The 72,089-nt window shown below is 36.7% G+C and overlaps 2 pseudogenes; both read left to right on the top strand.

Annotated features, from left to right (window-relative positions):
• The first annotated feature begins 21,071 nt into the window (after positions 1-21,071).
• On the top strand, positions 21,072-58,648 carry LOC149176515 (uncharacterized; annotated as a pseudogene).
• A 5,423-nt stretch (positions 58,649-64,071) lies between these two features.
• Positions 64,072-64,590, top strand: LOC149176514 (putative polyamine transporter At1g31830 pseudogene; annotated as a pseudogene).
• Positions 64,591-72,089: the final 7,499 nt, after the last annotated feature.

Genomic DNA, 72,089 nt, shown 5'->3' with positions numbered 1-72,089 from the left:
TAAAATTTCATGCATTCTAACCCTAGAAAAGTTAGGGAGGAGCGAACTGAGATGTTCAATAAGGACATGCAAAATGCTTACTTTTCCATTGTCTTTTGATGAATTGTTGGCCGCAATCAATATCTACATTATCATAATCATTAAACCCTTTGTACAATAAGGACATGAAAAATGCTTACTTGTGCATTGTCTTTTGATGAATTGTTGGCTGCAATCAAGATCTGCATTATCATAATCATTAAACCCTCAACTCTAGATGAAATTTATGCTTTGATCATATAAACCCTCAAAATTGTTTACCCATAAGAATAAAAATCATCTTTAGTAAAAAGGAAGAACTCTCCAGAGTCCAAATTCATACCCATGTACAAATGGCCAAAATCTCCACGCCCAATGACCTTGCCCTTCCTCCATCTAATCGTTGATGCTCTCCTAAGGTGTTTCCCATGAAAACTCCATCTAGGGTTCGAATCCCATGAAATCCATAGATCATGTTGATGATCTTCCTTCTTCTGGAATTTCCACACAAATATCAACAAGGCAGAGAAAATGCAGTGCTACAATGTGATGTTTTAATATGTGAATATTTTATTTGAACCCAGCCCCAAACTGGAAATGAAAAAAATAAAGAAATATTTATAATGGAAAAAATAAAAGAAATATTTATAATATAAAATAAAATATATAAATTGCAATTGGGTTAAATGACTTATTTTTAATAAGAAACTGTTATTTTTGCCTAAGACGCTAAATTAAAAAGAAGAAGAAGAAGTTAAAAATGATATTGGGATGAGTGTAAACATTTAAATATGGCCTCAATTAATAATAAAAACTTACATTAATAAAAATAATAAAATTCAATTTTTTATATTTTGATTTTGTTATTAACTTGTGAATATGCTTTGTTACAATACCATGGCTTATCAATACTACAAGTCCAAAAACCATAACTTATTTCACAACCAAAATATTTTATAACAATATGACAAGGTTGTTAACCATGAATATTCACCCCCACATTATGGTAGATATTGTTAAGTTGTAAAAATAGCCTTTGTTACAATACCATGGGTTAATATCATGGATTATCAATACCACATGCCCAAAAAAACATAAATTATTTCACTATCAAAATATTCTATAACAATATTACAATATTGTTAACCATGGATATTAACCTGTAAATCGGCTTTGTTACAATACCATGGGCCAATACCATGACTTATCAATACCACATGCTAAAAAACCATAACATATTTCATAGTAAAAATATTTTATTTTAATTTAATTTTACAACATTTTTTTAATTGAATCTAAAAGGGAAAACGTTACAATTTGAGATATATCTAGACCCTCTATCCTCACGACTACTAAAAATATTCCCATAGAAATTAAATTAAGGTTTTAATAAAATTATCTCTCTCTCTCTCTCTCTCTCTCTCTCTCTCTCTCTCTCTCTCGCTATAGAGATATATATATATATATATATATATATATATAAAGAACCGACATAGATCCATCTTAGCTAAGGATCGAAGGGGTGAGAGCAAGAAAATTGACTAATTATAATAGATTAAATATAGTGCATGATTTTTTAAAGTTTTTCATTATATTATTTTCTTTGACACGATTGATCCAAAATATAGGTTTAATATTTTACAACCAATTAAACTTTTTTAATTTAGATAATTTCTTAAACACAATATAGTGTGATCAAATTTAAGAGAGAGTTGGAGAGGGGGCGGAGAGAGGGAGGCAGATAGTGAAAAAGTTGGGGGGAAAAGAGAGAGAGAGAGAGAGAGAAAGAGAGAGTGATGGGGGCGAGAGAGAGTGAGGTGGGAGAGAGAGAGAGAGAGAGAGAGAGAGAGAGAGAGAGAGAGATGGAGTTAAAGTGGGGGAGAGAGGGAGGAAAGAATAAAGATATAGAGAGGTAGAGGTGGAGAGAGAGAGGAGTGAGAAGGGAGAGATGAAGAGAGATTGAGGGAGAGAGGGGAGGAGGGAAGAGAAATAAGATGAGAGGATAGAGATAGGGAGAGAAGGGGAAGGGAGAGAGATGGAGAATGACATGGAGGGGGGAGATAGTGATAGAGATGGACGGGGGAGAGAGAGAGAGAGAGAGGGAGAGTGATTTGGGGGGGAGATATAGAGGGAGATGAGAGATAAGGGATAGAGAGGAAGGAATATAGATATGAGGAGAGAGAGATGGAATTGGAGGGGGTAGGAGATGGAAGGAACAAGAAAAACATAGAGGGATAATGGTGGAGAGAGAGAGTGGGTGACAAGAGAGTAATGGAGACAAAGTGAGGGAGAGAGGAGAGCCGGAGGGAATAGAGAGAAAGATATATATAGATAGGGAGAGAAGGGGAAGAGAGAGATAGATAGAGAAGGGGAAGAGAGGGAGAGAGTGTGTGTGTATGTTTGGGGGGTGAGATAGAGAGAGGGAATAAAAAAGAGACAAAAATACAAATACAGATATTATATAGTATTATATAACCAACCTAGATCCATATTAACCCTATAACTATCAAGTGTTGAGAGGGATCCAATCTCTCGAGGTGCAAACATTTCCTCAAGTTTTTCACTAGAAAAAAAAGTTTGCACCTCGAGAGATTGGATCCCTCTCGATGCTTGATAGATCTAGGGTTAAGATGGATCTAGGTCAGTTAATATGAAATTAAAGTAGTTTTTATTTGATATTATAGTCTTAAAAAATAAAATTTCTCTTCAAATTAATTTCAAATTGGAACTAGATCCAATTAGATTCAATGAATAGACTTTTAAAAAATACATAAAATATTTTTTTTAGTAAAAAATATATTCCTGCCCACGAGGCTTTGGATTGATAGTGAATGGTGTACTGTTAAGGCACTCCTTGTGATAGGTCACAAGAAGAGTTTAAGGAAGGATAACCTTTCAACCAATCTTTAACGGCCTTTCAATCTCCTATCACTTGTAAGTTTAGATTGGTTGACACAATTAAGATGACTAACATAAAACACTGATTCATATTATTGTAGTACTTGTTAGGTAGTTGTATTTTATTCTTATACTAAAGTAGTCATTCATGTTAGTCATTTTTAGTTGTATTACTTATTAGCTAGTCACATATTTTAACCCGTGACTAAATTGGTGATTTATGTTAGTCGTTTTTAGTTTGGTCACTTAAGATTGCTCATTTTTTGTAGTATTTCACTTGTAAACGCTATGGTGACTAACATTTTTAGTCACACAGTCACTAATTTCTTAGTTTCTACTAGTGTAATGAGAAATCCACTATGGTTGACAGATGAAAGATTGAAGGCAATTTCCCATAATTGGTCTGAATTGGAATCAATTTCAATATCATTCTCTGATGGAGACTACTCTTCATCATATTTCTTCAGTATTATTGGCATAATTTCATTAAGAGAAGCATGCCCTATCTCGATTTTATTTTTTGACCTTGTTTATTCATTCAATCACAGTGGCATGGATGCTCTCTCTATTGGTATTAGTAGGTAGGGGTACATAAGACAAGAAGATATTGACCTAACCACTTGGAACTTGAAAAACACCTCCCTCACTTCAGGTAGGACTCAAAAGTCAAGCTCATATGGGAAACCACCAACAAAATCTCTTCTTTTAGCGGGATGAGTGAAAAATAATAATTCCTCATCTGGGCACCTAAAGCAATTTTCTTATTATTAAAGTAGGCCACTTCAGTAAGTTTACCTATGATTGGTGGGATTCCTTTCCCCCCTTCATCAATGAGAGATAAGGACCACATCAACATTAGGTGAGAATATAAGGTCCCCCATGATACCCAATTCACCCTCACAACATGCCTCCTCTAACACAGTACGGTACGAATAGTTAGACCCTATGTATTCAACACCTTCTTCTTGTGAAACACCTTTTGCCACAAATATTTCCCTATGTCTCTCTATTATATCTAAAGTGAACTCTCTCTCCTACACCTAGGCAACCTTTAACAATGTTATTTTCCCTTTTACAAAGGGAACCAATTCCCATGTATGGGTTCTCATTAGGAACAAAATCTAGGATGTTAATTGATGGGATCAAGACGACTAAGGCATGAAGAGTGTAATCATATGGTTTCAAGGTTGTACAACATGACGATAAATAGTGATGGTGTTGCTAAGGAGGAACTAGAAAACTTCATTGTATAATTCCCATGTAGTTCACTGGTAAACCCAATGCTTATTTATTCATATGCCTTATCAAAGAAATAACCATTAATCTTTTCCTATTTGTCAAGGAGAAAGGAGGGGGAAAAGGTACTTACTAGGCTCAGGAGGGAAGGGTTTACATACAGTAGAAAATGATAAAAAAAAATTATATCTATTAGGGCATTAAATGCACTCTAATTAGCTTACCTGACCCACCCAATCATCATATTCACCCACTTCCAAAATGAACTCGTTCAATAAGAATCAATCATTTCAAAGGCTAATGGCTGCTACACCATCTCGATTGGATTTTTATGCACCATGCAAGTAGTCAAACATCGAGGTGTTGTTTTGAGCACTTACCAATCTATTCGTTAGTGTATTTGTTCATTTTCTGCCTAAATAGTTCCTCGTAGAAAATAGTTAAAGATGATAAGATAATTCCCTAGCCGAATTATGAAGGCAGCCAGATCTTGAAATGTGCCTATATATGGATGATTAGAGCATGATTCGTTCATGATCGACCCTTCTTAGATTAACTCTCTAGCCAGGATAATTGCTCCTTGAATGAACCAGCAATATATAGTCTTACTAGAGTGAAGGAAGGATTTCGAATAGTGGGAGCTAGATGGTTATGTCGTGAAAGTGAAATTGATATGCCTTCACATAATTTTGTTGGGACTGCTTCTGGCTCTTCATGTTTCTAGCTGGCCACACCTTTAAATAGACCTAGAAAGCACTTTTTTCGATCGTGTACCTAAAACTACAATGTCACCCGTCACTTCCAAGTTTGGTTCCCAACCAGCGGAAAAAGTAAGGAATGATGTTTTACCTAATACGATCGTATGTTGGTCTGCATTAGGCATAGGGGAAAAACAAAGTGTGGTTTCATATTTCCTTCACTCTACACCCACTTGGGTTCTGGGGCTCCAAGAGGGATCTGACTTCCTTCCTTACTTCCTTAAGGGGAAGGAGAAGAATGAACTATAGTTGTACTAGAGCTAGTTTTATCCTTATGAATGAATAATTATGCCCTATAAAGAGTACGACACTCCTCTAATGGGAGTTTGGCTTGCCTTCATTTAGTCATGTTAAGAAATAGCAAGTAGTAGGAAGAATGTAATATAAAATTTTGCGTCAAACAAGGTTGGTTGTTTCTATGCACAATCCCAAGAAGGACTAGTGGCTCCTTTACTATGCCACCCACCCCACAGAAAGGGTTATCCTCCCCAAAATAAATAGCTAGGTCAAAAATTTCAATATGCAGGTATGCCTACCCTCTTGAATTTACTACTTACTTTGAATATCTTACACACTTGTGTCAACACAACATTGGTTCGAACCTTATTAAGCTTAGCTTTCATTTAACTAACTGGACACCCATATTTTAGCCACCTTTAACTTATACAATGTCAAGAGGTCACTGATGAATGGCTCCAACTAATCAAGCACTTTCCATGCTTGAGTGTCATGTGACTTTGCAGTGCTTGAGTTTGAGTGATATTGGACTCAAGCCTCTAGTAGCTTCTCATAAATTGCAAAAGTTAAAGGTGGAAGATTTCCCTCAAATCTCGGGGAGAGGCACCCAAGGTGTTGCAAAGCTTGTTTATTACAAGAAAAATCTCTCAAGGATTTACTAATAGATGGTTGAACTTCATTTTCTGAATCGTAGAATGGTCCATCCATGGATATCATTTGAATAAATTAATACTTATTAACAAACATTTTATCGATTACAAGGAAAACATTTATGAAATAAAGCTAATTCTAGGTGGAGTGCTATATGTATTATGAACAAATCCCTTGTCTCAAATTTGGTTCCTAACAAAATATGCTTGGAGTGGCCCTTCACATAGATGTACATGCAAGGCTTATCTGGTGATTACCTCTTATCCATATGACCCTAGCCAACAAAACCAGCTAGAAAATCAAGTGAGTGCTTTCGATTGATTTCATTCTATGGTTTTTATAATAAGTATATTAATTCATTTCTATATCTCTACAAATGTAATATAAAGAGTATTGGTAGGCAAGAAACTTAAGTTGATACAAATTCCAAGAAATTGATGGGGTTCAAATTCTTTCCCTTCGTAGGACCAAATCCTCATTCTTTTTTATTTTTCTCTCAACATTTGGATGGGAGACATCATGTACTATCTTGGAGTGAATCGATTCTTGTTGTTGAAACAAATATGTACAAGTAGCCATTATATTCATCATCATTAGTCGTTCCCCGTTCATTATTTCTCTATCGAAAGAATCGCTCAATGCATGTAGAAATAAGTCATGTTGCTCAATCTTTCTTTCAAACCCCACTCAAGGAAGGGACTTGTTGCCCTACAACTTCCTTGGTTTTAAATTACAATTCAATTAGATTAGTAAACAAAAACACTAACAATCGAAAATACTTCATGTTCACTTATTAAAAAGCTATGTGTTATGCATAATGTGATATGCCACTAATGAATGATCAAATTTGACACTATTAACATGAATCTTCCCAGTTTTGAATTACATCCTCTAATTTATGAGTGTGGAAGCAAATCTTTAACAAGAATTATCAAGTATGGAAGCAAAGTTTTAACAAAATTTGTTTGGCATAAATGTTAAACTTATTTACATATTAATATTATAATATAATAAACCTTTTATGCAGAGATACCCTACCTTGGTATTGGCCATAACCATTGATGAAAGGAATTTTATAAAATATTACTTTATACACACTATTATTATATATATTATACTAACCCTGTGATGCAAAAATACCCTACCATGGTATTGTCCATAACCACTACTATTCCCTTAACATAATTGACGAGAAGACTTATATAAAGTATTACTTCCACACACTATTATTATATATATTATAATAAACCTTTCATGCAAACATACCTTACCATGGTATTGGCGTTATTATTTTATTATAATTGATAAAAGGAAATGTATAAAGTATTACTTTAAAATTACCAATATATGTATATATATCAAATGCACAAATACTAGGCTCAACCATAATATTTCTATCACTACCGCTATTCTCCTAATCTGGTTGATTGAACCACTTATGCAAATTATTATTTCCAAATCACTAATACAAAGGATAAGACATAGTTTTTTGTTAGTCAATTGTCCTCTTCATGGCTTTTAGTTCAATACAAAAATAAGAATGTTGATTGATTTATTTCCATTTTGATAAGGAATTAATATGTTGTGGCGTGATATTATATATATCTATCTATATATATGTGTGTGGGGGGGGATGGTAAGTTAGTGATAACGAAAAGTACATGTAGAATACATGGTTCAAATGAGGGAGTAACCAGAAAGGAGGCAAGGGTTTGAAGGCATAAGTAGTTTAGTAGGTAAAATTTTGAGGTTTCAGGTGGTGAATAGTTTTAAAGGTTATAAGAAGGCTTGAGATAGTGGGGAGGCAATGGGAGAAGGCGGTTCACAGGAAGTTCAGTTCGATCGGGAGATTTTTACTATGGGTCAATTTTTTTTACTAGTGGTCTAGGGTTTTAATATGGAAAAAGGTGAAGGTTTCAATCACACCTATGGTGGTTTCCCCTACCATGGGAGTTAGAGACAACTCAGAAGGTCCAAGGAGTCGATAGGGACTCGATTGAAGCCTTCCCAAAAAGGAATTCTAGGGTTTTATGTGCCTCAAAGATGTTTCATGGAGCCAAATCATCTTGGACCTATCCATGGGGGTAAAGCTTATTCAGATCAAAGATTATTGTGGATGTTTTTCATTATGTCAAAGGTGAGGGTTGATTTCAATGTAATACTTGATGGGAAGAGTCCAAATCTCCCTACGACAACATCAACGAAGGTAGAGAGCGTTCCCTCAATTGTGATTCTTTTGAAAATCATCAATCTTCACCTGGGTGGATGTAGGGATGGAGGCTTTGTGAAAACCCTGATAGAGGGTTCCATTGACAAGACTTCGAAGGCAAGAGGGGGAAGTGGGTTTGAGACTACAAAGCCCTTCTCAACAGCTAAAAAGGGGAAGAGTATTTCACCAAACAAAATTATTATGGTTTCCTTGGAGAAAGAGTTGACGGAGGAGGGGAGTGAGGAAGAAGATAGGGGTGCTAAAATTCAAGAGGGAGGAGATACAAATATTGGCATGGGAACACATATAGAAGGGTGACAAGAAGGAGGTTAGAGGAAGACAAAAATAAAATTTACCAAGTCAAGGTAAAGAGTAAAGAGATTGGTCCTGGGAGAAAATGTGCGGGTGGAGGAAACCCTAGCCATGACAAATATAATCATTGTAGGGAAGGCCAGGGTTCATTACTTTGAGTTTGAAACATTGAAAAAATGGGTAACTTCAGAATGGTGGAATACTCCAACGAGCATGATAGAGGTGGTAAAGATATCATAGGGTTGGTTCATGATGCGATTTAAGAATGCTAAAGCGACTTCATGGGTTTTTAACAGGAATTGGAGCATTTATTTGAATCTAGGAATATTCAAAATACAGTCCCCCCTTTTTTATGCTAGTAGGGAAAAGTTGGAGAAGGTATCAGTCTAGTTACGCTTCCCAAGATTCCTAGCCCATTTCTCGACTTTGGATATATTTAAATTTGTTGGGAACATGTTGGGGGATTTCATGGAGGTGTACATGTCATTTAAGGAAACAAACATTTGAATGATGGCAAGAATTTTGGTATTCTTGAATTCAAAGGGACTTTTCGAAGAATTGGAAATTTGTCACTAAGGTTTTCCTCATTGGTAGGATTTGGATTATGGAGGGTTGACCTTCCATTATAGGATATGCCACAGAAAAGAGCACATTATGAGGGATTTCCCTCTCCTGTATAATGGTAATAGAAGCATCAAAGTGAGAGGGGATAAGGATGAGTCAAGGTCACCTGAGATAGAGATGGACACTCAGTCAGAGTCGTCTTCTCCAGTTGTGTAAGATGATGTGGGTTAGCCCTCAAAGGCCAGGGCTCAAATGGACATGGAAATAGTGAGTATGGAGGCTACGAAGGAATTAATGGAACAAAAGGATGGGGAAGTTTTAACAATTGTGGACGTGACGCCTCCCAATAATGGTACACTCCTTACTCTTGTCTCTTGGATTACTAATGTCATTATCAAACTAGATATGGGCTCTGGGCCTTTCAGTACCCAGGTATCTTCGAGTTCATGTGTTGTCATCCTCTAATATCTAAGTGTGCCCCTGCCCAACAGTCCTCATACAATGTTCTTACCCTTTCCTGTCAACGAGGTTTTCTCTGAGGATAGACTCGGGGAGCTCCTCTAATTACAACTTACAGTCAAATTAAAATAAAGGGGAAAATGACAAATGGATACATGGTCTGGGGTCTATATCTCCACTCTTGGTCAGGAAAGGAACAAGAGATCAAAAATCCCATCTGTCCAAAGAAAAATGGAGAGATCAAATAGACATAGTTGATGGAAGGAAATTATCCATTAAAGAGGCTCTTGGAGTAGCACGAGCCATTAACAAGGTTATACCATGATGTTTCTCTTTTAACTGTAGAGGGTTGACTAGTTCACCCGAAAAACTAGTCTTTAGGAGACTCATTTAGGTAGAGAGGTTAGATATAATCTTCCTATAGGAGACACTGGCGGGTGTTGATAAAATTTCCTAAGTTATAAACTCCCTTTTGTCAGGTTGGACCTTTTCTAAGCTAGATGCAAGAGGGAGATTTGGGGGACAAGTGATAGGGGTTAATTTGAAGATTGTGAAACTAATTAATCACTCTAGAGATATGACTACTTTTGGAGTAGAAGCCTAGTGGCCAAACGCATGTACCACTTCCTTATGTCAAAAGGTCTATAGAAAAAATTCCTTTGTTTAGGCAATGGGTCAGGTCTGGAGGAGCATCTAATCACCATCATGTTTTGCTAGAGATAAAAGGTGGGGCTTGAAAGTATTCTAGCCCCTTCAAAGTTAATCCAACATAGTTGCATGAGGAGGACTTGTGGGAGCTTATGGTGGAGACTTGGAGAAGTCATAACTAGGAGGAGTATAGGCCTATTGCTCCTAATTTTGCCAAGAATCTGAAAATAATTAAGCAAGTAGTCAAGTAGTGGTCTTATTAAAAGAGAATAAAGGATGGAGAGGAACTCAAAAGAGTGGAGGATCAATTAGCTAGAAAGGAAAGAGACTGTTGGGTTGTGTTATATTCTTTCCACGACTAGCCCACGTAGTTATCCAGGGGGTTAGAGGGGGCGGGGGTGGAGCCCCCCTTCGTTGCACCAATTGTGTAGCGGGGGGGGTCATAGGGGGTTTGACGCATACCCGTAACCCCACTTTATGGGGTCTAGGACAACGCCCCGGAAAATTTTGGTTTTGGACCCTATGTTAGGATGGGCGGACCCACCTATGGTTTTGTGCATGATTTTTGCACATGTTTATAAACGTGATGGTTTTCGATCCATGGTATTGGACACGATGGTTTTCGGTCCATGGTATTGGATGCTTCGGCATGTACAAATATGTATTATAACATTGAAAGGAACATAATGAAAAATCAAGCTGGTAGTCCCAGTTTCGGGATCCAAGGGAAAATCTCTAGATGTATATGTGTTTTATGTGTTATGCTCTTGCATTGTTTATTTTCTGTGTTTTAGAATTCGTATGCAAGTAATTTCTGTATGGGGTTAAAACCTACATTTGGTATCAGAGCAGTTTTGGCTTCAAGGGGACGCTTTTGTTGCTGAGGGGTTTCGCTCAGGCCTGTGGTAGACCCTGTTCAGTGGGAGATCTGCGAGATCGATTCTGGTGGTGAAAGAAGATGGTGAGTAGTGGAAAGATAGAGATCAATAAATTTAATGGTCAGAGTTTTGAGTTGTGGAAACTCAAGATGGAGGATCTATTGGTGGATAAAGATCAATGGATCATGGTAGATCCAGGTACTAAACCAACGGGAGTGTCCAATGAAGAATGGAAGAAGTTGGATTGGAAGGCAAAGAGCACAATACGATTGTGTGTCTCAGATTCAGTATTGTTGAATGTATTAGGGGAAGCTACGGCGAAGGCTTTGTGGGACAAGTTAGGTACTTTGTACCAATCTAAGTCTCTGGTGAATAAACTGTTACTGCGGAAAAAGTTGTATAACCTGAGGATGAAAGATGGAGACTCAGTGACAGAGAATCTGAATGCATTTAATACTGTGGTAAGTCAATTAGCATCTGTTGATATTAAAATTTTAGATGAAAATAAGTGCATCAGTTTGTTGTGTTCTCTACCAGATTCGTGGGATAGTCTGGTTATTGCAATAGGTAGCAATGCAACTACCTTGTAGTCTGATGAAATAGTCTCATCCTTGCTGATGGAGGAGATGAGACCGTAAAATATGGAGAGCCAAAATGGTGATGCCTTGTCTATACGAGGACGGTCCCAGAATAGAAACAAAAATAAGTCATCGAGTGGGAGATCTAAATCTCCAGGAAAACCTGTAAAGGTGGTGTGATGGAAATGTGGAAAGGAAGGGCACTAAACAAGGGACTGTAAATCTAACGCTCCCGATAAAGGAAAGGGATCTGATGATGCTCCTTCTGCAAAGGTGAAAACCACCTCAGATGAAGGTGGGGATGTGTACTTGGCTTCTTCAAGTACACATGTAGATCATGAGGCATGGTTGATTGACTCAGGTGCATCCTTTCACTTCATTCTCCATAGAGAGTGGTTCTACGAGTATGAGAAATACAATGGTGGTGAAGTCTTCTTAGGGGATGATAGGAAGGCTAGAATCATTGGTCGCGGAAAAGTAAAGTTGAAGTTACAAGGCAGAAGGATTAGAACACTTCCGAGTGTTCTGCATATTCTTGCATTGGCTAGAAATCTGATTTTTGTAAGCAAGCTGGATGATGCAGGTGTAAAAACAGTGTTCGAGAAGGATATCTGCAAAATGGTTCGGGGAGCACTGGTATTTATGCAGGGAGTTCGAATTGGAACTCTATACAAGCTGCAAGGTAGCACTATTATTGATAGGTGCAACAGTTCTGTGGTTCCTGAAAGTGGAGCAGAAAATCTAGTGGTCTCTGGAGAGAAGACCATGTTGTGGCATCAAAGGCTTGGACATATTGGAGAGAAGGGCCTTCGAATACTTCATGGTAAAGGTATGGTAAAAGGTATGAGTAATGGCTCTCTGGATTTTGACTTCTGTGAAAATTGTGTATATGGGAAGCAGAATCGGATGAGTTTCCCCTCTGGTAGTAAGAGGGTGAAACAGATATTAGAACTTGTGCACAGTGATGTGTTTGGACCTGTGAAGGTTCCATCACTAGGTAAGTCTGTGTACTATGTATCATTTATAGATGACTTCTCAAGGAATACATGCATATATTTCCTTAAGAAGAAATCTGAAGTCTTTGACAGGTTTAAAGAATTTAAGGCTCTCGTGGAAAATCGGACAGAGAAGAAGATAAAAGTGTCGAGGAAAGATGCCGAGGACAGATAATGGTGGAGAGTTTTGCAGTAGGGAATTTGAAGAATTCTGTCAGAAGTGTGGTATATCACGGTAGAAGACTACTCCATATACACCTCAGCAAAATGGAGTTGTAGAAAGAATGAACAAGACATTGATGGAAAGGGAAAGAAGCATGCTCAGTGATGCCGGGTTAGGACAAGAATTCTGGGCAGAGGCAGTGGAGACAGCATGTTACCTAGTCAATAGATCACCTTCATCAGTGTTGGAGGATAAGACTCCACAAGAGGTATGGACTGGTAAGAAACCCTCTCTTTCACATCTGAGGGTATTTGGATGTGATGCATTTGTACATGTTCCAAAGGAGAAAAGAACCAAGTTGGATAGTAAATCTGAAAAGTGCATCTTTATTAGGTATAAGGATCATTTAAAGGGTTATAAGCTTTGGAACCTAGTAATAAGGAAGGTTGTGTACAGCCGAGATGTGGTGCTCAGAGAGGTGAAAGATGTTATTAAACATGAAGTCCAACCAAAGGAACCTAAGAAGATAGAGTTTAAGCTAAAGGAGGAAGAATCATACTCTACAGCAAAGGAGGAATCAAAAGATGAAGAGCCACAAACTCCAGGTGTGAGAAGATCAGTTCGAGAAAGAAGGCAGCCAAAAAGGTATAGTCCATCTGCTTTCTGTTCAAATTTTGCTTTATCTATTACTGACGATGATCCCAGAACTGTGAAGGAAGCAGTAGATTCAGAGGATGGAAAACTCTAGAAAGAGGCCATGGTTGATGAAATGGCATCTTTGCACAAAAATGAGGCTTGGGATCTCGTGGAGTTTTTGGCTGGAAGGAAACCCATTGGCAGCAAATGGGTGTTCAAGAAGAAGGAAAATGCAAAAGGAAAGGTGGAGAAATACAAAGCTTGGTTGGTAGCAAAAGGTTATTCCCAGGTGTCGGGAATTGATTTTGGTGATATTTTTTCTCCTATTGCCAAGGTAACTTCTATTAGATTACTTTTATCTATTGCTGCTACTTTTGGTTTTGAGGTAGAACAGATGGAAGTGAAGACAACATTTCTTCACGGGGATCTAGAAGAGGAAATATACATGAAGCAACCTCAAGCCTTTGCGGTGAAGGGTAAGAAAGAACTAGTATGCAAGTTAAAGAAGTCTCTATATGGGTTAAAACAATCACCAAGGATGTGGTATCAGAAATTTGATACATTTATACCGGGACTTGGCTTCACGAAAAGCAAAACAGATCACTGTGTGTATTTTAGATTAATTGGTGACCATGTTATTTATCTGGTCTTGTATGTGGATGATATGTTGTTGGTTGGAAATGACAAAGAAATTATCCAGGATTTGAATACCCAATTGTCCTCCAAATTCGACATGAAAGATCGTGGTGCTGCAAACTATATTTTGGGCATGGAAATTAAAAGAGATCAGGCAAAGAGGAAGCTCTGGTTAAACCAGAGGAAGTATGTCGAGACAATACTGGAAAAGTTTAATATTCAGGATAGTAAATTGGTGAAGGTTCCTATTCCTGTAGGTGTGAGGTTATCTGCTGAATAGTGTCCCAAGACACAAGAAGAGGAAGAGGACATGTCCCATATTCCATATGCAAGTGCAGTCGGTAGCTTGATGCATGCAATGGTCTGTACTAGACCAGACATTGCACATGCAGTGGGAGTATTGAGCAGGTTTATGTCAAAACTAGGGAAGGAGCACTGGACAACAGTGAAGCAGGTTTTCAGGTATTTGTTTGGCACTAGTGATTATGGTTTGTGCTACCAAGGAAGATTAGGATTGGATAGAGTGTTGTATATTCGTGGCTTTGTTGATGCAGACTGGGTTGGAGATCTAGATCATAGAAGATCTACAAGTGGGTATGTGTTTAACCTATTTGGAGGTGCAGTTAGTTGGATGAGTAAGAAACAATTTGTAGTGGCACTATCAACTATAAAGGAAGAATACATGGCAGCCACTCATGCAAGCAAGGAAGTAGTTTGGTTGCAGAGATTGTGTTCAAGTATGGGGTTAGTACAAGGAGATATAAGGATAGATTGTGATAGCCAAAGTGATATTTTCTTGGCAAAGAACCCCACATATCATTCAAATACAAAGCACATTGATATTCAGTATCACTTTGTGAGGGATATGATAGAAGACAAAATGGTGTTGCTCGTAAAGGTGGAAACTTTGAAGAATACTACAGATGCATTGACAAAATCTGTGAGCTCTGAGAAGTTCTCTTGGTGTAGAGAGACAATGGGCATTTCAGGGCTAGAAAAATGATTACACTCTCTTGTTCCCCCTGTGGAAAGAAAACAACAAGTGGGAGAATGTTGGGTTGTGTTATATTCTTTACACAACTAGCCCACGTAGTTAACCGGGGGGTTGTGGGGGGGGTTGGGGCGGAGGCCCCCTTCATTGCGCCAATTGTGTAGTAGGGGGGGTCACAGGGGGTTTGAGACGTACCTGTAACCCCACTTTATGGGGTATGGGGCGGCGCCTCGAAAAATTTTGGTTTTGGACCCCATGTTAGGATGGGCAGACCTACTTATGGTTTTGTGCATGATTTTTGCACATGTTTTTGGACGCGATGGTTTTCGGTCCATGGTATTGGATGCTTCGGCATGTATAAACATGTATTACAAAATTGAAAGGAACATAATGAAAAATCAAGCTGGTAGTCCCGGTTTTGGGATCCAAGGGAAAATCTCTATATATATGTGTTTTATGTGTTATGCTCTCGCATTGTTTATTTTCTGTGTTTTATAATTCGTATGCAGGTAATTTTTGTACAGGGTTAAAACCTACAAGGACGATGGGGGGGGTTTTGTTACAAAGGAAGAGAAGAATATTATTATTGGGTTAGATGCCACAAAACTGAAAATACTAAAAAACATGGAGGAAACCTAGAGATAGTAGAGCTATCTAGTTGTTGATTGGTGACAAAAACACAAAATATTTTCATAATTATGCTAAGGGGAGGAGGACCAGTAACACAATTTGGGAGTTGGATATGCCAAAGGGGGGAAAGCTACCTCCTTCACTGAATTAGCAACTCTAGCAAAAAATCACCATGACAGTCTATTTAAGGTCCCTTCAGAAGCAACCATTGCAGAGGAGATCCTTGTTTCACAATAGTTTACTTACTTCTCAGAGGAGGAGGACAACATGAGATTAATGGAGCTAGTCATAGAAAAATAACTACAGGGGGTGCTCCAAGGAATGCAAAAAGATAATATTTCGAACCCAAACAAATAGATGATGGAGTTCTTTTTCATCCTATTTGATATTTTGGGAGCTGATCTTCTCAAGGTCATTGAGGATGCGAGGATTCTGGACTCTTTTAATTAAACCTTTATAGCCCTCATTCCAAAAATCGATAATCTTAGACCCTTTGAGGACCTCAAGCCTATTTCATTATGTAACAGTATTTACAAAATTATTGCCAATATCATAGAAAACTGAATCAAGCTAATCTGGTGAAATAAGGTCTCTAAGGAACAATTTATTTTCTTGGAAGGGAGACGAATTTGGGAAGCCATTGAGGTGGCTCGAGAGAGGTTATATAGTCTCAAGGTCATAAAATTGAAAGGGATAGTAAACAATATAGATCTCTCCAAAGTATATGATAAGGTCAACTAGACCTTCATACGTTTAATTTCAACTCATTTGGGTTTTGAGGTACCATTTATAAATTGGGTGATATGTTGCATTACTTCATTTTCATTCATAGTTCTAATCAATGGAGCAACATCTCCTTTCTTCTAGGCACAACGTGGGTTATGATAGGGATGCCCCTTGTCACCTTTGATATTTCTTTTGGCGGCGGAGGGGCTTAGTCGATTATTACTTGAAGCAAAAAGAAGAGGGGACTTGAGAGGCATAAAGGTGGTAAATGGGTTGACCATCACTCATATGTTGTTTGTTGATAATATTCTTATGTTCATCAGTGGATCTCGAGAGGATGTGATAACCCTGAAAGAAGCCTTGATTCTCTTTCAAAAAGCCATGAGAATGCAAGTCAATGTACAAAAATCCATTATTTCCTATTAGGGGGTTCCAAAAAGTGAAATCATAAGTTTCAAGGGTTTCTTTCCTTTTCAAATCAAGACATTGGGGGAAGGGCTAAAATATTTATGCTTCCATTTAAAGCCTAATATGTATAGGAAATAGGATTGGACCTGGCTTTTAGCAAAAATGGAAAAAGACTTAAACATGTGGAGCTTCATGTGGTTTTCGAAAGAACAGAGGCGAGTCCTTATTAAATCAAATTTTGGAAGCTATTTTGATTTTTTGGATGTCACTCACTTGAATACCCAAATATATTTTAGATGATATGAGGAAAATATGTAATAGATTCTTGTGGTATGGTACCAAAGAGGATCTAGTTTTCCCATGAGTCTAGTGGGAAAAAATCACAGCGCCCAAAGGATGTGGAGGATGGGGAATCAAGAATCTACAACTTTTCTCAATAGCTTTGGCAGCAAAAGTTGGGTGAAGACTCTTGGATATAAGCAGTCCATGGACAACGATGGTATACCAGAAATACATTTTTCCCTTAACTGTGAAAGAATGGATCAAGAAGTGTAATAAGAGACAAAAAATGGATTGGTGGTTTGAAAAGTGGTGCTTTCTTCTTTCCCAGTGATTGGAATTTGGCTCAAATGGAAAGAAAGGAGTGGAGAGAAGTTGAGGGTAGTCATTGATCCTTGCATCAGATGTGTAGAGGAGTATAGGTTGCCAAGAGACCTTGTCACGACTTTGAACAAGAATGAAAGGGATTTTTTGAGTTAGTTTGTCGATTTGAACAATACTACTGTTATCACTCAGGTTGTTCCCCAAAAGCTGTGAGAAAAGGGAATACGACCGAGGTAACCACTAACCAATAGTTTAGATGCAGATTCTAGCCAATCTGCAGCCAGAGAGGGCTCTCTCTTTATAATTTAGCTTTGTTTTGCTATATGTTAGGTTAGTTATGAAGCACAAGTGTTTGTTTGATTTTTTTGGATGGTGATAGTTCAAAAGAACATGGGTGCAAAGTATGAGAAGTTCAGACCATTGGGTTAATGGAGTCAATGAAAATAAACTTATGGGTATGGTTTCTTTAGCAAAAGGAGGAACTACAGAGCAAGATAATTAGTCATGGAACAATTTTCAAGCTGGAATCAGGTGAAATGGAGTCAGGGGATGAAAGGCAATTAAGAATCTTTCATTATGCTAACAGAGGGAAAGTGGGCAAATATTACCAAGGGGCAGCTAAGAATTCCTTAACTATATTCAGGGTGTAAGAACCAGGGAAACAAGAGTAGTTAAGAATTCCTACCTATGCTAGTCCTGAAGAAAACAAAAAAAATGACAGGAATTGAACACAGAGTACAGTTAAGTAAATTCTGGGCTATTCTTTCTTCCTGCAATTTAGAACATGATATATAGATGATATATAAAACACGGAAATAGTAAAACAAGAGTTAAAAACACTTATTGATCCATGAGATAATTCAAGAATTCTGCAACATGGGTTTCTGCCATCAATTCCATAACCAGAGAGTTCATCAGCAAAGCATTCCAGCAATCTTTATTCAGAAGAGTTCTCAAATTTACAGCACAGTTTCAGAATGATATTCACCAACCCCTAATACTTATATTGGGGAGGTATTTGTACAAAAATGTTTACAAAATATCTCAAAGAGATAATATCTTGCAATAACTTCTTTCACCTACTCTACAGAAGGAGTAAATGCTCTTGGGAACAGAGAGAAATGAATGCAAAGTAAGAAAATGTTGTGTTGGCCGTTTTGCTGGTGAGATGCATTGATTGTTTGCCCAGTAAGTCAGCCGATGGATATTTAGTGAAATCCCATGCTGCTTGCGTTGCTTTCCTGGGTGCTTTTCCCTGTGCTTCAATTAACTACTGTCCAGCGCGATTTTATCTGCTCTTTTTTACACTTTATGGCATCTGTTATGTTCTAAAAATAAACAAAACTTTGAAATCCACCTACAGAATTTCCAGCATACTCTGCCACCATTCATCATCTGGTAATTGGTGTCTGCGCATTTTAATTAGAGTTTCATCTGCATCTATGTACCTAAAAAAAGTTGGCTGGACTGTGAAAAGATGCCTCACTTCATGTTCAATAAAAAACAAATTCTCCAAATTGTCATATAAGCTCTGTCCAGATGGGAGTGCTTTCTCTCCTACAGAACTTGATGATGATGTGGCCTGAGTATCCACATATGTATTTAATCTGTGTACATAGGCTGCATGTGACATTAGTATGTAATCATCAGTTAACAAACTAGGTAGACCCTTTTCTTCCGAAACTCTAAATTTCTGTGTGAAAGCATTTATTTCCATTTGCATTTGCTGGCACTTCCTTTCTAGATTTTGTATGAAGTTCCTCATGGTCAGGACCCTTTTGATTATTAGAATAGTGCTTTTCCTGTCCCTAATATCCAGTTTTGCCAGATCTTCTTTGGTGTGGGTGTTCAAGAAATTTATTAGCCTATTGGCCTGTTCGGGCATGTTTCCCAATGAATCCCTAGCCTTTTGAATTTCTTCTTGAGCTGCGCCTTTTTCCTAGCACCATAGAAATGAGTCAAATCTGAACTAATAAATTTCCTGAAGCATTCTAGGGCAAACAGTCTCATAGGGACATACTTTTGCAGCTTGTAGGGCGATAATTCACAGCCATAAATCCGGATCTCTATGTGATTCTAGTAAAAGTACCAGTCACCTATACTGTAGTCTTTTGAGAGATGCAAAATTTTCTGCATTTCAGCAAAGAGCCTGGCAGGAGGAGTTGTAATCAATAAAGAAGTGGCTAGATATATCAACAGATCAATGAACTCATAGTAAGTATAAGGAGAGTTATAGACTATATGGAATACTGAGGTCCAGAATATGACACACCTCCTTTCTCCTTTGAGATCCAACTTTCTAAGAGGAATTTGAAAACTATCAGGTTGATTATACAGCAGCAAATGGTATATATATGATGTGTATTTGAACACTCTTTCTCTGTCCAGGCTCATGAATTTCTCATGGATCTTATTAGATATGAAGGTGGCATAATCATATTTGACAGTAGGGGGCTGTCCTGGAGTAAATATAGACATCAAAACTAAGGTAGTCTCATCAATATACTCACTGGTTTTGAATCCTAAGATGTAGCGTATCATGTCTACAATAAATCTCCCTGCTTCAGTGAACCAAGAATGCAGATAAGGAGGAGGTTACTAGGGCTGACAATTTGGTTTCATGAATAATTGAGCTATTCTGGTTATCTCTAAACTAGGCAGTTTGGCACCTTGGTCAAGCAAGAATTCCATGGTGAGAGGAGCCAGAGGCTGAGTTGGCTTAAAGTGCAGCATCTCATTTATGGATTGAGGAGTAATATAGAAGAGGACAGTCCCAGATGGAGCCATAACTGCTCTTTGTGTGGGGTCATAATTGGCACAGCATAAGTGGATGAGATTAGGAAGCACATTTACTGAAGGGAGGTAGTAGATGGGCATGTTGGACTCCCAAATTCCAAAGACATCAGTGTTGCTTCAGTAGCTATTCCTAATTTCACAAAAAGCTTGAAGGTGAGGCTTATCACCAATCATATCCTTAATTTGGAAATCTCTGTCAACAAGGGGCAGCCATTCCAATTCTTTGTGTGGTGCATTCAGGGGGGCAAAATTCAGGGCCACTGGAGCCTCCATTATATAGTCTTTGGTGATTTTTGAATTTGGAGTTTTGGGCTTTTGCAGCAACAGTAGGTATAATAGTAGTTTCTAGAGGTTTCTCAGGGAATTTATAGGCCGAAACAAGCTTGAATTCAGCTAAATGGGCGAATTTGCAGAGGGAGACAGAGTTCACAGGACTTCTTGGAAAAATTGGGTAAAACAGTGGCTATGATGCAGAGGTTTGAAGGCAGCACCATGTTTTAATTAAAATTTTGGTTCTCCGAGCAATTTTTACAGAGAAAACTAGAAAAACAGGGTTTAGGAGCAGGATTTGGGTAAATACCTATTTTATGAACACCTTGTGCGAAATGTGGGTGGCAGACCGAGCTGAGGGACAACGCTGTGGAGTGAATTTCTCTGGGTGGCAGACTATGCTGTGGAAATGCCGCTTTGAACGTAAAAAACCATGCAAAAGTCGCGCAGTATAAACAAACAGAAATGAACAAACAACAACATTTTACACGTTTTTAACAAAAATTTGATATTGGCGGGTTTTTGGCGCGCTTTGGTCGGGTGACGTCAGCATGATGTAATCTTTGTCATGTAGCAGGGGTACGGAAGCTAACTTGGTGGTGACGTGGCAGACACAGCAGACGATACAATGATGAGGTAGCAGCCAACGTGGGTGCTGACATGGGTGATGACGCCAGCAGCGGGAAAGGAGGGCGGTATATGGTATTATCACACCGCTTTTGCATAACGGTGGTTTTGGGCAGAGCAGACATGATAAAATGAGGTGGCGACATGTGGATTATGTACGACGGCGAAACCGCCATTTTCCCAGAGGCTATCATTCGGTCGTCGGAGGGGTTCCGCTATCGACGTGGATCGTTCGATGGGAAAGCCCGGATCAAACGGTTGACGGATGGGTGGAGTTGGCAGAGGCGTATGGTGTGGTGGCCCACCATAATATTTAACAGTTTGTAATGTTTTTGCGGGGTTTTTACAATGTAATTAAACTTTAGGTTTGGGCGGGTATGGCTATTTATTCAACTGGATGTTAAATAAAACCCATGGTTTATATGCGCGCACGGGGAAGGGTTGTCCACAAGGTTTCGGGTAAACCTTGGACCCCCTAAAACATTAACATATGGCTTTATATAAGCCCGGGGTGGAATATTTAAGAATTTCAGGGTTTTATGTATTTTTACATAGTATGGGAGGGGAAGTATTATGTAGGAGTCATATAATAGTGTAAATAGGTTTAAAATGAGAAATATTTATGGACCAAAAGCACTAAGTAAAAGGTGAAACTTAGGCTTAGGAGAGTGGAAGCTCTCCAAGTTATGGATTTGGAAAACTTAGTAGAATGGATCAAAAGTATTTTTACACAAGAAATGTGGCTTCTTTTGCCTAAGTAAACACAAAGTTTTACTTAGTCTTTCTCATAAAATGAAGTGAACTAGGACCACTGAGCAGATCTCAATGTCCTTGAGGGGAAATTAGTAAATGTTCTTGGAGGAATGGGAGGGAAATTAGTCATGCTTCAACTGGTTTGCAGCCACCTTACTATGGTAGTTGTGATATCCATGAGATAAATCATATTCAAAAAGACAAAACTGATCACAAACTTGCTTCTGCAACACCAAACTACCTACCCAGCCTAATACACCTAAAAAAATTTCTTCCTTTTTGGATGGGTGCATTTGAACTAGCAAACCCTTTCTCTCTCGTTTTCTTTTAATTGCTCTCCTGTCTAAGTCTGCCCTTATCTCTTCCAGGGGCTCAGATTTAGCTATTGAGCACCCTTGCTTCTCTACCTGACCACTGGTCTGCCAAGCTTCAACTGTTTGGACAGAATTTACTCCCTATTTCTAAAACAAGAAATTTAAACATGGGGAGGCCAAGATTGAGCTGTTGGGCCATCCATGAAGTGTGACAGAAGTCACTGATTGCATATTTTGAACTTCTTTGCAAAAATAGGATAGTAGTGGCATTTTGGACTAGCCCACTTTCTTGGTCTTTTCTTTGGGGTTCATTTTCTTTGTTTTTTGACCAATTCATTCTTTTTCCCTTTGATTTTTCTTTTAGGGCATACCCTCTTTTCATTTTTTAATTTTTTTTTTTTTGAAAATATGGAACCTTTGCAGCATGGAAAGGATGATCATATTTGGCATTTTAACAGTCAATCATGAAATATGACACCTATTGGTATAGGAACCTAACAGTGGCTCCACTTGGGGATGGCTTTTCCAGGTGAAAAGCCAAGAACATAGGTCAGATAGCCTTATATTCAACTCTTGCTACAATCTGAAATTTCCTTTTGCTGTAAACAAACAAAATTGTATCTCTGTGACATATATACATTTCTTATGAGCTGATTTGATCAATTACAACTCTGTCTTTGATAGTTTGTCTGAATGTTTGCCATCAGATTTTTAGCTCCCAAGTCTTCTTCTTTAATTCCTCTGATAAACTTAAAAGGTACTTCAAAAAGGTGGCGCAATTCTTTGCTTTTTTCTCAAAATTTGTTGCATCTTAATTCCCTATCTCATTGCTGTAATAAATTGCCGAAAATAGACACTATTATGTACAAATTACAATGTTGTCATCTCAACATAGTGGATCAAAATAATGTTTGAGCATCTGACCATTGACTGGCCCATTCTCTGCTTCTGTACCATCCAGGCTTCTTAAAAAGTAGGTGTTGTTTCCTTGTATAGCCTGAATAGCAAAAGGTCCCTTCCATAGGAAATCAAATTTGCCATGTTTTCCTTTATCTTCCCTTCTGGAATCCCATTTCAGCACTTTGTCACCTATGAAAAAATCCTCTGCCTTTGTCTTTTTGTCAAAAATATTCTTCAGTTTCTCCTGTAGAATCTGAGATCTTTGATACACTTCTTATCTAGTCTGTTGTAAGTGAATTGTTTGATTGATTCAGCTTTGAATATCATTGGGTTTTGCCTGTGTTTCTTGCGGAAATTTTATCACAGGGATTCCCAAGGATGAAGGGAATACAGCCTCCATGCCATAAACCAACTCATAGGGGCTTGTTCCAATAGATATTTTTGTAGTTAACCTATCTGCCCAAAGTGCATTAATAAGATTGTTGTGCCAGTTCTTCTTGTTTTCTTCCAATACTTTCTTTATGATGTTGATCAAGCTTTTATTGGATGACTCAGCTAGACCATTACCTTGAGGGTAATAGGCTGTGGAGTGGCTTAAGGTAATATGGTACTTGTAGCAAAAATTGATCATTCTTTTGGATTTAAAGGCAGCAACATTGTCAGTTATTATCTTTTTTGGACAGCCAAATCTAGATAGGATATTGGTTTCTAGGAATTGCATGATGATTGAGTCATTGGCTTGTCTACAAGGGATGGCCTCTATCCACTTGGTGAAGTAATCTGTGGCAGTTAAAATCCACTTATGTTGGCCAGAAGAGGGAGGGTGAATTTCTCCAATGAAATCTAAACCCCATTGTTGAAATGGTCTTTCAGTGGAAATGGGTTTTAGGGGTAAAGGTAAAAGCTTTCTCTTGCCTTCAAAGATTTGACATTTATGGCAAGAAACTACAAATTTCTTTACATCAGCAAACAGGGAGGGCCAATAAAACCCAACTCTTAAGATTTTATCAGCTGTTGATTTCCAATACAAATGTCCACCACAGTCCCCTGCATGAAATTCTTTGAGCACTTTGTCAGTTTCATCCTTTGTTAAGCAATTCAACAAAATGCCTTCATGATTTTTCCAAAACAAAGCATTATCTAGAATACAAAACTTTGAAGCTTTCATTTTCAAGAATCTCTTTTTAGTCCTAGATAACCCTGGAGGAGCCTGTAAGTTTAACAATACATAGGCTATATCAATATACCAAGGTGATTCTAAGAAGGCTTGATTGATCTGTGGAGTTGCCATGTCCTGTTTATTATCCAGTTCATTGATGTCAAGGGTTTGAAAATTGGTTTCAGTCATCAATTTTGCTAATCCTTGTCCTTTTATCAGCTTTGTTGGTTTGATTTCAATGTCATATTCCAAAATGTTAGCTATCCATTTGCCTCTTTTACCTTTAAGTCCTTCTTGAGTTAGAATATCCTTGACCACGGCATTTGGGACATAAGCTATCACATGAGAGTACAAGATATAAACTCTGAAATCCTTGACAGCCTTTACAAGGGCATAAGCTTGTTTCTCCATGATTTGATATTTTAAAGGTACATCTCTAAGTGCTTTGCTGAAAAAAGCAATGGGCTTCTCACATCATTGATCATCTTTTTGTAATAGGACAGCAACAATAATATGCTCAGATGCAAAGGAAAAGATTATGAAGTCTCTATCAAACTTTGGGCTTGTGAGGACCAGTGTTTTGGTTAAAGCTATTTTGATTTCCTCAAAGGCTTGCTTAGCTTCTATTGTCCACTTTACTTTGGAATCTTTCTTTAGCATGTTATTCAGCAATCTTATTAGTTCAGCCAAGTTGGGTATGAATCTTCTTAGAAAATTGATCTTTCCTAGAAAAGCTTGCAATTCTTTGATATTCCTTGGGTGAGGCACTTAGAGAATACCGTGTATTCTGTTTGGGTCAATTCTAATGCCATTTTTTGAGATTATGTGACCTAACAATTTGCCCTCTTCTAGGCCAAACAATGACTTCTTTGGGTTCAATGATATGCCATATTTTATGCAAATTAAGAACACCTTTCTTAAATGTTCTAAATGTTCTTGATCTGATTTGGAAAAAGCAGTGAAATCATCAAGATATATGACTAGAAAATCATGGATTTCTTTTGCAAAGGCTATGTCCATTGCTCGTTGAAATGTGGCCTCTGCATTTTTAAGTCCAAAAGGCATTTTTACATACTTGAAAGTTCCCCAAGGTGTTGTGAAGGCAGTTTTATCTTGATCATCAGGGTGAACTAGGATCTGATTGAAGCCTGAGAATCCATCTAACAGTGAAATCCTAGAAGCTCCCACTATCTTTTGTAAAATTTGATCCATCTTGGGTAAGGGGTAGTGGTCTTTGAGAGACTTTATTCAGATTTCTTAAGTCAACACACAGTCTTATCTCTCTCGTTTTCTTCCTAGTGGGCACTAGATTTGAAATCCATTCTGAAAATTTAATAGGTGCAATTATTCCAGCTTCATACATTCTTTTGAATTCGTTTTCAATAATGGGGAGGAGGACAGGATTCACCCTTCTAAGCTTTTGTTTAAAAGGTTTTTGATTTTCTTTTAAGGGTATTGTATGTTGGATGACTGATGTATCATATGACTTGAGGTCTTCATAGCTCCATGCAAAAACATCTTGAAATTCTTTAAACAGTTCAATGCATTTCAATTTTTGGTCGGGAGGCAAGGCTTTGAACAGTTTTATCATTTTAGGGTCTTTTGCAGTTCCTATATTATAGCCCTCAAATTCTGCATTTAATGGCTGCACTTTTCGCTTTCTTGGAATATCATTTGAGTCAAAAATATCTTCCAGAGGAGTCAAGCCTGTAGGTAAAAAATTATCTTTCAAATCAATTACTTCAGATTCTCCCTCAGCAATTTCATCAAGGTCCATTTGTTTCAGCTCTTGTAAATTTTTGCTGGTAAAGATTGTTGGATGCAAAATATGACTTGCTGTTTCAGCTGATATATTTTTTTCAATTTTGTCTATTTCTTCACAAATGGTGCTTGTGTCTATGTTTGTATTTGAAAATTCCTCTTTCAAAGTCAGGAAATTGTTGATTTGTGTATCATTGTCAAATACTTGCCAATTTTTAACATTATCTGGAACAGTAGGTCTGTGTTTAATTTTAGTAATAAAATGATGGTTGGGCTCGAATGGCAGCTTACAAGTGCTGGCAAATGTTGCCAAACTGTGAGCATGTAAATTGTGGTTCCTTGAGATTTTGGTGAGCTGTGATTCTAGAAAGGTATTAAGTATTTCAATTGCTGCCCCTCTATAGGCCCTTAGCCTGAGATCATTTGTAACAAAGTTTCCTTTCATCTGTTGAATAATCAAATCTGAGTCCCCTAAAATTGAAATCCTAGTTGCCCCTAGACTTTTAATCAGTTTGAGTCCTAGCAGAAGGGCTTCATATTCAGCCATATTGTTTGTACATCTGAAATTCAGCCTATATGCATGTCCTTCAGCATGATCATTCTGCATGTTATGTATCCAAATCCCTACCCTTGCTCCTTGTTTTTTTACTGACCCATCAAATTCTAGATACCATAGGATTTCTTGATTACAACTAGCATCAAGAGCTTTGGAAACTGTCTTGGTGGGCAGATTTCGATTTTGTAACTCATATGGTTTGCCTTGTGTGTTTGTTGCATCAATCACTTCAACAATTTTTAGATCTTGAGCAGCGGATTCTTCATTAATTCCCCTTCCTTGTGCTGATTCTAGAAACTTGCCATCAGTTCTGAGACACATTTCAGCATTGTATAAGATGAATGAATCCATATCAGAATGCATGGAATAGATGGGAAAGTTTTGGGGCTTCTCTTGGTTGCTGACCACATATTTCATCAATGTTTCCCGGTACAATCTATTTGGTTGGCCAAAGACTGAGATGATAGCATAAGACATGTCTAACTACAAAGATCCTTGGAGCTTTGCACCCCAAGATCTGGACAAAAGCATTCTATACTTTGGTGGGATATCAGCTACCACTACATCCATTAAAATTGTCTTGGTAGGGTACTGTACTAGAGACACACACAAATCTTTGATTAGGCCTAGACACCTGACCTGGCTAGAATCAAATAAAAACAAGTCTTTATATGGCCTTGTGATATCTAGGTCCAATCTTTCCATCACAGACTTAGGCATTAGATTATGGGAAGCTCCTGAATCAAACATTGTGGTGTGGAGTACTTTGTCATGAATGTTTAGGCTTACATAGAATGGAGGAACTCCTCCAACTACTGATTTACCATTTACTTCAGGGCCCAAAATCAATTCTGGTTGGTCATCTAAGACATTCACTGCGTCTCTATTCTCTGATATTTGAAGTGACCTGTTGATTTGTTCTCTATAAACCTCATGTTTAGCCAATTCGGACAGTGGAATGGCTATTTTTAACTTGCCTATTTCGGTTTCCAGATTGAAGGGTTTTTCCACTTGAACTTTTGCATTCCGGGCAGCAAGGTTTTCCTTTTCTGCTGTGTTTTCAGTGGTTTTTTCTCTATCAGGAGTGCTATTATGAACTAAATCTGTATTAAAATCAATTTCAGGGGATCCCTTTGCATTTTCTTTTGGAGGAAAGGAGGTGGATGGCTGATTATTTGATGGTTGTAAGTCTGATATGTCCTCAACCGTGGGCTCTCTTAGGTTGAGGTCTGTTTTAGCAGGGAGTTCTGTAGGGGAAGTTTTATCCTTTGCTTTTTTAGGCTGCTTGGTATCTTTCTGCTTGTTGGGTTCAGGAACATCTACCATTCTGCTTCTCAATTTGTATTGTTTGTGAACCTCATAGACAGCTGCATCATATCCTTCTCTGAAATCAAATGATTCTCCCGATTTGGTTTGGAATTGGTTGAAAGTATGAGCCTCTTGGTCATCTTGGGTTAAAAAGATTTGTTGTTCAGTGTTTAGACCCATTAGGTTGATTTGAGTATCCTCTGTTGGCTCACTAGAGGTTGAAGCTTCAGCATAGTTTTCTTGGAATGGAGGTCTGATGTTCTGGTCAGGACCAGCCTTCCCGGTGTTAGGATTTTGATTTTTCCTGAAGTTTGGATTTCTAGTGGTGTTACTTGGTTGACCCTCCCAAGAAGATTTCCTTTCAATGGTTTCCACTCTATCACCTAATCTATCCATTCCTTTGATAATTGCATCTAGTTTTTGCTCAAATGCGGAAGGCTCTTCTTTGAAAGGAGTCCTTCTTTCAGCTCTAGCTTGAGCTCTTTTAGAGATCAGATTGGCCTCTACACTAATAGCTATGCTCTGCATGTATTCTAGGCTTGGAGGAGCTCTTTCCCTTAGTTGATATGCCATGTCAGAATCAAATCCATTAGGGAATTTGATCAAGGCTAAGTCAGGTGGAGGTCTAAGGTTCTGAAGAATAACATTGTACACATTATTGAATCTAGCACAGTAGTCTTGGATAGTTTCTTGTGGGCCTCTTTTCAAACTCTCGTATTCTGATAGGATATGCAATGGGTCATTCTTCTTTTCCCATCTATTCAAAAATGTTTGATACAGGGCATCTGGATCAGCAATTGTGTTTATAGCAAGTGCCCTAAACCAGGTCCTTACATCACCTGTTAGGCTTTGGACAAAAATTTTCATTCTGACATCATTATCATCAATTTCATAGTTCTCAAAATAGTCCATCATTTTCTTAGTATGTTGTTGGGTTGTGTAGGTGCCAGTACCATCAAAATAGGTGATTTTGCTTTGATAATCTTGAGGCATAGCCCCTGGATTTGCAAACAACTGCAGAGGTGCATATCGGTTTGCCATGTTTGCAGGTATAAATGGGATGCCAGAAGCACAGGGATAACAGTTGAGATAAGTGGAGTGGATCAAGGAGTGGAAAAGTTGCTTTGAAGTAATGATGGTGAACTAGAAGAAGCGGCAGCAACAGTAGAAAGGACTGCTGCTTTTCCGGGAGCAAGCTCAGATTGGTTAAGGTTTTGCTAAAGCGTATCAAGGTTTAAATCAGCAGAATTTTCTAAACTTTCTTGTTTTCTAAGGTTTTTAGAGATCAAGTTAGGGTTTTCAAAAATAGCTAGAGGATTGGGATCTGGATTTGATCTAGTGTAACAAGTTTTCTTCTTTGGAGCCAGCTTCTAAATCTGTTTTTGGTATTTTCTGGAAGTATTTGAAGAACACTGCTTTTGACAATATCTTTTTAGGAAAATATGAATTGTGAAAGTCTTGAATTTTCCTGAAGATCTTTTGAAAGCAAGAGGAAACTGATCAAATTTTTGAGACAGTTGTTTAAAGCCTAAAACTAGACTGGAGATAGACTGAAGCAGCTTTTATTTACTCCTGTAATTGCACAGCAAAATAATTTCAAAGGCTACCTAGCTAACTTCAGGCTCCATCTGTAGCTTTAGAAAATAGACAGTAGTAACAAACACAGTCATTCAGTCCCCAGTGGAGTCGCCAATGATGTTATCACTCAGGTTGTTCCCCAAAATCTGTGAGAAAAGGGAATACGGCTGAGGTAACCACTAACCAATCTTTTAGATGCAGATTTTAGCCAATCTGCAGCCAGAGAGGGCTCTCTCTTTATAATTTAGATTTGTTTTGATATATGTTATGCTAATTATGAAGCACAAGTGTTTGTTTGATTTTTTTGGATGGTGATAGTTCAAAAGAACAGGGGTGCAAAGTATGAGAAGTTCAGACCATTGGGTTAATTGAGTCAATGAAAATAAACTTATGGGTATGGTTTCTTTGGCAAAAGGAGGAACTACAGAGCAAGATAATTAGTCATGGAACAATTTTCAAGCTGGAATCAGGTGAAATGGAGTCAGGGGATGAAAGGAAATTAAGAATCTTTCATCATGCTAACAGAGGGAAAGTGGGCAAATATTACCAAGGAGCAGCTAAGAATTCCTTAATTATATTCAGGGTGTAAGAACTAGGGAAACAGGAGCAGTTAAGAATTCCTGCCTATGCTAGTCCTGAAGAAAACATAAAAAATGACAGGAATTGAACACAGAGTACAGTTAAGTAAATTCTGGGCTATTCTTTCTTCCTGCAATTTAGAACATGATATATAGATGATATATAAAACACAAAAATAGTAAAACAAGAGTTAAAAAGACTTATTGATCCATGAGATAATTCAAGAATTCTGCAACATGGGCTTCTGCCATCAATTCCATAACCAGAGAGTTCATCAGCAAAGCATTCCAGCAATCTTTATTCAGAAGAGTTCTCAAATTTACAGCGCAGTTCCAGAATGATATTCACCAACCCCTAATACTTAGATTGGGGAGGTATTTGTACAAAAATGTTTACAAAATATCTCAAAGAGATAATATCTTGCAATAACTTCTTTCACCTACTCTACAGAAGGAGTAAATGCTCTTGGGAACAGAGAGAAATGAATGCAAAGTAAGAAAATGTTGTGTTGGCCGTTTTGCTGGTGAGATGCATTGATTGTTTGCCCAGTAAGTCGGCCGATGGATATTTAGTGAAATCCCACGCTACTGGCGTTGCTTTCCTGGGTGCTTTTCCCTGCGCTTCAATTAACTGTTGTCCAACGCGATTTTATCTGCTCTTTTTTACACTTTATGGCATCTGTTATGTTCTGGAAAAATAAACAAAACTTTGAAATCCGCCTACAGAATTTCCATCATACTATACCACCATTCATCATCTGGTAATTGGTCCCTGTGCATTTTAATTAGAGTTTCATCTGCATCTGTGTACCTGAAAAAGGTTGGCTGAACTGTGAAAAGATGCCTCACTTCATGTTCAATAAAAAACAAATTCTCCAAATTGTCATATAGGCTCTGTCCAGATGGGAGTGCTTTCTCTCCTGCAGAACTTGATGATGTTGTGGCCTAAGTATCCACATATGTATTTAATCTGTGTACATAGGCTACATGTGACATTAATCTGTAATCATCAGTTAAAAAACTGGGTAGACCCTTTTCCTCCAAAACTCTAAATTTCTGTGTGAAAGCATTTATTTCCATTTGCATTTCCTGGCACTTCCTTTCTAGATTTTGTATGAAGTTCCTCATGGTCAAGACCCTTTTGATTATTAGAATTGTGCTTGTCCTGTCCTTGATATCCAGTTTTGCCAGATCTTCTTTGGTGTGGGTATTCAAGAAATTTATTAGCCTATTGGCTTGTTCGGGCATGTTTCCCAATGAATCCCTGGCCTTTCGAATTTCTTCTTGAGCTGCACCTTTTTCCTAGCACCATAGAAATGAGTCAAATATGAAATAATAAATTTCCTGAAGTATTCCAGGGCAAACAGTCTCATAAGGACATACTTTGGCAACTTGTAGGGGGATAATTCACAGCCATAAATCCAGATCTCTATGTGATTCTGGTAAAAGTACCAGTCACCTATACTGTAGTCTTTTGAGAGATGCAAAATTTTCTGCATTTCAGCAGAGAGCCTGGCAAGAGGAGTTGTAATCAATAAAGAAGTGGCTGGATATATGAACAGGTCAATGAACTCACAGTAAGTATAAGGAGAGTTAGAGACTATATGGAATACTGAGGTCCAGAATATGACACACCTCCTTTCTCCTTTGAGATCCAACTTTCTAAGAGGAATTTGAAAACTATCAGGTTGATTGTATAGCAGCAAATGGTATATATATGATGTGTATTTGAACACTCTTTCTCTGTCCAGGCTCATGAATTTCTCATGGATCTTATTAGATATGAAGGTGGCATAATCATATTTGACAGTAGGGGGTTGTCCTGGAGTAAATATAGACATCAAAACTAAGGTAGTCTCATCAATATACTCACTAGTTTTGAATCCTAAGATGTAGGATACCATGTCTACAATAAATCTCCCTGCTTCAGTGAACCAAGAATGCAGATAAGGAGGAGGTTGTTGGGGCTGACAATTTGGTTTCATGAATAATTGAGCTATTCTGGTTATCTCTGAACTGGGCAGTTTGGCACCTTGGTCAAGCAAGAATTCCATGGTGAGAGGAGCCAGAGGCTGAGTTGGCTTAAAGTGCAGCATCTCATTTATGGATTGAGGAGTAATATAGAAGAGGACAGTCCCAGATGGAGCCATAACTACTCTTTGTGTGGGGTCATAATTGGCACAGCATAAGTGGATGAGATCAGGAAGCACATTTACTGAAGGGAGGTAGTAGATGGGCATGTTGGACTCCCAAATTCCAAAGACATCAGTGTTGCTTCAGTAGCTATTCCTAATTTCACAAAAAGCTTGAAGGTGAGGCTTATCACCAATCATATCCTTAATTTGGAAATCTCTGTCAACAAGGGGCAGCCATTCCAATTCTTTGTGTGGTGCATTCAGGGGGGCAACATTCAGGGCCACTGGAGCCTCCATTATATAGTCTTTGGTGATTTTTGAATTTGGAGTTTTGGGCTTTTGCAACAACAGTAGGTATAATAGTAGTTTCTGGAGGTTTCTCCGGGAATTACAGGTCGAAACAAGCTTGAATTCAGCTAAATGGGCGAATTTGTAGAGGGAGACAGAGTTCACAGGACTTCTTGGAAAAAATGGGTAAAACAGTGGCTATGATGCAGAGGTTTCAAGGCAGCACCGTGTTTTAATTCGAATTTTGGTTCTCCGGGTGATTTTTATTGAGAAAGCTAGAAAAACAGGGTTTAGGAGCAGGATTTGGGTAAATACATGTTTTATGGACGCCCTGTGCGAAATGTGGGTGGCAGACCGAGCTGAGGGACAATGCTGTGGAGTGAATTTCTCTGGGTGGCAGACTGTGCAGTGGAAATGCCGCTTTGAACGTAAAAAACCATGCAAAAGTCCCCTAGTATAAACAAACAGAAACAAACAGAAATGAACAAACAATGACATTTTATGTGTTTTTAACAAAAATTTGATTTTGGCGGGTTTTTGGCGCGCTTTGGTCAGGTGACGTCAGCATGATGTAATCTTTGTCGTGTAGTGGGGGTACGGAAACTGACTTGGTGGTGATGTGGCGGACACAGTGGACGATACAGTGATGAGGTAGCAGCCAACGTGGGTGCTGATGTGGGTGACGACGCCAGCGGCAGGAAAGGAGGGCGGTATATGGTATTATCGCACCGCTTTTGCATAACAGCGGTTTTGGGCGGAGCGGACGCAATAAAACAAGGTGGCGACACGTGGATTATGTACGACGGCGAAACCGCCGTTTTCCCGGAGGCTATCATTCGGTCGTCGGAGGGGTTCCGATATCGATGTGGATCATCCGATGGGAAAGCCCGGATTGAACGGTTGACAGATGGGTGGAGTTGGCGGAGGTGTATGGTGTGGTGGCCCACCATAATATTTAACGGTTTGTAATGTTTTTGCGGGGTTTTTACAATGTAATTAAACTTTAGGTTTGGGCGGGTATGGCTATTTATTCAACCGAATGTTAAATAAAACCCATGGTTTATATGCGCGCGCGGGGAAGGGTTGTCCACAAGGTTTCGGGTAAACCTTGGACCCCCTAAAACATTAACATATGGCTTTATATAAGCCCAGGGTGGAATATTTAAGAATTTTGGGATTTTATGTATTTTTACATAGTATGGGAGGGGAAATATTATGTAGTAGCCATATAATAGTGTTAATAGGTTTAAAATGAGAAATATTTATGGACCAAAAGCACTAAGTAAAAGGTGAAACTTAGGCTTAGGAGAGTGAAAGGTCTCCAAGTTATGGATTTGGAAAACTTAGTAGAATGGATCAAAAGTATTTTTACACAAGAAATGTGGCTTCCTTTGCCTAAGTAAACACAAAGTTTTACTTAGTCTTTCTCATAAAATGAAGTGAACTAGGACCACTGAGCAGATCTCAATGTCCTTGAGGGGAAATTAGTAAATGTTCTTGGAGGAATGGGAGGGAAATTAGTCATGCTTCAACTGTTTTGCAGCCACCTTGCTATGGTACTTGTGATATCCATGAGATAGATCATATTCAAAAAGACAAAACTGATCACAAACTTGCTTCTGCAACACCAAACTGCCTACCCAGCCTAATACACCTAACATTTTTTCTTCCTTTTTGATTGGGTGCATTTGAACTAGCAAACCCTTTCTCTCTTGTTTTCTTTTAACTACCCTCCTATCTAAGTCTGCCCTTATCTCTTCCAGGGGCTCAGATTTAGCTGTTGAGCACCCTTGCTTCTCTACCTAACTACTGGTCTACCAAGCTTGAACTGTTTGGACAGAATTCACTCCCTATTTCTAAAACAAGAAATTTAAACATGGGGAGGCCAAGATTGAGCTGTTGGGCCATCCATGAAGTGTGACAGAAGTCACTGATTGCATATTTTGAACTTCTTTGCAAAAATAGGATAGCAGTGGCATTTTGGACTGGCCCACTTTCTTTGTCTTTTCTTTGGGGTTCATTTTCTTTGTTTTTTGACCAATTCATTCTTTTTTCCCTTTGATTTTTCTTTTAGGGCATACCTTCTTTTCATTTTTTAATTTTTTTTTTTTTTGAAAATATGGAACCTTTGCAGCATGGAAAGGATGATCATATTTGGCATTTTAACAGTCAATCATGAAATATGACACCTATTGGTACAGGAACCTAACAACTACCATATTGAAACAGGATCGATGGGCATTGAGCAACTTCAGTTGATAGAGGCTTAGACCACTTTGGCAAGAATTCACTAGAGCTAATACCATATTGAAACAAGGATGGATGGGCGTTGAGAAACTTTAGTTGACAGATTCTCATAGACCACTTTGGAAAGAATTCACTAGAGCCTTGGATAGATTGCATATTAGGATTCATGACTAAGAGGACACTCTTTTATGGATACCTTCAAACTCAAGGGTTTATACTCAAAAGGTAGGTTATGTGCACCTAGTGTCTGCCTACAGGAATGAAAATACAATCTGGTGGTGGGAAAATCTTTGGAGATTGAAATTTCTTGCCAAGGAAAACGTCTTTCTATGGTGTCTTTTGGATAATAGGATACTAACATGAGAAAATCTCCAAAAAATGAGAAAGGAAGGGTCGAATTGGTGCATAGTATGTAAAAACAATGAAGAGACTATAAACCACCTCTTCTTGGACTTTTCATTTCAAAAGGCGGTATGGATGGAGTGTAGGAGCATTTTGGCTGATTTTCATGAATGGAAAAAAGAAGAATTTAAGAAGGCATGGAAAATTTGGTGGGATAATGTCCTTGACAAGACTCTCCAAAATCTACCCCCCTTGATTTGTTGGGGAGTATGGATCATGAGGAACAAAGAAACATTTCAAGACATAGTTTCTTCACCAAATATGGTAGCAGTAACCATACTAACCATTTACTTATCTATTCCCAGTTTGGATAAGGAACCAGTTCCTCATATTATTATTGCTGAGGAAATTGATCACTCGGCCCCTTAGGCATATTTTGATGGAGTGTCTAATGGGAACAATGCTTGTGGATGGGGAATATCCTTTTATATATAGGAAGATCATGTGTTTAAACACTAGATTGGTAGGCATTGATCCTTGGATCAGATGTATAGAGGAGTATAGGTTTCCAAGAGACCTTGTCACATCTTTGAATGATAATGGAAGTGTTTTTTTGAGTCAGTTTGTTGATTTGAAAAATACTACCATATCGAAACAAGGATGGATGGGCGTTGAGAAACTTCAGTTGACAGAGGATCATAGACCAGTTTGGAAAGAATTCATCGGAGGCTTGGACAGATCGCATATTAGGATTCATGACTAAGAGGACACTCTTTTTTGGAAACACTCAAACTCGAGGGTTTATACTCCAAAAGTAGGTTATTTTCACCTAGTGTTTGCCTCCAAGAACATGAATACAATCTGGCCATGGGAAAATATTTGGTGACTGAAATGTCCAACCAAGGCAAAAGTCTTTCTATGGTGTCTTTTGGAGAATAAGATACAGACATGAGAAAATATCCAAAAAAGGAGAAAGGAAGGGTCGAGTTGGTGCATAGTATGTAAAAACAATGAAGAGACTATAGACCACCTCTTCATGGACTTTCCTTTTCAAAAGGCGGTATGGATGGATTGTAGGAGTGATTTGGTTGGTTTTCGTAAATGGAAAAATGAAGAATTTAAGCAAGCGTGGAAAATTGGTGGGATAATGTCCCTGACAAGACTCTCCAAAATTTACCCCACTTGATTTGTTGGGGAGTATGGATCATGAGGAACAAAGAAACATTCCAAGACATAGTTTCTTCACCAAATATATTGGCAGTAGCCCAACTAGCCATTTACTTGTCTATTCCCAATTTGTAGAAGGAACCAGTTCCTCATATTATTATAGTTGAGGAAATTGATCACTCATTCCCTTGGGCATATTTTTATGGAGCGTCTGATGGGAACAATGCTTGTGGATGGGGAATAGCCTTTTATATTCAGGAATATCATGTGTTTAAACACCAGATTGGTCTAGGACAAGGAGTCAATAACTTTGCAGAACTACTCTTGTTGAAATTATTACTTTGCTTTGCAGTTAAAAAGGGTTGTTGTAGACTTCATATTTTTGGGATTCTTTGCTAATGTTTAACTGGTTTAATGATGTTCAAAGATGTCATTCTTATGTTGTTCTTCCACTTCTTGAAGAGGTATTACATTTAAAGTCATCCTTTGAATTCCTTGCTTGTCGTCATGTATACAGGGAGAGGAACTTTGTGGCAAATGCCCTCTCTAAACGGGGTGTGGCACAAGCTCCTGGTTCATGGATGGTCACAGAGCTACTAGATGGAACACAAAGGAATATCTACATCCTCCCTTCCTGGAGGGGGGTTAACTTTTCATCTACATGTCAGTTTTTTCTAGTTTCTGGCCTGGTTTATTTTCTCTGTTGATGCATATACAAGAATATGGTTCATGATGATATAGTTTTTTGTATGGGTAACTCTTGGGTCCTTCAATAGACAATTTTATTATGTATAAAAAAAGTGAAGCTCACATGCTTATAAATAGGTATGAACATTCAATTAATAGCTTATGATTTTAGATAGTCGGAACATATAATTGATGATTTTGAAACTGTTTAGACAAATAATTTTTGTTTATCTATGATAGCTATACTTGAATGTTGGTCACAACATATACATAATGTAACTTTTTCATTTACTTAATGAAACGTATGTATTTTTTCCAAGGAAAAAAAGAAAAGTACATGTACATGAGAATTTTAAAATGTGTGGGAAAAGAACACCTCACCTTGGGGGCTAAAACCTGTTTTGAATTTTAAGGTAAATTTATTTCGCTTATTTAACATTGAAATTCCTTACAATCTTGCAGTCTGTATATGTTCTATACAGGTCAAGATAATTTTGCTTTTACCGATGAGCAGTTTTTAGGGTTATGCAATAGGAAATGGGGTCGCATACCCAAAATTTGATGGCAATGCGCCTGTACCATTTGCTCATGGAGTGGGGCTTATATCGAACGATCAATATCAAGTAACTTATTTTCTCTTAATTTATCTTAAGAAAGAGGAATGCATACAACGTAAGTCTATGCAAGTAATTTATGTGTTCTTGATTTCTTTTATAAAAGTGGAATGCATACAACGTGAATTTATGCATAAAATTTGTTGTAATATGATCTGTTTTTATTAGATATCAATATTTATATCTAGTTTTAATGTTTATAATAATTATTTTGATGTTATAGGTTTTAATACTTTTAATCTTCGTAATAATTATTTTTATGTTTTAGGATTATTAGATTTTAGGTTAAGCCATATACGCTAGTTTATGTTTTACCATTTTTAGGTTTATTATATTGGATTTGAAATATATATGCTTTACTATTTAAGTTTATTATATTGGATTTAAAACATAGGTTTATTAATTTAGTTAAAAAATAATTAGTTTATTATTTAGGTTTACTACTTTTATAATTAGGTTTTAGATTTTATTATTTAAGTATTAGGTTGGTTTATTTCAAGCTTTATTAATTTAGAATTATAATAATATTAGGTTTTATATTGTTGTGTTAGTTTTTATAATTCCACCAATAGGCATTATATGGTGGGGTTTTTGGTGACGACACTATTCAAATTCGTCGTCCTCGACACAACCCTGAACACGTGTCCCACCAAATTGTTAGGATTATTTACTACCAGCTAGCGGTGTTCTTCTTCGTAGCTCATTGTTCTTCTTCACAACTCATTGCAGTATAATCTTCGCCATCCTCATGGGTTCATCTTCTCTCAATGGCTTCGTCAACATTGATGGCATCTAGAAACATAGCTTTGGGTTTGGAGAACGTACTGACCAGAATCCCGAAGCCACTGGAAATGTATATTATATAGAAGTCGTGGTTTTTTATCTTGAGAGCTTGTGCATTCTATGTCATAAACAGTTTCAAATCCTCCTCCACTATGTGACCAAGGGGAAGATGTAGAACCTTAAAAAACGATACTCTTCATTTGAAAGAAGAAACCGTGTGCTTGTACTATTTGGTGGATCTATCGATATGTCTAATTACCGAAGTGGTTTCTTAAACAAAGTCTAACATGGGAGCGGGAGAAGAAGAAGAAGAAATATCATTTACACTGGAGTGATCTAGGGCTTTCAATGAATATAAGGCCCAGGGTTTCTAAACAAACCCCGAGGGTCTGTGGAAGAAAATTCAATGGAAATGGGGAGATTTTTGGTGCTGGAGTTTGAATTAGCACATTAGTTTTAACATGGAGCAAAAGGAAGCGCCTTTGATCACATATACAACAAAGGAGATCATGTACCACTTTATGCCAACAAAGTTGGTCCCTTTCACAACCCCAGGTAGGGTTTTTCTATATTTAGAGTTTTGTTGTATTGGAGACTAATTTTCATTATGAAATCTAGTAACAAAATAAAGGGACCTAGGAGAATATTAATGGATCTTTGATATTATGTAGATCTTGGTTTCGTGATCATGCAGATCTTCCTAAATTTGGTGATGGAAATTTCAAGTCAAATTGAAGCATCTTTTTTTAACATGGTGTCATACCTTGGTTTACAAGAGTCTGGTTTAGCTAGATAGGCTTTAGTTGATGTGCAGACGTCCGTGAGTTCAATTCCCACCGAGTGAGAAATATTTCAGGCACAACGACATTGTATGAATTTATTTGGCTAGATAATGTAGGCAGGCAGGAGAGCACGAGTGTTTATCACCGTGAGAATGTGGTTAGCATGGTTCTTATTATCTGCATTTTATTAACTTTGTATTTTCTAAAGTTTGGTTTTTGTGGGCAATATTTACACTGCCAACATGCCATATGTATATATCCTTTTGTTTTTAATTCAGGGAAGGTCACAAACTGTTGTAACACTTACATTCCTAAATTCAAAGTTATATAGGATACCTTGTTCTCTCAACTACTGTGAAGCTACTTGTATTCTCTATATATTAAAGGTATTTCAAGATTTAATGCAATGAACCTCACATTCCTAAGAAGATCACAAATTGGTGTAAACCTTACATTCCTGAATTCGAAGTTATATAGGATACCCTTTCTTCTCAACTACTGTGAAGCTACAGGTTAAATCTATATATTCAATATCTTCTAAGTTTTAATGCAATGAACCTTACATTCCTAAATTCAAAGTTACAAGGCAATTCCCTATCATCCGAACCACTGACAAGATACTGGTAGGCTCTATATATTCAATATCTTTTAACTTTCAATACCATGAATAGAAAAATTGATTCTTTAATCCTTCCCTTTTCTTGGGTGAAACTTCATATCATCTTTATGGATGACTTTATTTTCCTTTTTTCTCTTTTGCTTTAGTCCATTCCTGCTCATGGGATTTGTATTGTTCATCCATCGGATCTGATTGATTTGATTTATTGTCATGAATGAGCATATCTGCATGGGTGTATTCCTATGTGTTTCTAACTTGACCTGGTTTGGAAAATCACCCTTGGAATCAACTAAATCACTTCTTCCTCGACAAATGTAAATGAGCCACTACTCATCAACATTTGTTTACTTCTTCCAATATTAGCTCCATGGAAGGTTCTACATTGAAATGATCACTGATTGGAGTATATTTTGCATCTTATTAGATTAGATCCTAAGATGGTTCTATTACTTTAATCAACTAGTGGCATTCCTTAGCATCCTACCAACAAGTGGGATTCTAAGGAACCCACTTTCTTCTTTACTAAGATTCCATAGATGTGACATCATCGCAATATAGGCAAGATGTGTCCATAGGAAATACATGACCTGCATCTAAAATCCACCTATTCAAAATCCAAAATTTTCTTCCAGGTAGCATCAACCACCTTCGACTAGATTTATTTTGGAATTCTGATCCATTTTTATGCACAAACTCACGAAGGTTGTTAAATGTCTTTTACTAGTCATTTCTAGAGCATTTGTGATACTAACATAGACTCAGTTCCCCAAAATGGAAGTAACAAATTTGGGACTCTGATCCATATATGAGATGAAGAACTCATATGTGGATGGATCAAAAGTGGAAAATGATGCTTTCTTGCACAAAGAGATATGCTTTGTATCCACAATCATATTCTTTACAGGATATGAAAGATGTGAGTACAAGTGATGATGGGGATGATTCCAATGAAGAAAGTGATGATGAGAGAACCCCAAAGGTATGCTAGAGCTTTTTAAATTCTACTAGATTCCTTATTCATCTATTTTCTATTTGGCTAATCTCTCGTTACATAATAGGAAACTTCTGGGAAGAAGTGACCTATCTTAGACTCTTATAACAAGTCACCAACAACAGATAAGAAGGAAAATATCTCCACACCAGTTGGATGTCAAAAGCCAAGTTAGCTTATTATCTTGCTACTACTAACTTGGAATGTTAATAGTGCCTTTCAAATATAAATTTTTTGTAATGGTGATGAGTTGTCTCAACTACAATAGAAATGTAGTTATAGTGGGGAAGTCAATTGAATGATTTTCTTGAGTAAAAAACTTTGTGGATGTTATCATTATCATTCATCTGTCAACTTTTTGAGGCTTTTGTAATGTCAGATGATGTCTTACAAAGAATATTTTTAATCATTTTTTGTTTATATGCTTAAAATTGTTGGAGCTTTTCTTAAACAATGATAATATAATTTTATATAGAAATAGTAAAAACACTCTTTATCAAAAAACCAATGCCCTAGCCTTTCTCCTTTTGGAAACGATTCGTTCATATGGGAAGAAAAAAATGTTGTAGTTCGAGAGTATTGGCATACCTTGATCCTTGCAGGAAAGGAAAAGAAAGGTAATAGTAGATTAGTGGGTTGACAATTCTCATGGGTGTTTTTTTGTCACTAGTTTTGAATTGGTTAACACAATGGTTGATTATCTCTAAAAAGTGACGATTGCATCATATACTATGATCTAAAATGATTTTTTGGTTGTATTCAGTTAACCGGACTTATTTGGAATTAATTGCCTATGTTCCAAGTGTTGACAAAGGCAAGAAAATAAAACACATTGCAACTCCTTATCCAAAACAAGGTGCAAAGGGCCCTGCCTCAGTTGTCAAGGGAAAAGAAACTCCACTTGGATCAAAACAAACACCTGGTTCAAAAGTGGCTAGTCTTATATCTTTCTGGAAACATATTAGTGGAATCTCAGTACATGTCATAACCTGTCTTGTCTAAAAAAAATTCGATAAAATCTACAGAAAAATACATCTACACTTGAGTCTGGCAAGAAATCTGGCTAGCGTAATTGCCATAGTTGTTCAAGGTAAGTTACTTTCAGGTTTGTGCCTTTTTTCTTCTGCATAATGCATTGCACTAGTTCATTGGATACGACTAATGTTTATTAGCATTGGGTTAGTCTTATAATTGGTGTATATGAATGGAATTAGAATTTATGTTTCGCAAAATGATAGAATTACTTCATCTTTAGTTGACCATAGGAATATCATATAAATAAATTTATACATTGACTATGACCATTTCTTATTTAGATTTGTATGAGTCTTTTGTATTTTTGCATCTAACTGAATCATGTCATCTTAGGTGAACATAGGAAATTAATGCAAATAATTCAATTTAGTTTTTCTTTGTGTTTCTTGTTTTCCCTTTGGACTTATTGATTCATTGTTTTTCAGAGACTTTGTAACAGGAGCATTGGGCAACCACAAGGCTACGAAAAATGGTGGAAAGTAAAGTATGTCATTTTTACATTTTCGCAACTAATTTTTTTTGCACTCTTAGTGCATCGCTGCCAGAAAATTCCCAAACTAAGGTCAATTGTGTATCAGATCTCTAGTCAATGTCTAGATATTTACATAAACTTGTGTACTAATTTGTATTGTAATGCCCATTTATCCATCAAGTCTTCCATTCATGCTATTTTTGTGAGTTGCTTCTAAGGGAGGATTTCTCAAGGTGGCACAATTTTGTATTAGAGATTAAATCTAGTAGATGTATGTTATGTGCGGCGTTGTTGAATTGAATGATTTTATTTTTTCAAATTTTTATTATGCTAATGACTTAAAAAAGAATGTCTATTTAATGCTTTTGAGTTTTAATCTTTTTTCACCCGTGGATTATTTTGTGACAAGTGTTCATTTTAAATCTTGACAAAATGCCTTCAATAATATTGATTGAGGGTATTGAGTCAAATTGTATCAAACACTATATTTATAGTCCGTTAATTTCTTTAAACAATGATAATCATACATGAAGGTTGCCACTTTACTCTTACATTGCCTTGTATTTTTGTGAATACATAGAATACATGCTTATGTCTAACTTCCCAGTCTTTTAGTGAATACATAGAATACATGCTTATGCTTGACTTCCACGTCTCGGGAAATTTTAGAGTTCATATTTTATTTTTGTATATATACATCATTGGCATAGTCTTCTATGTTTATTGGAAGTGCAATATGTGTTCTGGTAACTGGTTCAAAATAATAGAAATTTAGAACACAACAATTTGAAAATGCTTCAATGATTTTCGTGGTTGCATATTAGGACTTTTTAAATTTCAACAGTTGTTGCAGCTTTTTAGCAACATTGGATAACCTAGCTTCTAATTTTATATCACAAAGGATTTGGGATTATTACTCTGTAATACTGGGTCAATATAGCTCTTCTATAATGTGAGGATTTACACCTCTTTTCCTATTGATCTTATGTTAAACTTTCATATAATAAACCAAATATTTTCTAGGTTAACATACCCTCACATTCATGACAAATGCTTAGGTATGACACTTGTATCCTTCCAAGGTAATTTTCTGCCATGAAAATTAGCAAACTGAGGCTGATTTGTGCATGGATAGTAGTCCATATTGCCTTACATTCTCATGCACTTTCCCTGTTTGATCGATGCTCCCTTGACTCCATTTCCCAAGGTGTGATTGGGCACTTGGTCTTGGGGATTTTACCTTCATATTCCTTTCCCACATCACCCATTAATCCAATGTACTACTATCACCCATTTTGTTAAGGCTTACTCTTCAAAATTCATCTTTTGCCTTCACTCCATAGCCTAAGAAATTTGATTGTTTGGGAAAGCTCCTCCCTCCATGAGTTGGAGAAGAGCCAACCAGAAGTGTGAGGAAGAGTTATTGTGGTGACAGTGGGTAGCCTTCCAGAGTGCACAAAACTTAGCCCCTTGATGATTTGGACTTTACATTATGGGAGGTTGCTACATTTTGTTGTAACACTGCTAAAGAAAGACAATGGTAAGTTGCAAAATCTTTGATCGATTCAAGTCATAAGGGATGATGGATGACCTTTGAGTGGGTTGATTCTTTAGGTGGCAAGTATTTTCTCTACAAATTAAGTTCCACACCAGAATTATGCTCTTAATTTCTATGAGTGACTTGATGTTTTGTTATTTTTATTTTGTTATTATATTTAGAGTTGCAATAAAATATTTGATCTGTGAATTCATTAATTAGTTGGGTACAAGTCATAAGGGATGTTGCATGACCTTTGAGTGGGTTTATTCATTGGGTGGCAAGCCTTTTCTCTACAAATTAAGTGCACACCATAATTACGCTCTGAATTTCTATACTCTGAATGCGCTTGATGTTTTGTTATTATATTTAGAGTTGTAATTCTAGAATTTAGTAAGAATTTCTATATTGATAAATTCTGAAGTTCAGATCGCAGATCATTACAGTAGTGGTTGTCTTATTGATTCTTTTCTAGACCAATATGTGTATGTTTAAAGCATAGTATCATGATTAGGCTGTATTGGCCTTCCGTGTATAGTTATTTGCATGAAGTTTGAAATACATTGAATATTTGGCATAGTTCAGATATGATATAATCAACATTACAGGTCTTCCACGAATTCAGAGGCAACCATGACAGTGGTGATGAACAATCTTTGGAGATTAATATATAATGACTAATTGTGGATGGAATAAGTGAATTGAATGAGGTCATTGATATAAGCACATCCTGTTACAAACACAAAAGAGTTGCAGAACATTCTTAAAAATATAATCTAGATACCACCACTCTATGCACATTTTAGGCACTTGCATACCATCGAATATGTTGTACCTAGGAGGCAAAGAGGTGGGGTTGTACCATTGAATATGTCGTACCTGGGAGGCAAAGAAGTGGGGTTGTAACTTGTAAGAGGTTAGGAGCCTCTACTTTCTGGCAATAGTCCACTCCCCTAAAGATGCTAACACCAATACTACCACAAGGGTTGGGGAGGACGATCACTTTGCATCTTCACATTCACACTGGAGGGAAATAGAGATCATTGAATTTATTTTTAGGAAGGAACTTCTTAATTATTTTGATGGATTTGAGGATTGAAATGAAAAATTCTCTAAGTGGGAGTGATTTTAAATGGGAAAAGAGAAGGACCATATAGGCCACATAGGATGATGTGTTGTGTACAGAGGAAGTTGGTTCACTCGGTTCTCTCTTTCTTTCCAAGATAGACAATGTGGCAGCAAGAGGGAATCGTACAATTTGTGGAATTGGCATGGCCAGAATTGGGTGGGTGGGTTTTATTAATTGAATGGAAATTGAAGTGGATTTGATTTAATAGAAAACACAGCATGAAGAGGGGTTTAAGTTCCTAATTTCATACACCACCACCTAGACAATGAGGATGGCAATGTACTACTTAGAAATATTACAAATAATGACAAAGTTGAAGAGTTTAGTGATGTCAGTGATGAATATGGACATGAAATTACAATATTGATACCATGAGCTTAGAATTTTAATTTATGATTTCAAATGTCTCTAATTGATATCATGTTGCTTCATTTGTTCTTTCGTGTTAAAAACTTGTGTGTTGAATATTTTTTTACACTAATAATTCTCCTAAGATTAGTGAGGGAATCAAGATGATGAGATCATATATGTCACATTGATATGTGGTATGTTATGTTTTGACTTGCTTTTCAATGAAGAAAGATTGTTAGATTAAAATTTTGGAGGGATTATGTATATTTTTTAATTTTGTAAAAATTTCAGGAATGCATGTTTTTGTATCTATAAAGATGTCTGCTTCAACATTTTAACCACCTTGGATTTTTTTGTTGCATATTATCTCCAATGTTCCATGGGGAAATTCCCGCCATGTTTCTCATCCTATGTATGGGGAACCAAGGGAAACATTTCCCAATATGGCGGACACATTTCCCCAAAAGGGGTGTATTTAGGCACCCCCTTCCCGTCTCCCCACCAACTCTAGAAGGCGATGACTGGGTGCCCCGACCCCCAATTTTTTTGTTCAACAACCCTTTAAGACAGAACAAAAGTATGGGATATAAATTTGAGGAGTTTGTGACCTTCGAAATTAAGGGAAATATTAAATTCTTAAAATAAAAGTGATATTCTTCAGACATTCTCCAAATAGTCATAAATGAGACATTCTCAATTATTTTTACCTTTTCTATCCAAACAATCTCATTTATGATTTTTTGGGGAATGTCCAAAGAATGTCACTTTTACTTAATTTTTTAACACTACCATTAACTCTTTTTGGGTGTTTGAGAGTGATTCCAACCTCATTGGACTTATATGGAGAAAGTATAATTTCATATCCTATCTAGGATAATTGATTATGAGATTGACTGGGTATCAAGGTTTTCAGAAGAACACCAACAATATACCTTGTTGGATTTGCACAACATTTGGCACCAAAATTTCAATTTATTATGTCCATGATAGACATAATGACCAACATTGACACAGATGGAAGCTTTCTCGAGTTCAAATATTATATATTGATAGTTAAAAAAAGGCATCAATGATTTTTGCAAGCAATGACATTAATGAAAGGTCAGTTTGAATTTTCATAAAGTTTTAAGAAAAATTATGAAATGGACATTAGAGCCATGAGCTTGGAGAACCTCAAAGAGAGCCTATGCCAGAGATAAGTATGTGGAAAGAAAATATTGATCTCGTGTAACAGCAAAAGTTTGAAAAGATCTTCAGTAGTGTAGGCTAGCATGAAGAAACCTGTCCAGCAGACTTTGATCTTTCGAGTGATAGAAAGATAGAGGAAAAATAGGGATGCCAACAAGAGGTGTGAATTTTCCTAAGAGAAGGCATTTAAATTCCACTAGAAGGGAAAATTTCTATCCAAAGTCAAATAATAAGCCATTAGACCCAGCAAAATTTCATTAAGATTGTACAAAGTCTGACAAAATCACAAGTATTAGTGATAGAAGTAAGATTTTCTTGACCTTTTTGTTTCACAATAAATCTGCACACTAATGGATTTTTAAAAATTTCCAGCAACTTCTGCATTCAACTTACTATTGAAATATTATTTCCAGAAGTTAGAAGAAGTATATGAGAAAAGTAGGAAGGATTGTTGATCATTATTCCATCTGTAGCAGATGGCATCATACTGAGTGTCTCATGTGTAGGACATGGAATACACATGGTGAAGAAAAAAGTTCATGACTTTTATATGAAGATGCAAATAAAACAATAATACTCATCTATAAATAAGCTATGTGTGTCACAAATACAAAATATGAGATCAACGCTGGGCACCTAAAAGGTGTTAAGGATTCCAATGATTAATTGTCTGCAATCAGTGAAACAATACAAGAAAAAACAATTACACATCAATTGACTTTAACAATTAGCTTTATTCATTTGAAAATATTCTTGAAACATTGACCATTCCTACTGGACATTGGTCCTTTGAAAAAATTTTGACTACATGTTACAAGAAAAACTAAGAGGCAGACAGTATGATGGTGAAGCCAACAAGGGCAATGCATTAGTACAAAAGTCAAAGACAAGTGGCAGCAAGCAAATAAAGGTAAGATCTTTTAAAATTGCATTGCAAGAGAGTTTGGTCATAAATAAATAAATAAAAATAGTAGAATACCTTTCCCTTACAATTTTAGGAGACTCAAATTATTATTTCAACAGTTAAATAGATAAAGAGAAGGAAAATGCTTGAAATAAATTTTCTTTGCAATAACATAGAATGTTACCAATTAGTCTACAAGTTAGTAACTAGACTTGAGTTCTTTAGGGCGCATGACTTCCCGAGTTTTCACCTCTCTCAGAAAAGACAGAGACAAACTAAATAGTGGCTCTTGGACATGGAAACTATATGAAATATAGGAACAAGGTACTATACCAATTTACATGATGAATGTGAGAAGCGAAATGTTCCACCAATTTTTTGGGATGCAGAAGAAGGCAAACACACATGGGGGATGTGTGGATATATCCCCAAAAATTTATGGAAATTCATAGGGAGCAAAGGGACAAAGGGGTGCCTAACAGGGGGGTCATCTCTAGAATTAATTATTTAAGAAAAAAGTCCTAACATAACAATTCATCCCACATAAATTCATCATTACGCAATAGATTCTTTGCTTGCATAGATTTTTTTATGATTTTTTATAATTTTGGTGGTTTTAAGGAAAAAAAATCATGGGGGACATCCAAGCATGTTTCTTTTCTGGGAGTTAGTGTTCAGGGGGCATGCACCCAAAAGCCCCCCATTTTGTGAAACACATCCCACACATCGCCAAAATGTTTCACTGTGTGTTTCACCAAGTTGCACAAGATGGGATGCATGGAAAAATGTTTCACTAGGCACCCCCCTGTCCTAGGGGCACACCACCGACCCTGCAAGACATGTCCCCATGGAACACTGAGTGAAACAAATCCAAAATATTCTATATATCCCTGGTTTGCAGAACAATCTTCTCAATTTCAATCATGTTGCTAATAACACAATGAGAGGAAGTTCAAAACTTACAAGTGTTTAATTTGATAAGATAAAATAATTTCATACCACAAAAGTAGGGTAATGGGTTTCAAAATTACAATCTAGTAGTGACATGCCATGGAAGTGCTGAAGCAACTCCTAAAAACTAGACCATAAAAAAGAAATAAACTAAGCTACTAAAAAAGAGAAATAAGCAAAGGCATAATCATCTGCAACATGAAAAAGGCTACTCATCCTCATCAAAAGAGGAAGCCCTAATGTCTCAATAGAAACAATAGTGAAAATAGAGGAAGATTATGATGTCTTTCCACATCACCAACCACAAAAAAAACACAATCATAAAGAGATTGTAGTTACTTTCAAGGAGAGATGCCTTTACAGGTTTGAATCCATAAATCAAAATTACCTGTAGCTTTTGTAGATTGATAAAATATGGCACTGAAGGTACAACCATCTCAACTACTATTATCTTAAGCTAGTGACTAGGCACAGAATGGTGAATGGTCCACCTAAATCCAAAGAGAAGCGAGTACCAGTGAAGCAGGTTCATCATGCAAGCAACACCATGACAACTTTGAAAGAACATGGCACAATGAGTGAGGCAAACACTAAAATTAGTGCATAGTGATAAATGTGGATCGACAAGGATGGAACCAATTGGTGGGTCTGAATATTTTCCAGTGTTCTGTAAAGCAAATATATAACCCATTTTACAGGCACTGCAAAGCCCTATTAATTCCAAAAATAAATTCCATGGAGATAAAATAGCTTGTCAAATTAAAATTACTTTACACAAGTTTGTGTGGTTCTTTATTCATAAATATCTTTAATTTTCACCATGATTTTGTCTAGTATCTGAGTAAGCCATTTATGTTTTGCAAAACTCTCATTTAATTGAGGGGCTGGAAGGAAAGGTAGTTGTGGAAGGTTCAAGATGTTGAGATGCATAATTGAACACATCATTGAGACTTGTTATTCATGACTTGAGCAAATTTCCATTTGAAAGTACCATTTTGATATAATTTCTTTGTAATTGCAGTTGTTCGTTCTTCACATTTGGAAAGAGCATGCAAAGGGCCGGTTTTGGGACATGTGTTGGTCAGGTAAAATCATTCATCAATTCTTTAGTTGAGTATCCGAAATGTTTTCATTGTCCAAGCAACACAGTTTTAATATCTATATTGAATATTGATGTATTATGAGTACAACCTTTGGGTAGGCTAAGACCCACCAGGAGGGTTCATGTAAATAATTTTGTTTTTGTGTTGTTTGGAGCCATGGAGACAAAATGCAAATGGAATTTTCTGTTTTTCCTCTTTGTTTCTCACCTCCCATAAGAGGTCTATAATTCCAAAACTTCTGGATCAAAGGTTTTGGAAAAGATTTTCCTTCATATATTATTTTAATGATGAAAAAGTACAGTTGTAATTTAAGCAACATTAAAAAAGATAAAAGGTGTGACCTAAGTGGATTGAAAAAAAAATACGGACAATCACTAGTGTAAGAGTTCTATGGCTTGTGAGTTTTCTTGGTTCCTTAGAAGTTTATAGTTCTAGAACTCATTGATCATAGTCTTGACCCCTAGGAAAAGCTTATAAGATTCATCATTCCATAAGAGGTTTATTAGTCTACAACTCCTTGATTGTAGTCTTTGGAAATCCCTTGATCTTTATATCTTGTTTTCCTGATGAAAAAATGCAGCTGTAATTTCAGAACTCAAATGATGAATGTTTAGAAAATGTTGCCTAAAAGTATAACAAAGAAAAGTAGGTGCAGTCACCCTTGTGTGAGTTCCATGGTTTGTGAGCTTGTGAACTTTCTTTTGTTCCTTAGAAGTTTATAATTCTGGAACTTTGTAATCAAATTCTTGACTCTTGACTCTTGACTCTTTGAAAAAGCCTATGAGATTTAGATAAAAAAAAATTATTAGGAAGTTCACTAGTAATTTAAGGAACAAGTCAAAGTAAGTATAGTTAAAAAATGTGACTATAACAAGGTATAAGAAAATTATAGTATAAAAATGTATATCATCTCTATATTTTGACATGTGAATTCATTTGTTTAGGGTCTTATTCATTTTCTTCTTGACATATGTGCTCTCTCCAGTTACATTGCTTTTGAAGTGACCAAACTGTATAGCTTGTCGTACCTTTATATTTCGTTAACTCTCTTAATGGTTGCATATGCCAAGTATTTTTGAACATAAATCTGGGGGTTGTTTAACATTAATGTATCTCTTCTAGTGCTTTTTTTAAGATTTTGTCTTTTCCAAATGTGAGGCAATCAATACTTTGACATTTCTATTGGACACAATGAATAGATTAGATCTTCTCTTTGGCATTTTTGTGCATTTCTGTTTCTCTAATCATAATGTCATGCATAGGCTAGGGAATGAATATGGATTTGTCATGTTTGTGCTATTCTTCTATGGAAAAGTTTGATCATCTTAATACCCTTGGAAAAAACTATGGTAGATTCTGCTTACTATTTAGTATTATTGTATGTGTCACTAATGTTTTCTAAATTTAATTAATACACTTGCAGGGTAGTGATAGTGCCCTGGATGACTGCATGCATCATCTATTGTGTTCACTATGAATATGCATTTGTCTTGTTTGTGCTATTCTTCTATGGAAATGTGTGATCATCTTAATACCCTTGGAAAAAACTATGGTACCATTTTCTTACTATTTAGTATTATTGTATGTGTCACTAATGTTGATCCGAATTGGATCCATGAAGAATAATCAAAAGAACCATGGTTTTACCAGGTCAAGACAGACTTCAAAGAATCAAGAACAACGATCAAAAACACCTCTAAAACAATGGCAGTTAGTAGCCATCATGTAACTACGAGGACCTCAGTCAAAGTGCATTGACCGAGGCCCATGGAGACTGCGCAGGGGGCGAAACTAGCCCCCGGGGAGCCCTGATCAGGAAATGGAAGGAGTTTTTGATGCGCAATTAGCGCCTAATCATGCATCACTGGGAAAAAACCCTCAAGAAGGAGAGGCCCCAAGCACTAGGTCACATGGGAAACGGGAAAACTGTGGGACAAAAGGCTAATGGCTAAAGGCGGGACCCGCTCCAAAACTAGCGGTATTGATCGGAGGCATCCTTGGGTGGTAAATAGTTTTGGCAAACATGGAGCGATTCCACTTAGCGCCCGACGCATGGCAAGCGGAGGAGAGAGAAAACCACTGCTCATCGCACGCTAACGATCGAGCAAGTCCACCGCGTGAAATGAGCGGATGGTGTTGGATCTGGGGGATCTGGATCTGACAGCTAATATCACGCCTGACGATAAGATCGGATTTAACGAGGTAATAAGCCACGATTTAGAAGAATTTGAGGTCCGCTTTGACTGCCAAGGTGGCAGAAGACTCATTCCATGACGTAACCAAAGAAATAAACCAACGGAGCAAGTTGGCACAGATGCAGGAGGAAAAGTGGCCACTCCTTGTGAGCCTGATGATGGCGCCAAAACAGGGAACTCTAAGCAAAGTTGTAGCAGGCGATCCGACGATGATGGAAGAGGAATCGAACAACCATGAGAGCGACTAGCTTCAAAGCCATAAACAGAGAACAGGGAAGACAAAGAGAGGAAACAAAGAGGAAGAACTCCTATCCTCGGAAGACGAAGACAGAGAAGAGAAGAACCAGTGAAGCAAAGAGCAGAAAGAAGACAAAGGGCCGAGCTGATCAAAGGCAATGTTGAGCACTAGAAGCTTGAGAGATTCAAGCCATCCCTGAGAGGATCTATCAAAACAGAGAGGTCAAAGAGCTGGTAAGGTAAAGAGTCTGTGCATTCTAGTGGCTTGGGGAATCCAAGAACCACCCTGCCAAGCATTCTGTTTCAGGAGACTCATATTGAGCTCCTTCATTGTAATTCTCTTCTTTAAGACACAATAAAAGAAGGCCACCACTAAAAGATGGACCAGAGATGTAGCCCTGGAGGATAGGGTGAACTCCTTATTAATTGTTGTGTTGGTGTATTTTGCTTATTGTGTTTCTCTGTTGTTTTCCATCTCAAGTGTCTGTGTATTTGCAATTTGATCGATCTGTTGCCTAAATAACATAGACACACACTAGCACACAAGTCTGTAATACCTTCATTTAACAATTCTTTAACTGAGATCACTCATAGAGTGATTATCAGATCAAGTAGTATCAAAGCTTTAGGCTGTAAGGTTAGACAAGCTTGTGTTGGTTTAGTTGTGAATGCTCACTAGATCAAAGCTCAAATTAGGAGAAGGAGAGTTGGTCGAAACTAATCCTGAAATTGGGAGAGTCTATCCTTGGAAGACAATGTCAGAGGAAGGTTCTGTGGGGCCAGACCCTCAATTCATAGAAAGTTTCCTAGCTATAAAGTCCATGGTAGAAGAGATGTATAGGGACTTTAGAAAGCATAAGGGCAAGGATTCATCAGGTTCTAAACAAGACAAAGAAGAAGGTGAGTCTCACTTCCATGGCCACTCCAAAGGAAAAGGGAAAGAGGAAAGCTTTCTCACACCTCCTAATAGCCCTGTGCATAATAAGAAAGCATCTTTGATCAAGCTAGATGTTAAATTTGACTTGCCTATATATGATGGAGATCTAAATGCTGAAAAGTTGGACAATTGGATTAGACAAATTGATGTTTATTGCAGAGTACAGAACATCGACTCAGACAAGAGAAAAATTCAACTAGCAAGCCTACACCTAGGAGGCACTGCCTTGGTTTGGTGGGAAGGCAGAACCCAAGCTAACATGAAAAGACATGGTAAGACTATCTCTGTTTGGAGTGACTTTGTTTCTGCAATCAAGAAGCAGTTCTATCCATTGGCCTACATGCAACAAACCATGATGAGTTGGCAATCTCTTCGGTAGTTGAAAGGGCAAAGTGTGCAAGGGTACACTCAAGAATTTAGAAAGAGAGCATTGATTCTAGGGACCTCATTAGACTCACCAGAGACTCTTTTGAAGTACATTGGAGGTCTACACAGCTACATGAGGCACACCATCCTCATGTTTAATCCCACTAGTATAGATGAGGTATATGTACAAGCTACTCATCTGGAAGCTAGAGGAAAGAATGGAAATCCAGAAGTTGGGGGACCATCCCAACCCACTGCAAGCAAGAGCAAGGAGAAAAGAAAACAGAAGTGGAAAGCAAGGAAGGCGAAAACTGCACAGAAAAGAAAAGCTTCATGCACTCACTGTAAAAAGGATGGGCATGATGATGAGCATTGTTGGATTCTACATCCAGAGCTGAGACCTAAGAAGTCCGAGGGAAAGAAGAAGACTGCTGCTGCTATTCAAAAATATTTGGGGTCAGACTCAGGAGACAAAACAACCATTGCAGCCACAGGTATAAAAGGTAAGAATTCTGAAGCAGCTACCAGTAATTCTGCTCAATCTATTATTGATGAAGAACGTGAGAGAAAAAGACATGAGCTTTTCCATATTCGAGTTGTTTCCAAATATCAAAAGATTGATACTTTGTTTGATAGTGGCTCACAAGTAAATTTGATTTCTAAAGCAATTGTAAATAAATTGGGATTAGCAACTACACCTCACAAGAAACCATACCCATTAGGATGGTTGAATGATAAAGCACAACTACAAGTGACTAGACAATGCAAACTCAAGTTTTCTTTTGGGTCAGCATTTGTAGATGAGGTTGAGTTAGACATAATTCCTTTGGATATATGTGGAATTGTTTTAGGCATTCCTTACTTGTATGATAGAAAAGTTATTTTCTATAGAGTTGAGAACAAGTATCTACTTGTTAAATATGGAATCGAATACTTTGTAAGAGCTCATAAGCTCAAGAATAATTATACTCTCATAAACTCAGGGCAGATGAAAAGAATGATAAATTCATGCAAAAAATTCTTACTGATGGTTGTAAAGGAAAAGAAACCTAATAAAACCAATGTATTTGAGGGCTGTAATGCTAAATAGCAGGCTGATATAGAAAAGGTTGTTTCAGAGTATGATGTCTTGTTTCAAGAACCTAAAGGTCTGCCACCCAAAAAGGAAATAGTACATGATATTATTTTGCAGCAAGATGCTCCATTGCCTAACATTGGAATGTACAGGTTGTCTGCTTTAGAGAATGCTGAAATCAAGAAGCAGGTACAGGAGTTGCTCAAGAAAGGGTTCATCGGGCCTAGCACATCACCATGTTGGTCACCAATCGTTTTGGTGAGAAAGAAAGATGGCTCGTGGAGAATGTGCATTGACTACCGAGCACTGAATAAGATAACAATAAAAAATCATTATCCCCTTCCTCACATAGATGATCTTTTAGATCAATTGAAGGAAGCTGTTTATTTCACCAAGCTGGACTTGCACAGTGGATACAATCAGGTCAGAGTTGCAGAACAAGATGCATGGAATACATATTTCAAAACAAAGCAGGGATTGTATGAGTGGTTGGTTATGCCTTTTGGCTTAACTAATGCTCTTGCTACTTTCATGAGATTAATGAATGATGTACTCAGACCTTTTCTTGATGATTTTGTTATTGTGTATCTGGATGACATTCTGATTTTTAGTAAAACGTGGGAAGAACACTTAAAGCATGTTAAGCAGACATTAGATGTTTTGAAAAGAGAAAAACTTCATGTTAAACTCTCAAAATGTGAATTTGGCAGAACATCTCTAAATTATTTGGGTCATATAGTAGGGGGTGGTGAATTGAAAGTAGATCCCTCTAAAGTTGCAGTGATTGCAAACTGGCCTAAACCCAAGTCTTCTACAGAAGTGAGAAGCTTCTTAGGAGCAACACAATATTGGAGGAAGTTCATTTCTAACGTTTCCTCAATTGCAGCTCCCTTACATGCTTTAACAGAATAGAACAAGGTGTTTCAGTGGGGAGGCAAACATCAGAAAGCCTTCAACACCTTGAAATAGAAAATTAGTACAGCACCTTTACTAGCACTACCTGATCTACAAAGACCATTTGAGATCCAAACAGATGCCAGTGACTATGCCATGGGAGCAGTGTTGACACAGCATGGTAAACCCATATGTTATCATTCTTAGACTTTTAATCCTGCAGTATTTAACTATCCTACATATGATAAAGAATTGTATGCATTAGTTTAGAGTGTGAAAAATTGGAAACATTACTTAATGGGCAAAGAGACAGTAATACATATTGATCATCAACCACTTCAATATCTGCACTCCCAAACTAAGTTGCATCATTCAAGACACTACAGATGGATGGGTTTTCTACAACAGTTTCATTTAGTCATCAGATATAAAAAGGGCATACATAACAAACTTGCAGACATGTTATCTAGACCCATTATAAATGAATCTACTATACTTAAGCATAATTCGGTACTACATGAAAACTACATTGAACAATATGCTCAAGATATAGACTTTAAAGATGTATATGCAACTTTGAGTCAAGGCAAAATAATAGAAGAATTGGATTATCATGTAAAGGACCGACTCTTATATCATTGTGGGAAACTCTGCATTCCACAAACTGAGAGAGTGAATATAATTAGAGAGGCACACGCTTATTTGATATCAGGTCACTTTGGGGTAAGTAAAACAGTTGCATAGCTGCAAAGATTTTGTTATTGGCCAAAAATGAATGAGACGGTTTCTAGATATCTAAAAGGGTGTACTATGTGTGCTAAAAGCAAGCCCAGCAATAGAAAACTAGGCTTGTACACTCTACTACCAGTTCCTTCTCACCCTTGGGAAAGTGTTTCCATGGATTTTGTTGGAGGACTACCTAAATCTAGGAAAGGTCGTGATTATCTATATGTTGTTGTGGATAGGTTCAGCAAATTGTGTATTTTGATACCTTGTAATAAATAGATTACAGCTAAACAAATTGCAAAACTATTCTTTGAGCATGTATGGGTTCATTTTGGATTACCCACTTCTATTGTATCTAATCGAGACACCCGATTTGTGGGGAAGTTTTGATCAAGTCTGTGGGAATTGATGGACACCAAACTGAAGAAGAGCATAGATTTTCATCCACAAACTGATGGCCAGACAGAAGTAGTTCACAGGACAGTAATCCAGTTACTCAGAGGATCTTGCAACAAACATCCTAAGCTTTGGGATGAACATTTGTGTTATGTGCAGCATGCTTACAACAGAGCAAAACATTCTTCTACACAGAGATCTCCTTTTGAGACCTGTTTTGGTTTCACACCAAGGTCTCCTTTGGATTTTGTCTTTGGTAAAGATACCACAGTTGATGGACACAGTGATGTGGACAAGGCAACTAGGTTCATTGAACAGATCCAGGAGATCCACCAGGCAGTACAGAAATAGCTGGAAAAGAGCCAAGCCAAATATAAGGCTAGGCATGACAAGCATCGAATGGAGCATAGTTTTCAAGTTGGCGAACAGGTCTGGCTGTATATCAACAAGGACAGGATGCAAGGTGAAGGTAAAAAGCTAAAGCCTATCAGGTATGGACCATTTAGGATACTTGAGAAGATTGGTGAAAATGTTTTTCACCTTGATCTACCAGCTTGCATGCACATCTACTCAGTCGTAAATGCAGACTGCTTGATATTGTTTGAACCTTCAATGATTGAGGATCCTGAAGAGTAGAGTCAGTTGCCTTCTATTGATGACCTGCTACCTGAATATCTTAACGAATTACAGGAAGACACAGTCTTGGACAGGAAGGTGAGGACAACGCGCAGAGGAGATGTTGAGTACCTCAGAATTGGGTTCAAAGGTTCAAAGCCGAGCAGTGCAAAATGGATTGAGATTGGACAAGTGAGAAAACAATACCCTCACTTAGTCGATGCTTGAAAACCAACTTTTGGTGGTCCAAAATCTTTTTAGTGGGAAGGTCGTGATCCGAATTGGATCCATGAAGAATAATCAAAAGAACCATGGTTGTACCATGTCAAGACAGACTTCAAAGAATCAAGAACAGCGATCAAAAACACCTCTAAAATAGTGGCAGATAGCATCCAGCGTGAAACGACGAGGACCTCAGTCAAAGCGCACTGACCAAGGCCCATGGAGACTGCGTGGGAGGTGAAACTAGCCCCTGGGGAGCCCCGATCGGGAAATGGAGGGAGTTTTTGATGCGCGATTAGCGCTACCCTCAAGAAGGAGAGCCCCGAGTGCTCAGTCGCATGGGAGCCAGGAAAACCGTGGGACAAAAGGCTAACGGCTAAAGGCGGGACCCACTCCAAAACCGGCGGTATTGATCGGAGGCATCCTTGGGCGGTAAACATTTTTAGCGAAAATGGAGCGATTCCACTCAGCGCCTGACACGTGGCAAGCGGAGGAGAGAGAAAACCACCACTCATTGCGCGCTAACGGTCGAGCAAGTCCACCGCGCGAAATGAGCGGATGGCGTTGGACCTGGGGGATCCAAATCTAATGGCCAATATCGCGCCCGATGATAAGACCAAATTTAACGAGGGAATAAGCCACAATTTAGAAGAATTTGAGGTCCGCTTTAACCACCAAGGTGGCAGAAGACTCATTCCATGACATAACCAAAGAAATGAATCGACAGAGCAAGTTGGCGCAGTTGCAGGAGGACAAGTGGCCACTCCCTGTGAGCTTGATGATGGCGCCAAAATAGGGAACTCCAAGCAAAGCTATAGCAGGCGATCCGACGATGATGGAAGAGGAATCGAACAACCATGAGAGCAATTGGCTTTAAAGCCATAAACAGAGAACAAGGAAGACAGAGAGAGGACACAGAGAGGAAGACAGAGAAGAGAACCAGTGAAGCAAAGAGTAGAAAGAAGACAGAGGGCCGAGCTGACCAAAGGAAACATCGAGCACCAGAGAGCTTGAGAGATTCAAGCCATCCCTGAGAGGATCTGTCAGACCAGAGAGGTCAAAGTGTTGGTAAGGTAAAGAGTCTATGCACTATAGTGGCTTGGGGAATCCAAGAACCACCCTGCCAAGCATTCTGTTTTAGGAGACTCATATTGAGCTCCTTCATTGCAATTCTCTGCTTTAAGACACAATAAAAGAAGGCCACCATTGAAAGCTAGACCGGAGATGTAGCCCTGGAGGATAGGGTGAATTCCTTATTAATTGTTGTGTTCGTGTATTTTGCTTACTGTGTTTCTCTGTTGTTTTCCATCTCAAGTGTCTGTGTATTTGCAATCTGATCAATCCGTTGCCTAAATAACATAGACACACACGAGCACACAAGTCTTTAATACCTTCATTTAACAATTCTTTAACTGAGATCACTCATAGGGTGATTATCAGATCAAATGTTTTCTAAATTTAATTAATACACTTGCAAGGTAGTGATAGTGCCCTGGATGTACTCTTTATCAGGTATGTGCAAACTTGGGATTTTAATTTTCCTATTATAGCTTTTGAAGTTTGTAATGGTTATGGGTTTAATGTGGCCATGAAACAAGGACCTTGGAAATGAATAATGTATGAAATGGTACATGGAATGGTACACGTGATACCATATTGGTAGGAGTTATAGAGAGTGTGATAGGTCTCCCATAGAACTTCAGCAGCTTGCAACCTTGACAGTCTGATCTTGCGCATGTAGCGTGGATAAGGGTGACCATGAATGGAATAGAATATTAGATCAATCAAAGTCTTTAGTTGGATCAAAACATGATTCTTTCTTGTAGTTGTGTCTAATCGAAGAGTTTTCTTTGTATTTTTTTATGGGAGCTCTTTGTATAAACCTACTACAACTTCCCAACAATTTATCTTGCAAAATTTGTATTTATTTAGTGTTGTAGTAGCATACAATCAAATTATGTTATGTTATAGGAAACTACATCAGAGCCATCTCTTTTAAAACTGATTGGGGGTGATTAATGTAGTGCCTAAAACTTGTACCTTATCTAGTGAATTCCAAGAATAAGGTTTTGCAAGCCCAATTGTTGATCTTGATCAAACCTTATCAAACGAAATATTGATCTGGTATGATGCATTTTATGGACAAAATGTGCCCTAGATTTATTCACAGGTTGCACTTGCATGCATACCCAATTGCCCATTAAGGTCAAAGGTCTGACAACGAAAAATTTTATAATCTAAGTCACCTGACAAGGGGACACGAGACACGAAGGACACAAGGATTCAAGTGTCGGATACGGACATGTTATTATATATATATATGTATGTATGTATGTATGTATGTATATTCCCATTAAGGTCAAAGGGCTAATAATGAAACAATTCATAATCTAAGTCACTTGACACGAGGACACGAGACACAAAGGACACAAGGATTCGAGTGTCGGATACAGACACATTAGGACACGTTTTATATATATATATATTAAAAGTTAGATATTTCTTACACAAATTCTCATTCATGATACATATTCATTGATTCAAACATAGATTTTCATCTAGATGTAAGATTTACAAAGTAATATTACGCATACAAATACAATTGTGACATAAATGATAAATCATAATACATATTCATCAATGATCCAATGGGAGAAAGACAAGATATTGTAGTTTTCTCATTAAGTCATCAAAATCAAAATGTGTACAGTGTTACATAGGTAGTAGCAATGCCAATGGAAAATAGAAATACAAAATACAAAAAAAATACAAGCTTAAAGGCAGTAGGTAGCTCATGAGTCATCAATCCTCATAATCAAAATCAAAATCACTGTACTCATCATCATTGTCACCACTTCTCTCCTCTGTTGTGTCCTCTTCCTCTATATCCAATGTTGTCTCTGCATTTACTGGTGTGGAGGATTACCCCTCTACAGTATCACCATCATCAAAAGTGATAGGCTCTAACACTGGCTCATTAAGATCCATGTTGGCCAATTCCAACTCAGCACTGTTGTCCAAACCCATATCATCAGGAAATACGTCCCGCATCTTTATCTTTCCCTTCAGCCACTCATCCCTCTGCGTGTAAATAAGATGAAGGTTGGTGTGCACATACACCATTATATCTGCCATGGACTACTCAAAACCTGCTCTTCTTGACATTATACAAATTCCCATATGTGCTCCAATTCCTCTCTCAACAAGAGGATGAAATCACATGAGAAATGAGCCTCATGGTTAACTACTGTAGAGGAGGTCTTGTTGCCCCACGAGTTTCCCACCAAGAATAGGGCTTCTTAGCCCCTCTGTCTCTAATCACATCATATCCTATAAATCGACCAGTGCCAGTGGAAAGCTCTACAAAGGAATCCTACACCTCATCAAGAGATGCTCTGCCCTGAAAAATCTGCCTCATTGCATCTTTCATTCCCTATGAAATTTCCCCATCCATGTGAGGAGGGAAACTACTGGAAGGTCCACCATTCAACCACTCATGGTTGTAGTATTTTGGGTTTAATGAGTGAGCCAAACAATGTAAAGGTGCACAATTCTCATCCCATTTGCTGACAAGAATATCATGTATGGTGGTGAAGAAGGCCTCTGATGATGACTCATACTCAGGGCACTCACTCTGTAAAATAATGCTCCTCACTAACTCAATCATGGAATCCCATCCCTCATAAACCTCTCCTAGGATGAGTTGGTTTGTATCTGAAAATGGAAGCAAAGAAATGATAGGGTCCATGATTTGAATAAGTAGATCTACGCTCTCCCACCAAGCATCATCTAACACTGTGTCCTTCACTCTTTTTCAAGCTACTTGATATGTCTTTCTCCAAAAAGACCAAAACTCTAAAATAACCATGGCCCCAAGAGCGGTCTTGACCTCCCTCAACCTCTTCTGAAGAATGAAGACGAAAACTATGTATCTGCAATCTTCAACAATGATAGATTGGTGTACTCCTTGTAGATAGTGAGGGCATTTGTATGATTTTGTACAAAGTTGTGGATATGTCGTGCATCCTCAATAATGCTTCCAATCCAATGCACATCAGTAGCAATATATTTAAGTGCTAAATTCAAAGAATGGAAAATGCAAGGTGTCCAAAATACTTGTGGATATTTAGCTTCCACAATCATGCCATCCACCTTGCAAATAGGTGCATTATCTGTAATGATTTGCACACAAGAATCAACAACTACATCTTCATTAACTTTAATAAACAACTCACCCATATATTGTGCATCCATGTATTGTCCAAGAGAATCCACTTATTTCCATAAAAATGGACCATTCAAGGAAGACGCCATGAAGATGACGAGCGGGTGTCATGTCGGATCTGTCCATCCATCTAAAACAGTTCTAACCCTAGATGTTGGCCATGCTGATTTAATATGCTTAAGAATTTTGTCCACTTCTTTCTTTTCTTTCGTAAACAATGTGGTTCTAAGCTTCTCTAACCCAGGAGCCACATGCCATGATTGAGCCCCTTGCGTTAGAGCTTGCCACATCTCAATAAATAAAGGTGAGCATGCAACTTTAAAGGATATGAAGTTTTGATAGAAAATAAATGCAATGGTGAGATCAAGCTCTTCCCATTTCTCTTTCTGGAAAATCTAGTCCATTGTACCAATTTCCATTTCCTTTCTTTTTGTTGCTTGTCCCCCACCAGGACTCTCAAATGGAAATTTGTTGTTGTTTTTCCTCAAGAATGGAAGGGGGTTCTAATTCTTGTTTTTTTTAGATTTTGCAACCACCTTTGCCATACCAATGTTGGCCTGCTTTTCCATTTCCTTCCTCTTAACTAAAGACACCTGTGTACATATTGCAATTCCACAACTTGGTAAAGCCAACAAATGAGCTTTCACATGGAAATATGTGCTCATGAAATCATTTTTGCAATAGTTTCATTTCCAAGAAACATTGCCTCCTCCCTTCATCTCGTTGCCTGACCCTTGTTCTCTTGTGACATAATTCCACGGGGGATATTTGTTATCTTGAGGCTATTGTCTTCCCTCAACATTTAAAGTTGTTGTTGCAACCCCAATGCAATAGAGGGAACACTTGTAGACCTTGATGAAATTAGAAGAGGAGGGGCTTCTCAAATGGGGACATTCTTCCCCTTCCTTTGCCCCTTCCATGTTTCCCTTGATTGAGACATGAATGCTATAAAAAAATAGAGAAAAAATGCACAAATTTGTAAAACAAATGCACATGCAAACTGTTGTAATAAAAATGCAAAAAAATAGAGAGAAAATGCACTTAGTTGTTGCTCAAAGCACTAGAATATCAATTTGTGCAAAGAATTGATGCAAGTATCATTTAATGATTTCCTCTTCTCAAGCCAAAGCAAGGATAACTCTTACTAGGTGATTTCATAGACGACTTGTTACCCTCTATCTTGATGATAAAAAATTCATAGAGAATAAAGTGCATTTGCTTGATATTACTTTCAAGAATTCATTTTAAAGTGTAAAGAGAGGCTAACATTATTCTTGAACAAAGGATGTACATGGATTCCACTTGACACACTATTCAAAGTTTTTTTGACATCTCTTTGTTGTCTAGGATTTGTCGAAGGAGTTATGGGTTTTATGGGTTATGATGATTGACAAAGTAGAAAAAAAGTTGAGAAGTTGATTAAAATCAATATTATTTGATATTTGTACCAAAACTTTAATGATCAATCATGTTTATTATTCTTCTTATTTGGTGCCATCTTGAGGTGCCTATGAGACGTTGGTGGGATCTTTGAGGCCATTTCTTTGTGTTGGTTTTGAATTGCAAAAGGATTTCATAGAATCGACTTGAATTTATGTTGTACCTCAAGAGCTTAGGATGATATGGGTGTTCTCAACAAGTTCTATTTAATACAACTTCTGTGTTGAGTGGATAATCAGAGCCTAGGAGGGCTAGATTGCTTGAAAAGAGTTGTCTAGGCATTATGTTTTAGACATGTAAACAATGGTGTACTGATCTTCGATGTCATTTTTTAGTTTCTTAATGTGTTTCACATGTGTTGATATATCCTATCTTTTTAACATAAAGAAGCCAAAACGAAAATCATCCCCCTCCAACCTCAACAAAGACATAATCATAGAAAATCAATGTGATAGGGTGCATTTCAACATTTCCATATGTCTTCTTCAACTTCTATCTCACTATTTCAACAAATTTAATTTATAAGTCTTTACTTACCTGCTTAATTCACTATCTTCCCTATTAGTTTGTGCCTATCTCTATCTCCTTGGTGCTCCTATGAGGGAATTTGATTGCCAGATTTTGATAACACAACCATGTCTCACACACAACCCTCTACTTTACCAATTCCTTCCCATTCCCCCCACCCCACACCTCGTGATTCCTCATGCCTTCCACATCCACATCCTTGTTTCCTCTAATGCTACCTCTACATCACTCTAAATTCATCTACACTTTTATCCGCGCGCCTTTACACATTTTTTATGCAAATATAAGTAATATTAACACAATCACATTAACAAATATATTTTATAAAAAGTAAAAAATAATAACTTATATATCAATCACATTTACTAATATTCAATAGCATAGATATTACCAAAGTAAATAATATAAAATCATTAAAATTAAATCACTTTAAAAATTTCACTATTTTATTTATATATTAGTAAGATCAACATTAAATACTACATAGCAGCAGAGAATCTGTGTTGGCCTAAAAGTGTTTCCTTTTCTGGCACCATTTGATGGAGTGCAATACATCAAGAGCTCATTAAAGGTGAGCGCTATTTCCACCTCCATAGAAACATAAATGCTACGTCCTTATAGCCCTCCTTACATCATCGCATGTTCCCTTGGCTGTCAACCCGTGTGCATCATTTCTCCGGCTAACAGATTCTGATTTCGTGCGTGCATGGTAACATACATGCCCATACATCATGATTTGTTTTCCGGCCATTTCCATAGCTCTGACTGCGGCAGGCTCCACCACCGCTCCCGCTCTGACAAGCTCCTCCTCTCCAACTTAAGCTCCACCACCGCTCTCGCTCTGATAGGCTCCTCCGCTCTGACTTAATCACTTGGATGTACTTAATGCAAGTGGATGTAGTTAATGAAAATGAATTTTCCACCTACACACATTCAACTAAACCTCCATGCGCAAGATTTCAAACTCGCAGTCCCACTCAAAATTTCAAACTCACAGTCCCGCTTGAAATGAAATGTGAGAGGGTGGGCTGTGCCACATAAATTTTTTAAATTGAAATGAGCATTGATTCTTTTCAGCTTCTTGGCATGGGACAATCAGGCATGCTTCCTGCTCTATTTGCTGTCAGATCAAGATATGGAACTCCTCTTCTGGCCATTATGTTTTCTGCTTCTGGAATTTCATTGAGTTTTCAAGAAATTGTAGCAGCTGAGAATTATCTCTATTGCTTTGGTATGTTTGCAGAGTTTGCTGCCTTTATATGTTTAAGAATCAAGAAGCCAGGACTTTCTCGGCCCTATAAAGTTCCTCTTGGGACTGTTGGAGTTATTCTCCTCTGTCTAATACCTTCGTTGTTACTGGTTCTAGTGGTAGCAGTTGCTTCTTTTAAAGTCATGGCTGCCAGCATCAGCGTTGTTTTAATTGGGTTTGTATTGTGGCCTTGTCTTGAATTTGTGAAGAGTAAGAAATGGTTGAACTTTGTGACAGGGTCAGAGCTTTCAGGTGATCTTCATGATATATTAGTGTCTGATGCGGGAGTTGGATTGCTGTCAACTGAAAATACACAACTTTTCTGATAAAGTCCTTGATTTTGTACATTCTTGCGCATTGTAGAGAGGGCAAAGAATTGGAATATAGATATATCTCATTTGAGGACTTTGATTTTAGCCAAAGAACATATGGAATTTTTTGTCAAGATAAAATCCTCCAAACTCCTGGGAATCTTTGGGGGCTTAAATACAGTGGAAGGATGGACAAGGGCAGACCCTGTAATGCAGGGACTTCTTTCAATATGTTTTATATTTGAAGTAGATGCATGGCCAATAGGATAGTGAATCATTCATGTACTTTCCAGATCGACTCTCTATATATTTGAAAGAAGCTTATTTCATGATATTTAGTAGGTCTGAAATAGCACACATGGATTGTTTTTGCAGAATTGTAGGATTTGAACAATGCCATCAAGATATAGTTCTGATGAATTGGGCATTTGTTTCTGCTTATTTTGGAGGGGAAAACAACTATCAACCATTTACGTTTTTTCTCTGGAAAATGTTTTTATATTTTATAAAAAGATTAAGGATGTTTTTGGATTTCAGTATATAATAAGATTTGAAGTCAGGGTAGATAATAAGATTTGAAGTCATCATAAAAAACAATCAATATGAATTCAGTATGTCAAATGCTAGAATTGTAGTAGTATGTCAAATGTTAGAACTGTACTTGGATGGAAAAGATAATGGCCTTTCTTCTAATCATCTAAACCAAAGCTAATTAACATCAACCCTTCAAATTTTTTATTTTTTTCATACAAAGTCGGGTGCTTCATCTTCAAAATTATTATTGATATAATTTGCTTATCTGCGGGTAGTTGATATATTTGGCGTTATTTTATCTTGCCAATCTGTATGCAGTCTGAATAATTACTGATGCATTTTTTTAACCTTGGTTATACAACAAGAAACCTAGATTCAATCATTTCACAAATACTGAATTCATGACCCATAATATGCATAGAATCTTGCTTTGATCATTATAACATATGTCCCTCTATGACTAATGATGTTACAAAATCCATGGGCATAAATCCATTGATATTTTTAAATAGCTGTGTTGAAAAGTTGAGAGGAAAGTTTTGTATTTCAAAATATTTAATTTTTTGAATTTAAAAGAGATTTAAATAAATTGTGCTGATTTAAAATGTTAATTTAATTATTAATAATTATTAAGTGAATAGTAGAGATTTAATGATTTAAATATGTTTTTTAGAATTTTAATTTAATTATTAAGTGAATAGTAGAGATTTAATGTTGATGGATTTTTATTTATTTTAAATTTAAAATAGATTTAAATAAATTACGGCATGTCTAAATAAATTATGGGCATGTCTATATTAGAATAGGTTTCATAAAATTTTAATTTAATTATCAATAATTATTAAGTGAATGATAGAAATTTAATTTCTATGGAAAATATAAGAATATTCATAGTAGTTTTCACAAATCAAATGTTAAGATTTATCTCCAAGTTAATTATTTCATTTTAATTAATTTATTTCAAATTAATTAATTAAAGAAAATGTCATATCAACATGTGTCATATTTGACATGTGGTACTGTTAAGCCATGGTATTGGCCTTATGGTATCGTAGCAAAGAAAAACTAAATGAGGGTGAATCTCCATAATTAATAATAATAATAATAATAATAGATTTTTCGTAGAGAGGTTGAATGTGGTAGCTTCCTTAGGAGAATTAAGTGTCGAGGGTTGACAAAGCCTAACACAATCCTAGGGTCAACCTAGTCACAAAATCATAATAATAATAATAATAATAATAGATTTAAAATAGTGTTATACTTTAGTTCATTTTTATGATTTTTTTTAATCTGAGTAATGTGAAATGTGTCATGGAATAAGTGTTTTGATATTTATTATAGATTAATATCTATCAACATTTATCAACCAAAATTATAATAGTATAAATCTATATTAATTGTGCTCCTATGTAATTAGTAAAAAAATTAATACCCACTTTAATAAATAGAAAAATTATATATATATATATATATATATATATATATATATATATATTTTATATCTTATTATTAATATATTTATATTGGATTTTAATAATATATATATATATATATATATAGTACTTTTTTCAAAATGATACTCATTTTATTAACCTTTTGACTTTATGTTGCTTGTATTTTTATTGTGTAATTTATTCCATATTATTGTTTTATATTTATTTCATATGAATAGATAATATGATTCATTCCTATTTTTAATATATTAACAATAATATTTTTTATTTTGTAATTTATTCTATGTTATTTTTTTATATTAGCATGTAATATGATTCATTCTTATTTTTAATATATTAATGATAATATTTTTAGTGAATACTTCTTTAAATGAATGTGATTATTTCATTTAGAAATGTTTTATTATTTGAAATTAATATATTATAGCTCTAAAAATAAATGATATTTTGTAAATTATTTTATTTATAGTTAGTATACAAATTATATTTGTTTTATAAATATGTTATATGTCAGTTTTATGTTAAGTATTAAAGGAATTATACACCTCTCTCATACACACAATATACTTTATATTTAGCAGTACACTACACATATGTTTTATGTCTTTCTCTTTCTCTAGACATGCACTCACACATATAAAGTCTATCTTGAAATACTTCACTTAAAATCGATATTGAAATATTTTACATAGATGAACATTGAAATATTTTATTTATGGAAAATACTAAATATCTTTTTTTAGTATCCTTTTAAAATCTTACATATCAACTTCATCTTAAGACATTAAACATCTCCTTCATATTGGATTTTGGATGGAACAAATAATCCATTCTATATTTTGTATACTTCTATTTTTTTAATATATAATTTGACACTATAGAGAAAGCATACCCCTTATAGAGGAAGCATACCCATTCAAGTGGTTAGGGAAGGCCCTCCTCTCTCTAATAGTACGTATGATAGGATTTTTTATATGATATTGTGTCTTCTTGATATTTTAATTATTGATGAAAGGCATTAAGGTATGGTATGATTCTCTTTAATCTGGCATAAGGATCCATTAGAATTAAAGTTAATAAATATATGCTAATTAATTAATTTAATATCATTTAATAATAATTTATTAAATTAAATTAAATAATAATGAAATGGGATTAGTATAGTTATAAATAAATGTAGATTTCTCAAGAAACATGGAAGATTTTTCTAGTATGGATTTAATACATTTAAAATAGTTAAGAAAGTTTCCTCATCTCCTTAGTGCGATGGATGATGCAATTCATTATTCTTGGTATTATGATGCATGTGTTGTCCTTGATGGTAACTCACTTGTAACAGAACAAGTATATGGTAACGAAATGAATCCACAGGTTAGTTCAGAGGTGAAAGAATGATGGAACATAATACTAGAATGATGGGTCAAAGGTTTATAGGCCAGAATCAGAAGTTTGATACAGGTGAATATTTGAAAATCTATACGTGGGATCGTCAAGTCCAAGTTACGTATACATGTGAGTTTAGTGAAGAAAAGTAGCATATGGTTTTTGCACCATGGTATTCTAAATACCGGGGGTCTTTACCATGGTATTGGCCCATAGTAATGAGCGTGAAAACGGATATTGATCCCGTCAAAGATTACCACTGATATTAGTGTAGTTTTGACTCGTTGTATTGGATAAGGAATAAACTATATAAACAGGTGAAGATCAAAGTGTTAAGTGTGCAAGTGAAAGGATTGTTGATGAATACTTCAATCTGAAGTATATTTGCATTGTAAGGGCCATAATTGTCACATAGATCTGAAATAATTATGCACCAATGAATACAATAATGGATCAGGATTATGAGACCTGAAATGACTTTTCATTGTATGATCTGCTCATGGATTGACTAGATCTCAGTACTGACGCATGTTTTTTAAGATCTGGGTCTTTCTGAAGTTCTGAAGAGCTGCACAATTTTAGGTCAAAATTTGTCGATCTATATTCTGGTTGGTCTTGAGAAAAGCGTGTATACATGTGGGTTCACTTCTTTAAAGCTGTGTATATAAAGTAAGGGGTTTATGTTCATAAATGACGGATTAACCTTATCAATGTTGTTGTTTCTCTACTATCTGTCAATGATGTCCTCATGTTGATCTGGGTTGAGGGATAATGTCTTAAGTAGAACTAATTGAATGATGAAGTTGATTTTGTTTACATGTTGATTGGTTGAAAAGATTATTGATGTTGTTGATTGTAATAGGGTTATGTAAGCTAACATAATATTTTAGAATATCTCTGGTCAACTCTGTGTCTCATTCAGAATTACAAGTTTTAAATTTTCAGTATATTAAGATCTGTACATGGGTTTCTCTACAGAAAAGTGCGTATGCACGCGGGTTTCCTTAAGCAAAGTAGTGTATACATTTCGACATTTGAATGATCAGGGTTGCAGTTGACTCTATGTGTTGATGCAGTATTATGAATTCAGTTCTGTATATTGGTTATAGTGATCTAACTCTTACAGTTCATTGGTTGAGTTTTGATTAAGTGTCAGTTGATTCGGTTTCAGTGATTGGATGATTTTTTGTGTCCAAGATTGATGATCTCATTACAATGATCATTGAGAATAAGTGTTGATATTGGATCTAGTGGGAAAAATTATGAAACGTGGTCCATGGATGTTGTTGAGGGTTGGAGCCTTCAGCAAGGAAGTCGAAGCTTCCTTCCAGTAGTAGCTAGCAATCAAATTAAGGGATTGGAGCTCCCTTCCAATAGGAGCTGGAGAACGAGTAAAGGTTGTAGCCTTTAGTAGGTGGGTGTCTATACCGGTATGAGTCTGCAACAATACAAGAATGTAAGAAGTTTTTAATATTAATAAGTTTTGAAGACTGAGACGACAGCAGTGGTGGTTTTCTCCCACATTGGGTTTCCACCTTAAATCTTGGTGTTCATGTGTGTTACTTATGTGTGATACTTTATTATGTTCTTACTGCACCTATTTACTGGTTATCAAATGCCTGATAAATCACTTACATTCTGGTTCAAGTTTAACAAATAAAGAATTAGTTGTTTTACATGTTTACTGAGCATACACTAGTTTCTTTTACAACAATCATGTATATACGCTAGTTGGGTTAACTCAAGTCACGTATACATTTCAGAAAAGAAAATTATTATTGTGAGTTTTTAAAAATACTGATTCACTCCCCTCTCAGTATTTTTCCCAACAATTGGTATCAGAGCCAGGTTCTTAGAAAGAAGCTTGATCACTTGAAGGAATACCTCCCAAGATGAGAAATCAAGATGAAACGACATCTATCATACCACCACTCTTCAATGGAAATAATTTTATATATTGGAAGACAAGAACCAGATCCTATCTTTAGTCTCTTGGAGCAGATGTTTGGGAAATTGTGGAAGGAGGTTACCAATATCCAGCTACAGTTCCCATAGATGCAGCAAAAAATAAGACGTATGAAACCAATGCCAAAGGTGTCAATGCATTATTGGGAAGTCTGATAGAATCAGAATTTGTCAAAGTTATGTAGCTAAACACAACAAAAGAAATATGGGATAGAATCATTCAAAGCTATGAAGTCGATACCAAGGTAAAAAGTGCCAAACTCCAAACTCTCAGAATTCAATATGAAACTCTCAGAATGCATAATGATGAAAATATTACCAGTTTCTTTCTATGTATAGATGAGATTGTAAATCGCATGAAAAATATGGGTGAATATATAAAGGAAACTACTTTAGTTGAGAAAATCTCAAGATCTCTAACTCCTAAATTAGACTCAAAACTTTCCACCATTGAAGAAAAACAAGATCTACAGACTCTTACTATTGTTCAACTTCATGGAATCCTGACTACTTTTGAAATGAGGAAAGAAGGTGCCTCAGAAGTCAAAGAAGGTGCATTTAAAGCATCTACAAAAGGAAAAGAAAAGGATGAATGCAAGTAATCTTGATACATATAAGAAGAATATGAGGTGAACTTTGTAAAGAAACTTCAACTGGGCACCGAAAGATTCAGAGGTAAGCTTCCCTTCAAATGTTTTGCTTGTGGTAGATTTGGTCATTATGCTACTAAATGTCCTCATAAAGACAACCATGACAAAGGGAAGGATACTGCAAAAGGTAATAGGAGATAGTTTAACAATAGAAGAATTTATTATACTCATGAAGATAGTGATGACTTATCAAATAGTGAAGAAGGTGAATCTAATCAAGATCTTAAATTACTCATGGATTTTGAGAAAAATACTAATGAGTCTGATGATAAATTTTTGGATGCTTTAGAGGAAAAATATTTCTTTGAAGAAATTACTCAACTCAAAATTTGCTTGGAAGAAACAAAAGTAGCCATGGATACTTTGAAGCATCAACTCATAGAAAAGGAAAAGCATAATGAGAAGTAGTAAGCCTAAGAAAGGAACTTGAGAAAATAAAAACTCTGAATCTTAGATTTGCTAAAGGATTTGAAACTTTAGACGAAATTATCAAGGTACAATGCTCTCCTCTTATGAAGACAGGTCTTGGATACACTAGAGAAACATCTCAAACATAAAAGTCTTTAGCCACTAAATGCAGCAAAAACTAGTCAGCAAAGCGTCAGGAATGCAGCAAAAATCAGTAAGCAAAGCTTCAGTAATGCAACAAAAATCAGTGAGCAAAGCTTCAGTACTCACCAAAAGAATAAAGGCATTCCACAGGTAAATCATGTTCACTCCAATCCAAGGATGGAAAACAACAAAAGCACCAATCAAAAGGTAAAAAACACTAGAAGATTCTATGATCACATAAATTTCTTCTTTAATGGACAATGTTTCTCATGTCATAATTTTGGTGATAAGGCTACTCAATGTGTTGCATACAAACCTATCATGACTAGAGAAGAAAGAAAACAAAGGAATGAGACAGGATTCAAGAAGAACACTTATAATATATTCTCACCTCTTATAGATTAAATTTAATGCTCATTTTGCAATAACTTTGGACATGAAGAATCTGAATGCGGGAGAAAATTACAGCTAACATCTCAAAAGGAGAAAATATCAACAAATTCTAAGGTATGGAAAAGGAAGGAGTTATAGTCTAAAATTTGTGGCATAGCATCGTTTGCAGATGGAGAAGAAAACCAATGCTACATTGATAGTGGATGCTCAAAACACATGATAAGTGATAAATATAAACTTATTTCATACAATGCTTTAGAGAAAGAAAATAATGTCACTTTTGGAAATGACTCACCTGCTGTCATTAAGGGTAAAGGTTCTGTTTTTCTAAAAGAAAAAGTTAAAGCTGGTAATGTTATGTATGTTGATGGATTAAAGCATAACTTGTTGAGTGTTATCCAAATGCGTGATCAAGGAAATGAGGTAGTATTCCAATCACAAGAATGTGTGGTTCGTGAACTTGACACAAGAAAGACCATAATAAAAGGAACAAGAACCCCGAGCAATATGTATATATTGAAAGGTGGCCAAGAACAATGTTACCTAGGCAAGGAAGAATAAAACTGGTTATGGAACAAAAGGT

Source organism: Pinus tabuliformis, chromosome 4_1 (assembly GCF_031772625.1).
Source record: "Pinus tabuliformis cultivar Carrire ecotype Pingquan chromosome 4_1, CPIR1, whole genome shotgun sequence".
NCBI classification, from domain to species: Eukaryota; Viridiplantae; Streptophyta; class Pinopsida; order Pinales; family Pinaceae; genus Pinus; species Pinus tabuliformis.
This window is presented reverse-complemented; position numbering and strand designations above follow the sequence as displayed.